Raw genomic sequence first — 72,089 nt, 5'->3', positions numbered from 1 at the left:
CATGAAGGGGTTAAGCTGTAGAACAATAAAATAGAGACATCCCTGTATCAGAAGCCAATCGACCGTCCAACATACCTTAACCCCTTTCTGTCATTGGACGTACTATTCCGTCCATGTGGGGTGGGCCTAAATTCCCACGGATGGAATAGTACATCCAGGGCGACCGGGTGTCAGCTGCCTATCGCTATGTGCCAGGAGCGGTCACGGACCACCCCCGACACATTAACCCCCGGCACACCACAATCAAACATGATCGCGGTGTGCCGGCGGTATAGGGAAGCGTCGCGCAGGGAGGGGGCTCCCTATGGGCTTCCCTGAGACGCCCGCAGCAACGCGATGTGATCGCTTTGCTCCGAGGGTCTCCTACCTCCCTCCCTGTAGCAGGCCCGGATCCAAGATGGCCGCGGCATCCGGGTCCTGCAGGGAGGGAGGTGGCTTACCAAGTGCCTGCTCAGAGCCGGCGCTTGGTAAGCCTGCAGTGCTCTCAGACAGATCGGTGATCTGACAGAGTGCTGTGCAAACTGTCAGATCAGCGATCTGTGATGTCCCCCCCGGGACAAACTAAAAAAGCTTAAAAAAAAATTTCCACGTGTAAAAAAAAAAAAGAAAAAAATCCTAAATAATGAAAAATAAAAAAAATATTATTCCCATAAATACATTTCTTTATCTAAATAAAAAAACAAACAATAAAAGTACACATTTAGTATTGCCGTGTCCGTAACGACCCAACCTATCAAACTGTCCCACTAGTTAACCCCTTCAGTAAACACCGTAAGAAAAAAAAAAAGAGGCAAAAAACAACGCTTTATTATATTACTGCCGAACAAAAAGTGGAATAACACGCGATCAAAAAGACAGATATTCATGAATAGCTGGTTTTTGGTCATTCTGCCTCACAAAAATTGGAATAAAAAGCGATTAAAAAATGTCACGTGCCCGAAAATGTTACCAATAAAAACGTCAACTCGTCCCGCAAAAAACAAGACCTCACATGACTCTGTGGACTCAAATATGGAAAAATTATAGCTCTCAAAATGTGGTGACGCAAAAAATATTTTTTGAAATAAAAAGCGTCTTTCAGTGTGTGACAGCTGTCAATCATAAAAATCCGCTAAAAACCCCGCTATAAAAGTAAATCAAACCCCCCTTCATCACCCCCTTAGTTAGGGAAAAATTTTAAAAAAATGTATTTATTTCCATTTTCCCATTAGGGCTAGGGTTAAGGCTACAGTTAGGGTTATGGCTAAAGTTAGGGTTAGGGTTTGGATTACATTTACGGTTGGGAATAGGGTTGGGATTAGGGTTAGGGGTGTGGTTAGGGTTACCGTTGGAATTAGGGTTAGGGGTGTGTTTGGATTAAGGTATCAGTTATAATTGGGGGGTTTCCACTGTTTAGGCACATCAGGGGCTCACCAAACGCGACATGGCGTCCGATCTCAATTCCAGCAAATTCTGCGGTGAAAAAGTAAAACAGTGCTCCTTCCCTTCCGAGCTCTCCAGTGTGCACAAGCAGGAGTTTACCCCAACATATGGAGTATCAGCGTACTCAGGACAAATAGCACAACAACTTTTGGGGTCCAATTTCTCCTGTTACCCTTGGGAAAATACAAAACTGGGGGCTAAAAAATAATTTTTGTGGGAAAAAAAGATTTTTTATTTTCACGGCTCTGCGTTATAAACTGTAGTGAAACACTTGGGGGTTCAAAGTTCTCACAACACATCTAGATAAGTTTGTGGGGGGGTCTAGTTTCCAATATGGGGTCACTTGTGGGGGTTTCTACTGTTTAGGTACATTAGGGGCTCTGCAAACGCAATGTGACGCCTGCAGACCATTCCATCTAAATCTGCATTCCAAATGGCGCTCCTTCCCTTCCGAGCCCTCCCATGCGCCCAAACGGTGTTTCCCCCCCCACATATGGGGTATCAGCGCACTCTGGACAAATTGGACAACAACTTTTGGGGTCCAATTTCTCCTGTTACCCTCGGGAAAATACAAAACTGGGAGCTAAAAAAATAATTTTGGGGATAATTTTTTTTTTTTTAATTTTCACGGCTCTGCGTTATAAACTGTAGTGAAACACTTGGGGGCTCAAAGTTCTCACAACACATCTAGATAAGTTCCTTAGGGGATCTACTTTCCAAAATGGTGTCACTTGTGGGGGGTTTCAATGTTTAGGCACATCAGTGACTCTCCAAACGCAGCATGGCGTCCCATCTCAATTCCGGTCAATTTTACATTGAAAAGTCAATCGGCGCTCCTTCCCTTCTGAGCTCTCCCATGCACCCAAATAGTGGTTTACCCCCACATATGGGGTATCAGCGTACTCATGACAAATTGTACAACAACGTTGGGGGTCCATTTTCTCCTGTTACCCTTGGTAAAATAAAACAAATTGGAGCTGAAGTAAATTTTTTGTGAAAAAAAGTTAAATGTTAATTTTTATTTAAACATTCCAAAAATTCCTGTGAAACACCTGAAGGGTTAATAAACTTCTTGAATGTGGTTTTCAACTTTGACATAGTGGGAATAACCGAGACATGGTTAGATGAAAGCTATGACTGGGCAGTTAACTTACAGGGTTACAGTCTGTTTAGAAAGGATCGTAAAAATCGGAGAGGAGGAGGGGTTTGTCTCTATGTAAAGTCTTGTCTAAAGTCCACTTTAAGGGAGGATATTAGCGAAGGAAATGAGGATGTCGAGTCCATATGGGTCGAAATTCATGGAGGGAAAAATGGTAACAAAATTCTCATTGGGGTCTGTTACAAACCCCCAAATATAACAGAAACCATGGAAAGACTACTTCTAAAGCAGATAGATGAAGCTGCAACCCATAATGAGGTCCTGGTTATGGGGGACTTTAACTACCCCGATATTAACTGGGAAACAGAAACCTGTGAAACCCATAAAGGCAACAGGTTTCTGCTAATAACCAAGAAAAATTATCTTTCACAATTGGTGCAGAATCCAACCAGAGGAGCAGCACTTTTAGACCTAATACTATCTAATAGACCTGACAGAATAACAAATCTGCAGGTGGTCGGGCATCTAGGAAATGGCGACCACAATATTGTACAGTTTCACCTGTCTTTCACTAGGGGGACTTGTCAGGGAGTCACAAAAACACTGAACTTTAGGAAGGCAAAGTTTGACCAGCTTAGAGATGCCCTTAATCTGGTAGACTGGGACAATATCCTCAGAAATAAGAATACAGAAAATAAATGGAAAATGTTTAAGAACATCCTAAATAGGCAGTGTAAGCGGTTTATACCTTGTGGGAATAAAAGGACTAGAAATAGGAAAAACCCAATGTGGCTAAACAAAGAAGTAAGACAGGCAATTAACAGTAAAAAGAAAGCATTTGCACTACTAAAGCAGGATGGCACCATTGAAGCTCTAAAAAACTATAGGGAGAAAAATACTTCATCTAAAAAACTAATTAAAGCTGCCAAAAAGGAAACAGAGAAGCACATTGCTAAGGAGAGTAAAACTAATCCCAAACTGTTCTTCAACTATATCAATAGTAAAATAAAAACTGAAAATGTAGGCCCCTTAAAAAATAGTGAGGAAAGAATGGTTGTAGATGACGAGGAAAAAGCTAACATATTAAACACCTTCTTCTCCACGGTATTCACGGTGGAAAATGAAATGCTAGCTGAAATCCCAAGAAACAATGAAAACCCTATATTAAGGGTCACCAATCTAACCCAAGAAGAGGTGCGAAACCGGCTAAATAAGATTAAAATAGATAAATCTCCGGGTCCGGATGGCATACACCCACAAGTACTAAGAGAACTAAGTAATGTAATAGATAAACCATTATTTCTTATTTTTAGGGACTCTATAGCAACAGGGTCTGTTCCGCAGGATTGGCGCATAGCAAATGTGGTGCCAATATTCAAAAAGGGCTCTAAAAGTGAACCTGGAAATTATAGGCCAGTAAGTCTAACCTCTATTGTTGGTAAAATATTTGAAGGGTTTCTGAGGGATGTTATTCTGGATTATCTCAATGAGAATAACTGTTTAACTCCATATCAGCATGGGTTTGTGAGAAATCGCTCCTGTCAAACCAATCTAATCAGTTTTTATGAAGAGGTAAGCTATAGGCTGGACCACGGTGAGTCATTGGACGTGGTATATCTCGATTTTTCCAAAGCGTTTGATACCGTGCCGCACAAGAGGTTGGTACACAAAATGAGAATGCTTGGTCTGGGGGAAAATGTGTGTAAATGGGTTAGTAACTGGCTTAGTGATAGAAAGCAGAGGGTGGTTATAAATGGTATAGTCTCTAACTGGGTCGCTGTGACCAGTGGGGTACCGCAGGGGTCGGTATTGGGACCTGTTCTCTTCAACATATTCATTAATGATTTGGTAGAAGGTTTACACAGTAAAATATCGATATTTGCAGATGATACAAAACTATGTAAAGCAGTTAATACAAGAGAAGATAGTATTCTGCTACAGATGGATCTGGATAAGTTGGAAACTTGGGCTGAAAGGTGGCAGATGAGGTTTAACAATGATAAATGTAAGGTTATACACATGGGAAGAAGGAATCAATATCACCATTACACACTGAATGGGAAACCACTGGGTAAATCTGACAAAGAGAAGGACTTGGGGATCCTAGTTAATGATAAACTTACCTGCAGCCAGTGCCAGGCAGCAGCTGCCAAGGCAAACAGGATCATGGGGTGCATTAAAAGAGGTCTGGATACACATGATGAGAGCATTATACTGCCTCTGTACAAATCCCTAGTTAGACCGCACATGGAGTACTGTGTCCAGTTTTGGGCACCGATGCTCAGGAAGGATATAATGGAACTAGAGAGAGTACAAAGGAGGGCAACAAAATTAATAAAGGGGATGGGAGAACTACAATACCCAGATAGATTAGCGAAATTAGGATTATTTAGTCTAGAAAAAAGACGACTGAGGGGCGATCTAATAACCATGTATAAGTATATAAGGGGACAATACAAATATCTCGCTGAGGATCTGTTTATACCAAGGAAGGTGACGGGCACAAGGGGGCATTCTTTGCGTCTGGAGGAGAGAAGGTTTTTCCACCAACATAGAAGAGGATTCTTTACTGTTAGGGCAGTGAGAATCTGGAATTGCTTGCCTGAGGAGGTGGTGATGGCGAACTCAGTCGAGGGGTTCAAGAGAGGCCTGGATGTCTTCCTGGAGCAGAACAATATTGTATCATACAATTAGGTTCTGTAGAAGGACGTAGATCTGGGGATTTATTATGATGGAATATAGGCTGAACTGGATGGACAAATGTCTTTTTTTCGGCCTTACTAACTGTTACTATGTTACTATGTTTTGAGCACCTTGACTGGTGCAGTTTTTAGAATGGTGTCACACTTGGGTATTTTCTATCATATAGACCCCTCAAAATGAGTTAAAATGAGATGTGGTCCCTAAAATAAAATGGTGTTGGAAAAATGAGAAATTGCTGGTCAACTTTTAACCCTTTAACTCCCTAACAAAAAAAAATGTTGGTTCCAAAATTGTGCTGATGTAAAGTAGACATGTGGGAAATGTTACTTATTAAGTATTTTGTGTGACATATCTCTTTTTCACAAACGCAGGAAATATCAAATAAATTTTACCACTTTCATGAAGTACAATATGTCACGAGAAAACAGTGTCAGAATCGCCGGGATCCGTAGAAGCGTTCCAGAGTTATAACCTCATAAAGGGACAGTGGTCAGAATTGTAAAAATTGGCCCGGTCCATAACGTGCAAACCACCCTTGGGAGTAAAGGGGTTAAATGGGACAGATACCATCCAAAACACATAAAAAACTCTATTGTCTACAGCCAAGCCATCAGATCCAATCGTATATGTTCCAACCCCATGGATAGGGATGAACACCTTGGTCGCCTCAGAAAGAGGCAACCATCTGAATCAGGGCTACCATCCAAGAACAATTGAAAACCAGATTACAAGAGCCACCAGAATATCAAGGAATCACCTGCTACATTACAAAGCTAAAGAAGAAAACAACCGGGTACCTATAGTATTTACCTACAATCCAAATCTGGAGGTGCTCAGGGGAGCTGCATGGAAATTACAACCTTTACTACAAAAAGATACCCGCTTACAATCCATTTTTCCAGGTTCCCCACTACTGTGTTTTAGGCAGCCCCCAAATCTAAGAAGCATCATTGTCAAGAGCTCCCTGTCCTCTCCAACAGCTGCAGGTACCTTTCCTTGCAACCAGAAAAAATGTAAAACCTGTCCATTTATATTGACCACGGACAAGATAAAGATCCCCAATTCACATCAGGGCTACAAGATACCAGGTACTTTCAGCTGCGTCACTTCTAATGTGGTGTACCTAATTATTTGTACTAAATGTCCGACTGGGGGTCTGTATGTTGGGGAGACAGGGCAGAAACTGAGAACAAGGATGAACTCTCATCACCATACAATAAGAGAAAAAAAGAATGGATCTACCTGTGGCAATACATTTTTGTCTCCCAAATCATAACATTATGGACATGAAATTACTTGTGTTAAAAGGTAGCTTCAAATCTCAGAGAGACAGAAGAGTCTGGGAATATAAACTGATGACGACCTTTGATAGCCTTTAGTGGAGGAATGAATGTGTCGCATGGATTTATGTCTTTTTACATCAACTAAGGAACTTGCCCCTCAGACTATAAGGGGTCATCACAACAGAGACCCTAATCAGAGGACAATAAAACATTCCTTATCTAAGCTGGCCCAATATTTATGGACATAATGGTTTATCACTCGTGGTAATTCTGCTTCATGTCACCTGTCTTATCCATGGTTTTCCCCCTTTTTTTTTCTCTGTGCTATGTTGTGCATAAATGTGATTCTTCAGAATTTGTTTTTAGTCTTTGCCTGATGAAGAGACCTGTGTAGTCTCGAAAGCTTGCAATTTGTTACCATCTTTTCAGTTAGCCATTAAAAGGTATCAACCACTGAGGACTCAATTCTAAATATTTTTCTATCTACTGGCTAACACGGTACCAAGATATTTATCTTTCCTTTTTTTACAGTGTGCGATGCAGAACATTGCCACTAATGACTGACATAAGAAGGTGGTCAAGGGGTTAAGAATGCCTATTAAGTACTCTTTATTTAGCACTAAAAATGGATGTAGTACAATGTTATCTCATGCTTTGTACAAATTCTTTTTTCAGCATACCCTTCAGAAAAGTCATTAGTAATCCAGGCATTTTTTTTTAAAACCCTGCTCAACATCAGAGCCACATAGACTTATCAAGCTAAACTACTATTAAAATGATAAAGGCTTTTAAGTAATGAAGTCTCTATTTCATGATATTGTAATGCATCCAAAACAGAAAGATGCTCCCTGGGTTACAGATAAGTTATATTTGTTCCTGTATTGTAACCAGGTAATGGTATAAGTCAGTTATCAAGGGAATATTTTAGATTGCTGAAACACACACACACACGCGTAATGTAAAAAACACTTAGTCCATTGTCACAACAAAGCCAATTCAAATAAATGGAAAAATAAGTAGTGTGCAAATATGCTTGTAAATAATGAAGCTATCAAAGTAAAACATTCTACAGAATAAATAACAATTTGTTACTCTGATTTTTCAGGTGTAAAAAATAGCAATAAGGATATAAACTAAAAGATTTCATTCGTCAAAAAGATGCAACCAGCAAGTACATAGGTCAGATTCTGACCAATTGTATAGATCAGAATCTGTCCTATTGTATAGAACAGAATAGCAAAGCTATTTGAACACAAAATCTATGTACTGTATTTTTCGGACTATAAGATGAACTGGACCAGGAGACGCACTTAGAGGAGGAAATTTAAAGAAAAATTGAAGCAAATAATGTAGTCAATTCTGTACTAATATCCCTTATTCCTGGTACAGTATATATTGTCTCCTCCTGGTATGCATGTTCCCCTCATCCCTATCCTGGTAAATATGGCCCCCTCATCCTATTCGGGAATGCATGGCCCCCTCATCCCTAGCCTGGCAGGCAAGGCCTAAGTGCAAGGGTATCGCAGTCACTCGGTTATCCAGGATTCTTGGTAGAGAAGGAGCATTTTTTGACTTTTCGAGTGCAGATATGGCCAGAATAGAATATGGAAGCCATGTCACTTTTGAAGTGCCCCCAAGGTGCAAAACAGCAGAAATGCATCACAAATGACCCTATTTTGAAATCTAGGGGAAAGGTGAGCAATTTGAACCCACAGGTACTTCACAGAATTTTAAAACATTAGACTGTGAAAATTAAAATTTGCATTTTTTCCCCCAAAAAGGTTTCTTTATCCTCAAATGTTTCATTTTCAAAAGGGTAAGAGGAGAAAATGGACCACCCAATTTGTCGTGCAATTTCTCCTTGTCCAGAAGCGATGGACTGCTGGCATCACATAATCTTCCATTATCCTCTATGGAGAGGGAGAGAAGAATGGCTAAAAGAACAGAGAAAGACAGAAAAACATGGAGCAGAGCTGTGTAACAAGTGTTTTACATCAGAGTTTGATTCAGATCAATACACCCCAGCTCTGATTTAACCCCTTCGTGACCCAGCCTATTTTGACCTTAATGACCTGGCCGTTTTTTGCAATTCTAATCAGTGTCCCTTAATGAGGTAAAAACTCGGGAACGCTTCAACGGATCCTAACGTTTCTGAGATTGTTTTTTCGTGACATATTGGGCTTCATGTTAGTGGTAAATTTAGGTCAATAATTTTTGCGTTTATTTGTGAAAAAAATGGAAATTTGGCTAAAATTTTGAAAATTTCGCAATTTTCAAATTTTGAATTTTTATTCTGTTAAACGAGAGTTATTTGACACAAAATAGTTAATAAATAACATTTCCCACATGTCTACTTTTACATCAGCACAATTTTGGAAACATTTTTTTTTGCTAGGAAGTTATAAGGGTTAAAATTTGACCAGCGATTTCTCATTTTTACAACGAAATTTACAAAACCATTTATTTTTAGGGACCACCTCACATTTGAAGTCAGTTTGAGGGGTCTATATGGCTGAAAATACCCAAAAGTGACACCATTCTAAAAACTGCACCCCTCAAGGTGCTCAAAACCACATTCAAGAAGTTTATTAACCCTTCAGGTGCTTCACAGCAGCAGAAGCAACATGGAAGGAAAAAATGAACATTTAACTTTTTAGTAATCATACTACCCTGACCCTAAACCTCAAAGGGGAATGGGCCACACTTCATCATATCGATATAGCATAACAATCCTTCTCAGAGGATCAAGAAGTGCATCAAACACAATTTATATATAATGTATACTTTATTGCAATAGAAAATAGAAAAACACAACCATTAAAATTGGTGCCTCTAACCAAACAAACAACCAGAGGCTAAGCAGGCAGAGTGGAAAATAAGTAACTTCTTATTATCAAAATAACACAGTATATAGGGATATATGCATTTATAAATTTACTACCTGAAAATTGCACTTTCTATAGGTAAATATACAACCCGGAAAAGTATCCACAAATTAGTTACAGGTGCTACGGTTATAATTAACCCGGATCCAGTCGACACCCCACAATAGTCTGATACTATGTGTTGCCTTCTACCCCTCGCACAGTATAAAGTGCATATAATCAGATCCTCCTCTTATTACCTAGTGTGCAGTCCCAAAAGTGATTCCACTGCCAGGTGACTAGCCAAGCCTCCGGACCCCTACGTACGTTTCGCCGTCGCTTCTTCCTTCACACCCCCAGGAAGAAGTGACGGCGAAACGTACGTATGGGTCCGGAGGCTTGGCTAGTCACCTGGCAGTGGAATCGCTTTTGGGACTGCACACTAGGTAATATGAGGAGGATCTGATTATATGCACTTTATACTGTGCGAGGGGTAGAAGGCAATACATAGTATCAGACTATTGTGGGGTGTCGGCTGGATCCGGGTTAATTATAACCGTAGCACCTGTAACTAATTTGTGGATACTTTTCCGGGTTGTATATTTACCTATAGAAAGTGCAATTTTCAGGTAGTAAATTTATAAATGCATATATCCCTATATACTGTGTTATTTTGATAATAAGAAGTTACTTATTTTCCACTCTGCCTGCTTAGCCTCTGGTTGTTTGTTTGGTTAGAGGCACCAATTTTAATGGTTGTGTTTTTCTATTTTATATTTCAATAAAGTATACATTATATATAAATTGTGTTTGATGCACTTCTTGATCCTGAGGATTGTTATGCTATATTTAACTTTTTAGTCTCAAAAATTATCTTTTAGCAACAACTTTTTTATTTTCCCAAGGGTAAAAAGAGAAACTGGACCCCAAAAGTTATTGTACAATTTGTCCTGAGTACGCCGATACCCCATATGTGTGTGTGTGTGTTTTGGGGGGGGGGGGGGAACTACTGTTTGGGCTCACGACAGGGCTCGGAAGGGAAGGAGCGCCATTTGACTTTTTCAATGAAAAATTGGCTTTAATCTTTAGCGAACACCATGTCGCATTTGGAGAGCCCCTGTGTGCCTAAACATTGGAGCTCCCCCACAAGTGACCCCATTTTGGAAACTAGGCCCCCCAAGGAACTTATCTAGATGCATAGTGAGCACATTAAACCTCCAGGTGCTTCACAAATTGATCCGTAAAAATGAAAAAGTACTTTTTTCTCACAAAAATATTATTTTCGCCTCAATTTGTTCATTTCCACATGGGCAACAGGATTAAATGGATCCTAAAATGTGTTGGGCAATTTCTCCTGAGTACACCGATACCTCATATGTGGTCACAAACCACTGTTTGTGCACACGGCAAGGCTTGGAAAGGAAGGAGCGCCATTTGACTTTTTGAATGAAAAATTAGCTCCAATCGTTAGCGGTCACCATGTCGCGTTTGGAGAGCCCCTGTATGCCTAAACATTGGAGCTCCCCCACATGTGACCCCATTTTGGAAACTAGACCCCCCCAAGGAACTTATCTAGATGCATAGTGAGCACATTGAACCCCCAGGTGCTTCACAAATTGATCCTTAACAATGAAAAAGTACTTCTTTTTCACAAAACATTTATGTTGGCCTCAATTTGTTCATTTCCACATGGGCAACAGGATAAAATGGATCCTAAAAGTTATTGGGCAATTTCTCCTGAGTACAGTGATACCTCACATGTGGGGGTAAACCACTGTTTGGGCACACGGCCGGGCTTGGAAGGGAAGGAGCGCCATTTGACTTTTTGAATGAAAAATTAGCTCCAATCGTTAGCTGACACATGTCGCATATGGAGAGCCCCTGTGTGCCTAAACATTTGAGCTCCCCCACATGTGACCCCATTTTGGAAACTAGACCTCCCATGGAACTAACCTAGATGTGCGGTGACCACTTTAAACCCCCAAGTGCTTCACAGAAGTTTATAACGCAGAGCCTTGAAAATAAAAAATCATTTTTTTTTTCTCAAAATTTCTTTAGCCCGCAATTTTTTATTTTCACAAGAGTAACAGGAGAAATTGGACCCCAAAAGTTGTTGTTCAGTTTGTCCCGAGTACGCTGATACCCCATATGTGGGGGGGGAACCACTGTTTGGGCACATGTCGGGGCTCAGAAGGGAAGTAGTGACTTTTTGGAATGCAGACTTTGATGGAATGGTCTGCGGGCATCATGTTACGTTTGCAGAGCCACTGATGTGCCTAAACAGTAGAAACCCCCCACAAGTGACCCCATTTTGAAAACTAGACCCCCCAAGGAACTTATCTTCATATGTGGTGAGCACTTTGAACCCCCAAGTGCTTCACAGAAGTTTACAACGCAGAGCCGTGAAAATAAAAAAATAATTTTTCTTTCCTCAAAATGATGTTTTAGCAAGCAATGTTTTATTTTCACAAGGGTAACAGGAGAAATTGGACCCCAATAGTTGTTGCCCAGTTTACACTGAGTATGCTGGTACCCCATATGTGGGGGTAAACCACTGTTTGGACACACGGCGGGGCTCGGAAGGGAAGTAGTGATGCTTTGAAATGCAGACTTTGATGGAATGATCTGCGGGCGTCATGTTGCATTTGCAGAGCCCCTGATGTGCCTAAAAAGTAGAAACCCCCCACAAGTGACCCCATTTTGGAAACTAGACCCCCCAAGGAACTTATCTAGATATGCGGTGAGCACTTTGAACCCCCAAGTGCTTCACAGAAGTTTACAACGCAGAGCCGTGAAAATAAAAAAATAATTTTTCTTTCCTCAAAATGATGTTTTAGCAAGCAATTTTTTATTTTCACAAGGGTAACAGGAAAAATTGGACCCAAATAGTTGTTGCCCAGTTTGCACTGAGTATGCTGGTACCCCATATGTGGGGGTAAACCACTGTTTGGGCGCATGTCGGGGCTCGGAAGGGAGGAAGCACCATTTGACTTTTTGAACGCAAGATTGGCTGGAATCAATGGTGGCGCCATGTTGCGTTTGGAGACCCCTGATGTGCCTAAAGAGTGGAAACCCCTCAATTATAACTCCAACACTAACCCCAACACACCCCTAACCCTTATCTCAACTCTAGCCATAACCCTAATCACAACCCTAACCCCAACACACCCCTAACCCTAATCCCAACCCTAAACATAATCCTAACCCTAATCCAAACCCTAACCCCAACACACCCCTAACCCAAAAACACCCCTAACCATAACCCTAACCACAAGCCTAATCTTAACCCTATTTCCAACCCTAGCCCTAATTCCAACCCTAACCCTAAGGCTATGTGCCCACGTTGCGGATTCATGTGAGATTTTTCCGCACCATTTTTGAAAAATCCGCGGGTAAAAGGCACTGCATTTTACCTGCGGATTTACCCTGGATTTCCAGTGTTTTTTGTGCAGATTTCACCTGCGGATTCCTATTGAGAACAGGTGTAAAACGCTGCGGAATCCGCATAAAGAATTGACATGCTGCGGAAAATACAACACAGCGTTCCCGCGCGGTATTTTCCGCACCATGGGCACAGCGGATTTGGTTTTCCATAGGTTTACATGGAACTGTAAAGCTGATGGAAAACTGCTACAAATCCGCAGCCAAATCCGCTGCGGATCCGCAGCCAAATCCGCACTGTGTGCACATAGCCTAATTCTAAGGGTATGTTCACACGATGCGGAAAACGCTGCGGATCCACAGTGTTTCCGCCGCTGCGGGTCCGCAGCAGTTTCCCATGAGTTTACAAAAAACGCTGCGCACATGCTGCGGAAAAAACTGCGCGGAAACGCAACGGTTTACATTCCGCACATTTCACTTCTTTCTGCGGATTCCGCAGCGGTTTTACAACTGCTCCAATAGAAAACCGCAGTGAAATCCGCAGAAAAACCGCGGTAAATCTGCGATAAATCCACAGCGGTTTTGCACTGCGGATTTATAAAAACCGCTGCGGAAAAATCCGCAGAGGACCAGAATACGTGTGCACATTCCCTAACCCTAACCCTAGTTCTAACGGTAGTGGGGAAACAAAAACATATTTTTCTTTATTTTATTGTTATTCCTACCTATGGGGGTGATAAAGGGGGGGGGGTTCATTTACTTTTTATTTTATTTTGATCACTATGATAGGTTTTATCACAGTGATCAAAATGTACATGGAACGAATCTGCCGACCGGCAGATTCGGCGGGCGCACTGCGCATGCGCCCGCCATTATAGAAGATGGCGGCGCCCATGAAGAAGATGGACGGAACCCGGGAGCCTCGGTAGGTATATGGGGGGGAGATCGGGGCATGGGGGGGCGTCAGAGCACAGGGGTGGCATAGGAGCACAGGGGGAGCGGACAGGAGGATGGGGGAGCGGAGCACAGGATGGAGAGGAGCAGACCACAGATCGGTGGCTTGGGGGGGGGGGGGGCGGCAAATCAGTGTTTCCAGCCATGGCCGATGATATTGCAGCATTGGCCATGGCTGGATTGTAATATTTCACCAGTTTTTTAGGTGAAATATTACAAATCGCACTGATTGGCAGTTTCACTTTCAACAGCCAATCAGAGCGATCGTAGCCACGGGGGGGTGAAGCAACCCCCCCTGGGCTAAAGTACCACTCCCCCTGTCCCTGCAGATCAGGTGAAATTGGAGTTAACCCTTTCACCCGATCTGCAGGGACGCGATCTTTCCATGACGCCACGTAGGCGTCATGGGTCGGATTGGCACCGACTTTCATGACGCCTACGTGGCGTCATGGGTCGGGAATATTTCACCCTTGCTGTTGCAGATTGTCTTTGTACAGTCTATGGCAGATATCACTGCTGCTTATTTCTTCTCCAACTCCAAGTAGACTGCAAATTACAGAGTATGCTAAAGAGAAATACTGGTGATAATGCAGAATATATGTCACACAATTGCAGCTGATTCACCTCCACAGAGGGAGGTGGGCCCCACCAAAAAAGGTAAATCTATGCCAATTTGCTAGGCCCTTGTTTCCACATCTTGGTGTATTTGTATACTGCAACATCAGGGCAGCATAATATATTACACAGCACAACTCACCCAATACTGCAGTCAGAGCTTCCTGCTGTTTTAGAGGGGTTTTCACCAAATGGTTCATTGACACATGTATGACTGCAGAGTGGAATAAAAGGATCATTTTCATTCCACCTCTCTGTTGCAGAAATATTAGCAATAACTGACACCTAAGAAGTTAACTTTTTTTTAAATCCAAGTGGGTATTACAAAATATTTTTCACTGAGGGCATGTATTTTTCCATGTCCTCAGTGAAAACTATTTTATATGATGTGTGCGTAATGTGCATGTATCCATTCTACTATGTATACATATGTTTATCTGCATATACAGTGGTTTGTGAAAGTATCCCCCCACCAGATCCCTGATCCTGGCATTTTTCATATTTTGCTACCTCAGAACCCGGAATGTCACTGTATGTTTGGAGGGTTTGCATCAGTTCATGTAAAGAACATGCCTACAACCCTTCTAAAGTAAACACTTTGTCGAGCCTCCTTTTATTGCAATTACAGCTGCAAGTCGCCACTCCAAAACATTTACACGTTTCCCCTTAACTCGTTAGTGATGGAGGCAAATTTTTGAAATCTGACCACTGTCCCTTTATGAGGTTATAACTCTGGAACGCTTCAACGGATCCTGGTGATTCTGACATTGTTTTCTCGTGACATATTGTACTTCATGATAGTGGTAAAAATTTCTTTGATATTACCTGCATTTATTTGTGAAAAAAACGGAAATTTGGCAAAAATTTTGAAAATTTCGCAATTTTCCAACTTTGAATTTTTATGCAATTAAATCACAGAGATATGTCACACAAAATACTTAATAAGTAACATTTCCCACATGTGTACTTTACATCAGCACAATTTTGGAACCAAAATTTGTTTTTTGTTAGGGAGTTATAAGGGTTAAAAGTTGACCAGCAATTTCTCATTTTTACAACACCATTTTTATTTAGGGACCACATCTCATTTGAAGTCATTTTGAGGGGTCTATATGATAGAAAATACCCAAGTGTGACACCATTCTAAAAACTGCACTCCTCAAGGTGCTCAAAACCACATTCAAGAAGTTTATTAATCCTTCAGGTGTTTCACAGGAATTTTTTGAATGTTTAAAATAAAAATGAACATTTAACTTTTTTTTCACAAAAAATGTACTTCAGCTCCAATTTATTTTATTTTACCAAGGGTAACAGGAGAAAATGGACCCCAAAAGTTGTTGTACAATTTGTCATGAGTACGCTGATACCCCATATGTGGGGGTAAACCACTGTTTGGGCGCATGGGAGAGCTCGGAAGGGAAGGAGCGCCGTTTGACTTTTCAATGCAAAATTGACAGGAATTGAGATGGGACGCCATGTTGCATTTGGAGAGCCACTGATGTGCCTAAACATTGAAACCCCCCACACGTGACACCATTTTGGAAAGTAGACCCCCTAAGGAACTTATATAGAGGTGTGGTGAGCACTTTGACCCACCAAGTGCTTCACAGAAGTTTATAATGCAGAACCGTAAAAATAAAAAATCATATTTCTTACATGCAGGCATGTACTACGGAGGACAGAGAATGAACTTCAATCCAATATTGCAGCCAGCATGCAGCCGGCGGGTAAGGTAAGGGTGAATCAAACACGCGAAAACCCCGCCCCTATGGCTGAAGATTGTTCCCTCTAAATTCAGGTGACAGAGTCCCTTTAAGCCCACCCCATTAATTAACCAACAACCAATAGGTATACCATAATATAATAGAAAAAAACATACAGCGATATAATATACATATACATGAATAAAAACAATACTGTACGAGTAGCAGTCTATACATATCACCCTCTAGTACAAAACAATCACCCCTGATCGCTCCCCTCTATACAACTTAGCCCAAAAACGAAATATAAAGTTCCCAACTTCCAGGGTGTAAACAAACTCCATCCTCCTATCAGGGCAATGCATCGGTAGTTGTCATGGTACCGCAGGCGTGTTCAGGAGACGCGCAGCACAATCAGGTAACAGCGCCGACCCCATGTGACCGCACCACACCCAACATGCAGCGCTCGTCACTAAGCAAGCCCACAGGTCCTTCTCCAACCGTGCATGTCCCAGGGCAAATTCCGCCTACTCCCATCAAAGTCCAGCACTTTAGTGCTCATCACAGTAATATAACAGTCACCGAAGGCTGTATGATGCAGCGCTCGTCATTGCGCAAGTCCAAAGTTTCTTCTACAACCGCGCGAGTCCCAGATTAAGATCCGCCCATCTAAATCAGGGATCAGCGCTTCAATACGCATGTCCGTGACACCACAATCTCTAGGGGCTCCAGTGCACATGCCAAAGTCCCGATATTCGATAGCTTCAATGTGCATGTCATAAAACGTCCATACGGACACAGCTGATCATCAATGCGCATGTCAGAAGAGAGTTACCAGAGCGCTCCTTCATTCTAAGTCCACAACAAGCGGAATATTGGTACGCTCATCCAGATTGTTACTGAGCATACTGCACATCTTTTCCAATGTTCATATTTATAAAGGGACAATAATTCCAGAATTTCCATCAATTGTCACATATGCCAAAAAATTTTTGGCCACTATTCAGAACCTGTAATGAGATGTCAAAACATATTCCGGTCGCACAATATAAACCGTATTGCCATCATAATAAGATCGATTCATATACTGTAATGTAAGAACGAAAAAAAAACGTTCATCATATAACACAATATCATAATATGCATGGCATATCAACGGTTATTGAGAGTCTTTTATTTAATTCTGGCATATCATTGGAAAAATGGGACAAACTGATACAAATAGGTAAGAATAGGGGATATAACTTACACAAATACATATCTTAAATGACGGGGCTTTTACTTTCGTATGCAACATCAACATCACCAATAGGGTAAACAACACTGAGACTAACTATAATAATGGGGGTAATTGCAGTAATGACATATAAAATTACATGATGAACATGTCACCAGTACAATCCCCATCCTGGCAAAAAAGAAAAAGAGAAAAAAGACAAAAATGTTGTTTTACAATTGTGATATGAGTAGTTAGATGAAACACCTCTTATGATCTGGTTTCCCTACATCTCCTTCGTGTAGAACATTATGGTTGCCAGGATGGGGATTGTACTGGTGACATGTTCATCATGTCATTTTATATGTCATTATTGCAATTACCCCCATTATTATAGTTAGTCTCAGTGTTGTTTTACCCTATTGGTGATGTTGATGTTGCATACGAAAGTAAAAGCCCTGTCGTTTAACATATGTATTTGTGCAAGTTATATTCCCTATTCTTACCTATTTGTATCGGTTTGTCCCATTTTTCCAATGATATGCCAGAATTAAATGACTCTCAATAACCGTTGATATGCCATGCATATTATGATATTGTGTTATATGATGAACGTTTTTTTTCATTCTTGATGTTACATTACAGTATATGAATGGATCTTATTATGATGGCAATACTGCTTATATTGTGCGACCGGAATATGTTTTGACATCTCATTACAGGTTCTGAATAGTGGCCAAAATTTTTTGGCATATGTGACAATTGATGGAAATTCTGGAATTATTGTCCCTTTATAAATATGAACATTGGAAAAGATGTGCAGTATGCTCAGTAACATAATCTGGATGAGCGTACCAATATTCCGCTTGTTGTAGACTTAGAATGAAGGAGCGCTCTGGTAACTCTCTTCTGACATGCAAATTGATGATCAGCTGTGTCAGTATGGACGTTTTATGACATGCGCATTGAAGCTATCGAATATCGGGACTTTGGCACGCGCACTGGAGGCCCTGGAGATTGTGATGTCATGGACATGCGTATTGAGCCCTGATTAAGATGGGCGGATCTTAATCTGGGACATGCGCGGTTGTTCTGTCTCCGTCATACAATTTGTTCATACCTTTATTTGTTTGTAGTGCTTTGGCTCCTCTAGCGGTCAGAATCATGTTCACAGTTCAATTTTCTGTTTTGTATTTTCCATGTTTGATTCTCCTCCTCCTTTGCAATGCATTATGGTAGCTCAGCCTCCATTTCCCTCCATTTTTCCTTTTACTTTCTTCAGTTTGCCTTCAAGGAAAGACGCTTCACTTCATCCCCCTTGCGATTGCATTGCCGGTATGTCTTTATGCTTTCTGTAGATATTTCTGCTCTATATTAGCCTAGTTTAACCAGTTGTACTCCCAGTTCAGTTACTAGCTTTCTAAATGTTATGCATAATGTACATCACGTGTAGTATGTATCTGTTCTATACCATGCACTGATTCTATGTATATCATTGTTCACAGTTTCACCGCATCAATATACCACTACGTTTAATAAAGCACAGACTCAACCACAGTCTCCTTATTGGACCCCGGTATAGCGGTTTAGCTGACTGGATAGCTACGTGAGCCTGTCTCATTTAGTGAGGACAGAACAGTGAAACGGCAGCCATCCAACTAGTGGGATTCAAGTCACCGGCTACTCAGAGACTAAATACAGCTACAGCAATCTCTGCACAGCCAAGCACTTTCCCAAGACACCATGTCTCACAAATCGCATAGGACAAGATCTGTTACTTCCGTCTTCTCAAAGACAACATCCATCAGCAGCGCTGTCACCATTGCCCGCGCAAATGCTGAAGCCGCCAAAATATGAGCGAGCTTTGCTGACCAAGAGATGCAACTTAAATTAGAAAAAGCACGCCTAGATGACGAAGAGAGAAGGTCGCGCTTAGAGAGAGCCAATCAAGAGAGAAGGTTGCAGTTAGAAAAAGCACGCATAGATGATGAGAGAGCCGATCAAGAGAGAAGGTCGCAGTTAGAGAAGGCACGTGGGGATGCCGCCTTAGAAAGCCTAGCAGCAAAAAGGGAAGCTGCCACAGCCCTCACCGAAGCATAATCGCTAGAAGCCGTGCAAAATCCCAAGCTGCATAGCCAAAGCAGTACGTTGAGTCTGGAGTTTCCACTGCAAGATTCAAAACAACGCAAATGTCAGTATGTTAATGACCGTCCTGATCCAAACTATAACCCTGAACCAGTACCAAAACCAGAATACGACACCTCCAGCGAAGTAACCAACGTGGATCACCCTGCTGACAAACCGTACATCAGGCCGAAGCAATACGACACCGGCTGGCGCCACCCTAAGGACACTAACAGGTACGAACGCACCTCACATCACTATCAGGGCGACCCATCACCAGTATACTCTGCTGACAACCGGTTCACAACAGAATTTGCCAAGTTCTTCACACGACGTGAACTGGTTGCCAAGGGACTCATGAAATTCACTGACCAACTGAAGGCTACAGAGCTTGGAAAGCTTCCTTCCAAAATGTCATTAGAGACTTGGGGCTACAACACAGGGAAGAGATAGACTTGTTAGTCAAATACCTGGGAGAAGAGTCAGTCAAACAACAAGTAAGGATCAGAGACATCAATATAAACCGCCCTGAGACTGGCCTCAAAGAGATCTGGAAAAGGCTGGATGAGTGTTATGGCTCAGCAGAAGTAATAGAAAGAGCCTTGCTCAAAAGAATCGATGACTTTCCTAAAATATCTAACAAAGGTCTCCAGAAACTTAGAGAGCTAAGCGACCTGCTAAAGAAAGTCCAAGTTGCCAAATACGAGGACGACCTACAGGGACTTGCATTTCTCGACACAGCCAGAGGTGTTAACCCTATATTCCAGAAGTTGCCCTACAATCTTACAGGAGAGGTGGCTGACACATGGTTCCACATACAAATACAAACACAGCGTTCCATTCCCTCCCTTCTCCGTTTTTGTAGACTTCATACACCAACAAGCGAGAATTAGAAATGATCCCAGCTTTGACTTTGCAATGCCATATGCCACACCATCACCACCTGCAAATCCACGCAGAACATCTGTGGCAGTACACAAGACTGATGTTTCTTCTTCAGGCTCTAATTACAGGTCTGCTGGCTGCTCCCAATCAGAAACAAAGGTGCAGGACCCTGACAAGCAGTGCCCACTTCATCAGAAGCCTCATCCTCTCCTGAATTGCAAAGCCTTCAGAGGAAAATCTATGCCAGATCGCAGAAGCTTCCTGAAAGAAAACGGTATCTGCTACAAGTGCTGCTCGTCCACAGCTCATCTCGCCAAGGACTGCAAGGTCAGTGTAAAATGCACAGAATGTGGCACCACAGACCATAACACCGCTCTACACCCTGGCCCAGCTCCATGGAGTACACAAAACACGCCAGCTGACAGTGATCATGGCGGGGAGGAAAGGAACACTGATACAGCTACGCCAGAGATCACTTCACAATGCACCGAGGTCTGCAAAGGGACAATAGACAGTAGGTCCTGTTCAAAAATATGCCTCGTCAAAGTATACCCGAAGGGCCATAGAGACCAAGCTGTAAGACTGTATGCTATCTTGGATGATCAAAGTAATCGATCCTTGGCTAGATCAACGTTCTTTGACCTATTCAACATCAAAGGACCAAGCACTCCCTACTCCTTAAAGACGTGTGCAGGTACTGTGACAACAGCAGGCAGGAAAGCTACTGACTACCAGATCAAGTCTTTAGACGGACAATTCTGCCTACCGCTACCTACGATCATCAAATGTAACCAGATCCCAGACAACAGATCTGAAATCTCTACACCAGATGTAGCAATCCATCACGCTCACTTAAATCGAATAGCACACCTTATACCGGAACTCGACCATCAGGCCCAGATAATTCTGCTGTTGGGGAGAGATATCCTGCAGGTTCATAAAGTGAGACGTCATATCAATGGACTCCACTATGCTCCCTATGCCCAAAGGCTAGACCTAGGATGGGTCATAATTGGCAACATATGCTTGGGACGCATGCACGCCCCATCTTTTGTGACAAGCATGCTGACAAATACATTGGAGAAAGGACGTCCATCTCTGTTTCAACCTTGTAACAATGAGTTCCATGTCAGGGAACTGCCACACAGCATCCAACTACATGATCATTTAATAGACTTTACTCACGACAGCAGTATAGTGTCGGGAAGCTATGAGGATCAGTTAGGGTGCACAGTCTTCCAGAGAACTAAGCAGGACAACCAAGTGGCAATGTCGGTAGAGGACAAGTTGTTCTTAGAGGTAATGGACAACGGACTCGTTAAAGATGAGACCAACAGCTGGGTCGCACCTCTTCCCTTCAAAACCCACAGACCACGTCTACCGAACAACAGAAATCAGCCATTACAACGTTTCTGCTCTCTCAAACGTAATCTGCAAAAGAAACCAGAGATGAAAGATCACTTTTTCTCCTTCATGTCAAAGATTTTTGAAAACTGTCACGCAGAACTAGCTCCCACTCTCAAAGACTCTGAAGAATGCTGGTTCCTACCCATGCTTGGAGTATACCACCCTAAAGGTACCGTCACACTGGACGATATCGCTAGCGATCCGTGACGTTGCAGCATCCTGGCTAGCGATATCGTCCAGTGTGACACGCAGCAGCGATCAGGCCCCTGCTGTGATATCGTTGGTCGGGGCAGAAAGGCCAGGACTTTATTTCGTCGCTGGCTCTCCCGCTGACATCGCTGAATCGGCGTGTGTGACGCCGATTCAGCGAGGTCTTCGCTGGTAACCAGGGTAAACATCGGGTTACTAAGCGCAGGGCCGCGCTTAGTAACCCGATGTTTACCCTGGTTACCATCGTTAAAGTAAAAAAAACAACCACTACATACTTACCTACCGCTGTCTGTCCCCGGCGCTCAGCTTCTCTGCTCTGGCTGTGAGCGCCGGGCAGCTGGAAAGCAGAGCGGTGACGTCACCGCTCTGCTTTCCGGCCGCTGTGCTCACAGTCAGTGCAGAGAAGCAGAGCGCCGGGGACAGACAGCGGTAGGTAAGTATGTAGTGGTTGTTTTTTTTACTTTAACGATGGTAACCAGGGTAAACATCGGGTTACTAAGCGCGGCCCTGCGCTTAGTAACCCGATGTTTACCCTCGTTACCCGGGGACTTCGGGATCGTTGGTCGCTGGAGAGCTCTCTGTGTGACAGCTCTCCAGCGACCAAACAGCGACGCTGCAGCGATCCGGATCGTTGTCGGTATCGCTGCAGCGTCGCTTAGTGTGACGGTACCTTAAGAAACCAGGCCAGATCAGAGTCGTGTTTGATTCCAGTGCTAAATTTAATGATGTCTCCCTGAATGACGTTCTACTGACAGGACCAGACCTCAATAACAAACTACTGGGTGTACTTAGGCGTTTCCGTAAGGATTCCATTGCCTTCATCGCTGACATCCAGCAAATGTTCCATTGTTTCCTTGTGAGAGAGAGAGACAGGAACTTCCTAAGATTCTTCTGGTACAGAGACAATGATCCTACTAAAGAAGTCACAGAGTATCGCATGAGAGTGCACATCTTTGGCAACAGTCCTTCACCTGCAGTCGCCATTTACGGACTCAAAAGGTCGGCTCAGGAAGGAGAAGCAGAATACGGAGCAGATGTCAGACAATTCATAGAAAAGGACTTTTATGTCGACGACTGTCTAAAAGCCATGCCTTCAAATGAGACTGCCATCAGTCTTCTCAGGAGAGCCCAAGACATGCTTGCCTGCTCGAACCTTAAGGTACCTTCACACTAAACGATATCGCTAGCGATCTGTGACGTTGCAGCGTCCTCGCTAGCGATATCGTTCAGTTTGACACGCAGCAGCGATCAGAATCCTGCTGTGATGTCGTTGGTCGGGGCTAGAGGGCCATAACTTTCTTTGGTCGCTGGATCTCCCGCAGACATCGCTGAATCGGCGTGTGTGACACCGATTCAGCGATGTCTTCGCTGGTAACCAGGGTAAACATCGGGTTACTAAGCGCAGGGCCGCGCTTAGTAACCCGATGTTTACCCTGGATACCATCCTAAAAGTTAAAAAAAACAAACGCTTCATACTTACCTTCTGCTGTCTGTCCTCGGCGCTGTGCTTTCCAGCACTCACTGTGAGCACAGCGGCCGGAAAGCAGAGCGGTGACGTCACCGCTGTGCTTTCCGGCCGCTGTGCTCACAGCCAGTACAGAGAAGCAGAGCGCCGGGGACAGACAGCGGAAGGTAAGTATGAAGCGTTTGTTTTTTTTTTTACTTTTAGGATGGTATCCAGGGTAAACATCGGGTTACTAAGCGTGGCCCTGCGCTTAGTAACCCGATGTTTACCCTGGTTACCGGCATCGTTGGTCGCTGGAGAGCGGTCTGTGTGACAGCTCTCCAGCGACCAAACAGCGACGCTGCAGCGATCCGGATCGTTGTCTGGATCGCTGCAGCGTCGTTTAGTGTGAAGGTACCTATAGGCTTCATAAAATAGCCTCAAACAGCCAAGAACTCATAGAAGCATTCCCTTCTCAGGACCTATGTAATGGTCTCAGAGACCTGGACCTGGGGTCAGACCCTGCACCAATGCAACGCAGCCTCGGGCTTCTCTGGAATCTACAGTCAGACACTTTCACCTTTCAGGTCAGTCAGGAAGAAAGGCCTTTCACACGTAGAGGCGTCCTGTCTACCATCAACAGTCTGTACGATCCCTTGGGTTTCGCAGCTCGTTACTATACAAGGCAAGGCCCTACTAAGAGACTTAACTAGGGAAACATCTGACTGGGATGCACCTCTGCCACCTGATAAGAGGATCCAGTGGGAAGAGTGGAAGAACTCATTAGCGGCACTCTCCAACCTGCATGTACCAAGACCATACACCCCTGTGCCATCTACTGAGATACAGAGCCAAAGACTGTACGTATTTGCAGATGCTTCTGTCAAAGCAATTGCCGCTGTTGCCTACCTCAAAACTGTAGACTCCAAGTGTCAGTGCCACATTGGTTTCGTCATGGGAAAGGCCAAACTCGCACCACAACCAGAGCACACTATACCCAGGTTAGAGCTTTGTGCCGCAGTCTTAGCCGTTGAGTTAGCGGAGTTCATCTCATCCGAAATGGATATCGACCTGTCACAGGCCAAGTTCTACTCAGATAGCAAAGTAGTCCTGGGATATATCCACAACGAAACCAGGCGATTCTACGTTTATGTCAATAACCGAGTGCTACCAATCAGGAGATAAGTTCATCCAAAGCAGTGGCATTACATACCCACAGATCAGAATCCCGCGGATCATGCAACTAGAGCAGTTGACGCAAGTCGACTAGGAAGCACAACGTGGCTCTCTGGACCAAAACTATTGTACATTGAGGAATGTTTTCCGGACACCTTTGAACAAGTAGGAGAGGACTCAGATGCTGAAATCCGCCCTCAGGTGTCTACACTACATACAATTACCTCTGTTATCCAGCTTGGATCTTGCAGGTTCGACAGATTCTCAAGTTGGAAGTCACTTACTCGAGCCATTACCTGCCTGACTCATATAGCTCGCTCATTCAGGACCACCAGAACTTGTGGCACAGAAAAACGTAAAGGTTGGCATCTTTGTAAAAATACTTACGTTACCTCCGACTTAGAGTTCTCTAGAAATCACATCATCCTCACTGTACAAAGAGAAACTTACTTTGCAAAAATCCAATGTCTTATTAACAAAGCTCCAATACCAGTGAGCAGCGTATTGAGAAAACTCGACCCATTCATCGACAACAGCGGCCTACTGAGAGTAGGAGGCCGACTCAAAGAAGCTGAGATGGAGTTTGTGGAGAAATTCCCTCTTATACTTCCTGGAAAATGTCACGTTGCCTACCTAATCGTACAACATTACCACGATCTGGTCAAGCACCAAGGAAGACTATTTACAGAAGGAGCAGCGAGGCTCACCCACGAAAGCCTCATCACCTTCATGGCTGAAGCTGCAGCTATAATCCATGCAAGACCTCTGGTTCCAGTTCCTAACGACCCTGAGGAACCCTTGTTATTGACTCCAGCTACTCTACTTACCCAGAAAACGGGACTGTCCAGTGCCCCTCCCGGAGGATTCGACGCGAAGGACCTCTACAGACGCGAATGGAGACAGGTACAAAGTCTTGCAAATACTTTCTGGGACAGGTGGCGCAAACAATATTTGTCTACCCTGCAACCACGTACAAAGTGGCAATCTACTAAACCTAATCTGAACATAGGTGACCTTGTTCTTGTGAAAGACTGTCAGATTCATCGGAACCAGTGGCCACTTGGTCTAGTTACCGCAACATTCCCGAGCAAGGACGGCAATGTCCGCAAAGTTGAACTAAGGATGACCATAGGGAATGAGCCTAAGACATTTTTCAGACCAGTATCTGAACTGGTCCTATTGTTGCCTTCGGAAGAAAGGAGTAGTGACATCCGTTGATGTCAGACGGGGAGTGTTCTGTCTCAGTCATACAATTTGTTCATACCTTTATTTGTTTGTAGTGCTTTGGCTCCCTCTAGCGGTCAGAGTCATGTTCACAGTTCAATTTTCTGTTTTGTATTTTCCATGTTTGATTCTCCTCCTCCTTTGCAATGCATTATGGTAGCTCAGCCTCCATTTCCCTCCATTTTTCCTTTCACTTTCTTCAGTTTGCCTTCAAGGAAAGACGCTTCACTTCATCCCCCTTGCGATTGCATTGCCGGTATGTCTTTATGCTTTCTGTAGATATTTCTGCTCTATATTAGCCTAGTTTAACCAGTTGTACTCCCAGTTCAGTTACTAGCTTTCTAAATGTTATGCATAATGTACATCACGTGTAGTATGTATCTGTTCTATACCATGCATTGATTCTATGTATATCATTGTTCACAGTTTCACCGCATCAATATACCACTACGTTTAATAAAGCACAGACTCAACCACAGTCTCCTTATTGGACCCCGGTATAGCGGTTTAGCTGACTGGATAGCTACGTGAGCCTGTCTCATTTAGTGAGGACAGAACAGCGGTTGTCGAAGAAACTTTGGACTTGCGCAATGACAAGCGCTGCATCATGCAGCCTTCAGTGACTGTTATATTACGGTGATGAGCACTAAAGTGCTGGACTTTGATGGGAGTGGGCGGAATTTGCCCTGGGACATGCGCGGTTAGAGAAGGACCTGTGGGCTTGCTTAGTGACGAGCGCTGCATGTTGGGTATGGTGCGGTCACATGGGGTCGGCGCTGTTACCTGATTGTGCTGCGTGTCTCCTGAACATGCCTGCGGTACCATGACAACCACCGATGCAGTGCCCTGATAGGAGGATGGAGTTTGTTTACACCCTGGAAGTTGGGAACTTTATATTCCGTTTTTGGGCTAAGTTGTATAGAGGGGAGCGATCAGGGGTGATTGTTTTGTACTAGAGGGTGATATGTATAGACTGCTACTCGTATAGTATTGTTTTTATTCATGTATATGTATATTATATCGCTTTGTGTTTTTTTCTATTATATTATGATATCCCTTTGGTTGTTGGTTAATTAATGGGGTGGGCTTAAGGATATATAATGGTGGTTGGAATGTTTTGTACTGTGCTTGACAAAGGTCCTCGGACCGAAACGTTGCCGCAGGAGGCAGAATAATATGTGAGCTGCTTTTTCACTTCCTGGTATGGCGTTGTCCTTTTCTTCATTTGAATTTGGATCTTCTGACTGGGATGGACCCCCTGGTGAGGACGTGCACCCTGATGACCATAGAGACAATGTTATTTTAGGGTGTGGCCTGACCAAATTTTTCTGGATACTTACATTGAAAACTGCAGTCAGGTAGTTTATTAACCCTTCAGGTGCGTTTCAGGAATTATTGCAAAGTGGCATGACAGAAATGAAAATATGTATTTTTACCACCTAAATGCTTCTAACTTCTGAACAGATTACAACAGCCGTCAGACTCGAAGGCCTCTATTTGGTGGTGATTTGCCATCACAAACATCAGGACCACACAATCATGATCTGAGGGCACCAATTGGGATAAAGAGGAAGCCCCCACACTCTGTTAACCATTTATAATGACGTAGTCACTATTGACAGCAGCATCTAAGGGGTTAAACAGATCTGGACGGTGCAAACACTGATCGTGGCTGATGCAGCAAGTTGCCAGCGATAGTGCACAACCAACAGCTGCTGGATTGTCATCTGTACGGAGATGCTATTCTGTTATATCTCAGGTCAGTTAAAAGACGTGCTGTCGGTCATTAAGGGGTTAAAACTCGCGTGTTGATTTAGCAGTATGCCTTTGGTCATTGTCTTGTTGAAAGGTGAACCTCCGTCCCAGTTTCAAATCTGTGACACAGTGAAACAGGTTTTGTTTAAGAATATCCCTACATTTCACACCATCTATATTCCCCTCGACTCGGACCATTTTCCTTGCTGAAAAACATCCCCACAGCATGATGCTGCCTCCATCATGTTTCACAGTGAGGATGGTGTTCTTGGGATAATGAGCTGTGTTGGTTTGGCGCCACACACATCATTTACCATGGTGATCAATTAGTTCAATTTTGGTCTCCTCAGACAACAGCTCCTTCCTTTAGGGTATGTGCACACCTTGCGGATTCTCTGCGGATCCGCAGCGTTTTTTGAGGTGCAGAAATGCTGCAGAGCCGCAATTGATTTACAGTGCAATGTAAATCAATGAAAAAAATAATGCTGGGCACACTTTGCGGAAAATCCGTTTTTGTACCCATTCAATTTTAGAAAACCGCAGGGGTAAAAAAAGCAAATCCGAAAGAAAACCGCAGCAAAAATGCACAAAAAACGCTGTGGAAACGTAGAAAAAACGCGCCAAATCCGCAGGTGCGTTTTCTGCCAGGAGAGGCAGAATCCGCACCAGAAATTCCTAAGCCTAATCCGCAACGTGTGCACATAGAATACTTTCTAAAATATAAGGCTATTTGTCTTTTGACAAAGGAGTCTTACAATTTTTGTGTGTAATCGAATGCTTTTTCCTGGCCACTCTTCCATAAAGGCCACCTCTATGACGTGTAAGGCTTAATGTGCTTGTATGGACAAATTATATTGTTTTAATATCATGTTGGTAAAGATAAATCATGAACACTAATTCCATTGTTTTGTGGCGTTAAGGTGACCTAAAAAAAATAATTCCAGGGTTGTGATTTTTTTTTCTCTTTATAGATTATTTTACATTTTGATAGATCAGACTTCATAGACACAGCGATACCTAATATAAATATTTGTTATATCTTTAGTTTTATTGGTGGAAAAGGAGTTAATTTGAATTTTTAGGTTTTTTTATGTTACTTTTTTTAAAACTTTTTTTCTTTTTAGTTGCCTTAGGGGCTTGATTGTATGTTTGCTTGAAGTGCAGTATGCAGCGCCCCAGGGTCCTGGTCGTTGCAGTAGTGTCATTCTTCCACCAGGGGGAGTGATATTACATCTGAAGGCAATAAAGGAGATCTCTTTACCAGGTATCACAAACCACACAACACACTTCACACTCCAGGCTGCCAGTGGGAGCCATGCTTCTATCTATTAGGGCATTCCTCACAATTAGGTAAAACTGGTAGTCTGGACAGGAAGTTAGAGAGAAGTGAGCTGGGCTTCACCCAGTGAGCTGCTATCTGAGCTCCTCTCAGGTAGTGGGTCCTTGACAGGGGTGGGATCCTGTCAGAGGCCTAGATAGAAGGCTACGGAGCTGCGCCTGCCCCACGTACGGCAGCATCCAAGGAAAGAGATATTGAAGGTAATTGCGTTGCTGAGAGTGAGAAACGAAGTCATAGCAAAAGGAGAGGAAACCAGAAGGACATCTGCCCTTTAAAAGGCTGCCTCCTTTCTGAGGCGCAGAAGCCGGTAGCCGGAACACTGAGGGAGTCATCGTCTCCAAGCCTGGCTCCAGAGACCGGCAGAACAGCTAGTTCCATATTAGTTGCCCGACCCTACACCCAGGAGGCACGGTGACAACTTGTGGGGGCTGGGACATGATAGGGTCCCTGTAAAAAGCCTCAGGCCATCAGTCATACAGGTTTGTCCTATCCTTACCATCAGGGGGACAGAGCGAGAAAGACATAACATCCACAACAGTTGTGAGGACCTTACCGAGACGCACACCAGGGAGGTACTACAACACATAGGTGCTAGAGAAATGCTCTGGATTTCCACCTGGATAAGGGGACTCTGGATTTGCCTTTGGACCGGTCGGACTCTGCCCGCCCTGTGATCTTGTGCTTTGGACTGTGGATGCTGAAGCCTTCAGTAAAAAGATAAAGAGACTGCACCCTCGTGTCCTCGTTCCTCACTGCGCCTCACACCATCCACCATCTACACTTCGGGAAGCCCTGGGGATATACTTCACCTGTGGGAAGGTATACCAGCTAGCTGCCATAACATCGCCCCAGCGGACCCCTAAGCAGCGTCGGTCACCCTGACCGAATACCATAGGTGGCGTCACGAACATTTCCCCTTTAAAGACCTTTCCCCCCTTTTATCAACGGACGCCCCTAGGGCCACGGACCGCGTCTGCCATTGTGACATCCCCCTTGAGAACAGAAGGACCCGGTACCGAGTACCCCACTGCCCTACGGGGGTGCTCCAACTTTGGCATCACGAACAGGATCTACTTAAGCCGGAAAATTGGGTCATGTGCGCCTAAGAACTGTGCCAGAATTGTATTTGAACTGTTTGTGCTGAAAGACTGTGTACCGCCCAAAATTCCCGCCAAAACCGCCACCATTGCAGCGCCATGCGGCATGCAGGAGGAGTGGGGCGTGTCATCGTGGGCGTAGCCTGGAAGAACGGTGCAAAAATGGAGCCAGTCCCTCACAGATACTACTAAGTCAGAAAAATATGCCCATCAACCAAAGGAATCCACCTCCTAGTCTGGGATGGTGGAGGAAGAAGGAACCGCCCTCCAGATGAGGAGGAGGGGGAGGACACCCGCAGTGCTGTCCACCAATCAGAAGCCGAAGAGGCCCCGCCGCCATGTATGAACCCGAAGGTTCTTGGCGCGGAAGTCGAGGAGCTGTGCCGCCAGCTCTGGAAATCCTGGTACCGCGCAGCTGCCAGTGTCCAGGAGCAGCAGCGCAGCCAGCCGACGGAGCCGCCACCTGCAGTGGAGGAGACTGGCACCGGAGACGCCGCGGCGGCAGGTAAGCAAACCGAACCTGCCCCGGCCACCGATGAGACCCTCCTAGTGCCCATCAACTCCCTGCCATCGCCACCTTGTGACTCGGAGCCATTGTCACCAGAGTCTCCACATTGCCCAACATCGCCCTCATCTGGCCAGGTGAGAGAAACAACTGTCACCATTCCTGAAAGAGCACCTGTCGTTCTGTGCTCCAGATGTGCTGGTGCCTTAGTGGAGCAAAGAACTGTGACACACAGACTCCAATTCAGATCGCAGATGCACTATACATAGTACCCGGTAGTCGACAGTATCCAGCAGGACTACCTCCACCAGTGCTACCTCCAGAACTACAATGAAGCCTCGAAACACTGAAAAGAATGTAAATAGTTAACTGTTCCTCTTTTGCTGCTACTTTCAAGTATTGAACCCGTCTAGGGTTAACTCTTAAAGGGATCCCCTGCTTAAAGGGATCCTTTGTTTGTTTGTACCAGTTTGCATCATTTTTGCACAAGTTGACCATTGCCTTAAAGAACTGCAGAATCATGAACTGTGCATGATCACAAACTGTCCACTGTAAATGCTTTCTACTGGTTTTACAAAGGAGGCTTTTAGAGAGACTGCCTCTTAACAGAAACTGCTGTTAATCTTGCTGTAAAAATTACTTTGCTTTACAGACCTGAAGAAAAACCCGTTGGTGTGGCAGAATTCCGGGTCAGGATTACACATCTTGTAGCCCACCCAAGACCAATGTTGGGGGTTCGTCACGGGTCCCTCACATCACGTCGCCTTTAAATTGACTTGAATATTGATGACTAGATGGTGGCCCGATTCTAACGCATCGGGTATTCTAGAATATGCATGTCCAAGTAGTATATTGCCCAGCCACGTAGTATATTGCCCAGCGACGGAGTATACAGCACAGAGCCATGTAGTATACACTTAAAATAAAAAATAAATATACACTCGCCCTCCGTTGAAGTCCTAGCCCTGTGTGCGGTGCACGCGGCAGCCTCCGGTCCCAAGGTTGGTATGGGCACAGGACCTGTGATGACGTTGCGGTCACATGACCGTGACGTCATGGCAGGTCTTTCTCGCAGAACCTGTGATGATCGTCACGGTCACATGACAGTGACGTCATGGCAGGCCCTTGTCGCATACCATCCTTGCCACCGAAACCTGCCGCTTGCATGGAGCGGTCACCGGAGCGTCGCAAGGAGCGGGAAAGGCGCCGGAATGTGAGTATATGATGATTTTTATTTTTTAATTATTTTAACCCCTTCATGACCCAGCCTATTTTGACCCTAATGACCTGGCCATTTTTTGCAATTCTGACCAGTGTCCCTTTATGAGGTAATAACTAGGAACGCTTCAACGGATCCTAGCGATTCTGAGACTGCTTTGTGGTGACATATTGGGCTTCATGTTAGTCATAAATGTAGGTCGATAATTTCTGCGTTTATTTGTGAAAAAAATGGAAATTTGGTGAAAATTTTGAAAATTTTGCAATTTTCACATTTTGAATTTTTAAAGTTATGTGACACAAAATAGTTAATAAATAACATTTCCCACATGTCTACTTGACATCAGCACAATTTTGGAAACAAAATTTTTTTTTGCTAGGAAGTTATAAGGGTTAAAATTTGACCAGTGATTTCTCATTTTTACAACAAAATTTACAAAACCTTTTTTTAGGGACCATCTCACATTTGAAGTCAGTTTGAGGGTTCTATATGGCTGAAAATACCCAAAAGTGACACCATTCTAAAAACTGCCCCCCTCAAGGTGCTCAAAACCACATTCAAGAAGTTTATTAACCCTTCAGGTGTTTCACAGCAGCAGAAGCAACATGGAAGGAAAAAATGAACATTTAACTTTTTAGTCACAAAAATGATCTTTTAGCAACAATTTTTTTATTTTCCCAAGGGCAAAAGGAGAAACTGGACCACGAAAGTTATTGTACAATTTGCCCTGAGTACGCTGATACCTCATATATGGGGGGTAAACCACTGTTTGGGTGCACGGCAGGGCTCAGAAGGGAAGGAGCGCCATTTGACTTTTTTAATGAAAAATTGGCTCCAATCTTTAGCGGACACCATGTCGCGTTTGGAGAGCCACCGTGTGCCTAAACATTGGAGCTCCCCCACAAGTGACCCCATTTTGGAAATTAGACGCCCCAAGGAACTTATCTAGATGCATAGTGAGCACTTTAAACCCCCAGGTGCTTCACAAATTTATCCATAAAAATGAAAAAGTACTTTTTTTTCACAAAAAAATTCTTTTAGCCTCAATTTTCATTTTCACATCGGCAACAGGATAAAATGAATCCTAAAATTTGTTGGGCAATTTCCCCTGAGTACACCGATACTTCTCATGTTGGAGTAAACCACTGTTTGGACACATGGTAAGGTTCAGAAGGGAAGGAGCGCCATTTGACTTTTTGAATGAAAAATTATCTCCATTGTTAGCAGACACCATGTCGCGTTTGGAGAGCCCCTGTGTGCCTAAACATTGGAGCTCCCCCACAAGTGACCCCATTTTGGAAACTAGAGCCCCCAAGGAACTTATCTAGATGCATAGTGAGCACTTTAAACCCCCAAGTGCTTCACAGAAGTTTATAACACAGAGCCGTGAAAATAAAAAATAATTTTAATTTCCTCAAAAATGATTTTTTAGCCTGGAATTTATTTTCCCAAGGGTAACAGGAGAAATTGGACCCCAAATGTTGTTGTCCAGGCTTGTCCTGAGTACGCTGATACCCCATATGTGGGGGTAAACCACTGTTTGGTCGCACGGCAAGGCTCGGAAGGGAAGGCATGCCATTTGTCTTTTTGAATGGAAAATTAGCTCCAATCATTAGCGGACACCATGTCACTTTTGGAGAGCCCCTGTGTTCCTAACCATTGGAGCTCCCCCACAAGTGACCCCATTTTGGAAACTAGACCTCCCAATGAACTAATCTAGATGTGTGGTGAGCACTTTGAACCCCCAAGTGCTTCACCGAAGTATATAACGCAGAGGCATGAAAATAAAAAATAATTTTTCTTTTATCAAAAATGATTTTTTAGCCCGCAATTTTTTATTTTCACAAGGGTAACAGGAGAAATTTGACCCCAAGAGTTGTTGTCCAGTTTCTCCTGAGTACACTGATACCCCATATGTGGGGGTAAACCACTGTTTGGACACATGCAGGGGCTCAGAAGTGAAGTGGTGACGTTTTGAAATGCAGACTTTGATGGAATGCTCTGCGGGCGTCACGTTGCGTTTGCAGACCCCCTGATGTGCCTAAACAGTAGAAATTCCCCACAAGTGACCCACTTTTGGAAACTAGACCCCCAAAAGAACTTATCTAGATGTGTGGTGAGCACTTTGAACCCCCAAGTGCTTCACAGAAGTTTATAACGCAGAGCCGTGAAAATAATAAAGTTTTCTTTCCTCAAAAATAATTTTTTAGCCCAGAATTTTTTATTTTCCCAAGGGTAACAGGAGAAATTTGACCCAAAAAATTGTTGTCCAGTTTCTCCTGAGTACGCTGATACCCCATATGTGGGGGTAAACCACTGTTTGGGCACACGTCGGGGCTCGGAAGGGAGAGAGCACCATTTGACTTTTTCAACGCAAGATTGGCTGGAATCAATGGTGGCACCATGTCGCGTTTGGAGACCCCCTGATGTGCCTAAACAGTGGAAATCCCTCAATTCTAACTCCAACACTAACCCCAACACACCCCTAACCCTAATCCCAACCCTAACCACAACCCTAACCCCAACACACCCCTAACCCTAGTCTTAACCCTAATTCCAACCCTAACTCTAATTCCAGCCCTAACCCTAAGGCTATGTGCCCACGTTGCAGATTTGTGTGCGGATTTTCCGCACCGTCTTTGAAAAATCTGCAGATAAAACGCACTACACTTTACCTGCAGATTTCCAGTGTTTTTTGTGTGGATTTTACCTGCGGATTCCTATTATGGAGCAGGTGTAAAACGCTGCGGAATCCGCACAAAGAATTGACATGCTGCGTAAAACAGCGTTTCCGCTCTGTATTTTCCGCACCATGGGCACGGCAGATTTGGGTTTCCATAGTTTTACGTGGTACTGTAAACGTGATGGAAAACTGCTACGAATCTGCAGCGACCGATCCACAGCCAAATCCGCACCGTGTGCACATAGCCTAATTCTAACCCTAATTCCAACCCTAGCCCTAATTCTAACCCTAACTCTAATTGCAAAACTAACCCTAATTGCAACCCTAACCCTAGCCCTAAGTGCAACGATATCCCTAAGTGCAACGATATCCCTAAGTGCAACCCTAGGCCTAAGTGCAACCCTAGGCCTAAGTGCAACCCTAGCCCTAAGTGCAATCCTAACTGCAACCCTATTCCTAAGTGCAACCCTATTCCTAAATGCAACCCTATTCCTAAGTGCAACCCTATTCCTAAGTGCAACCCTAACCCAAACGGAAAAACAAAAATAAATATATTTTCCGTATTTTATTAGTTTCCCTACCTATGGGGGGATAAAGGGGGGGTTTATTTACTATTTTTTATATTTTGATCGCTGTGATAGAACCTATCACAGCGATCAAACTGTACAGTTTGTACAAAGCCACCCCCTTGGGATGTAGTACCACTCCCCCTGTCCCTGCAGGTCGGGTGAAATTGGAGTTAGCCCTTTCACCCGATCTGCAGGGACGCGATCCCTCCATGACGCCACATAGACGTCACAGGTTGGATTGGCACCGACTTTCATGACGCCTACCTGGCGTCAAAGGTCGGGAAGGGGTTAACATTAGATCTTTTTACTATTGAGGCTGCATAGGCAGCCTCAATAGTAAAAAAGTTGGTCAAACAGGGTTAATAGCAGCGTTAATGGAGTGCGTTACACCACGGCATAACGCGGTCCATTAGCGCTGCCATTAACCCTGTGTGAGCGCTGACTGGAGGGGAGGAAGGAGCGGCCATATTTCCGCCAGACTGCGCCCGTCGCTGATTGGTCGTGGCAATGGTCGTGGGTGTTTTGCCACGACCAATCAGCGACATGGATTCCATGACAGTCAGAGGCCGCGACCAATGAATATCCGTGACAGACAGAAGGACAGAAAGACGGAAGTGACCCTTAGACAATTATATAGTAGATGTGATTATTTGCACTATCTCAGAGAAACACTTGACTTTGCCCTTAAAGGGATTGTTTACCAGTTGCACTGTGCTAAAAAGTTAATATATTATAGAAGTTAATATAATAAATAGTGAGTTAATGTAATAAAGAGAAAGTAGATAGTAATAATGTTTACATAGTCGATAGGATATAGAATAGAATATGTTTGATAATGATGCACTTAGGAATAATTTGAAGAAAATGCAGTGAGCCCGTGGGGGTAGATAGATTGTCCTGCATGTAGAAAAGAATAAAGAAAATAATAGTTTGCACTTAGGAAAGAATAATTGTTGCACTTGAATAAAGAAATGTTTGCACTTCATAGGTAGCACACCTGTACGGGTAATAGTATTTTATAGTTAATACATGAGCCAAGCAGTCATGTAAATTTGATTTTCCTATCGCCACGACAGCACCCCTACGAGAGAGGGGATCCGCCCACCTTCCGGACAGGAACCTACGGGATTTAAAGGGGCGGTCCCCCTCACCACTCCAGTTTGGGTTCCTGTCCGGACGGCGGGAGCCTGCAGTAAGGATCAGCAGTCTTACCCGGGCCTCCATGCCTCTGCGCGGTATTTGTGGGAACGGCAGAATCAGGGGCTCGGAAGCAGCGTCGGGGGTGTCCTGCTTGCAGACCCCCCCTCGTCTGACCAAGTGAATTGCGTCCCAGGAGTCAGGCAGTGCCGTCCTGGTCCGCAGTGGAGCGCGGTACACACCGGCGCTGGTGAACCCGGAAATAGTTCTTACACTTCCGGGGTAAGCCGGGGGAGGAGCACTGCAGCGTTGTAAAAGAGCGGCGTCTATGGAATGATGCGTGCAGCAATGTCCTCAGTAGGGGACGCCGAGCACCCTCATGGAAAGGGAACGGAGCAGTGCAGCAAGAGTGATAGCGGCCGCTCAAGGAGAAGCAGCAGCAGCGTGGTACGGGGGCAGCAGCGTGCGAGCGCCCCAGCGTCACATTTGGATCCTACTCCTCCAGAACCGGTATTCACAGAATCAGCCTTATGGTGAGTGTTAACAAAACACCTGGTGCTGATATGGTCTGTTATTTGTGCTTTGTTTTAGGGGAAAAAATCAGCTAAATCTAAGCACAAGCAATGTGCTCTATGCACGACTCCTTTGCCTGACAGTTACACTAAAAGTCTTTGTCAGACTTGTATCTGTCAGACCTTAGAAGAGGAAGCCCCCCTTAGGGCATCAGACCTTAAGGCCCCGTCACACATAGCGACGCTGCAGCGATACCGACAACGATCCGGATCGCTGCAGCGTCGCTGTTTGGTCGCTGTAGAGCTGTCACACAGACAGCTCTCCAGCGACCAACGATCCCGAGGTCCCCGGTAACCAGGGTAAACATCGGGTAACTAAGCGCAGGGTCGCGCTTAGTAACCCGATGTTTACCCTGGTTACCATCGTTAAAGTAAAAAAAAACAACCGCTACATACTTACCTATCGCTGTCTGTCCTCGGCGCTCTGCTTCTCTGGTCTGGCTGTGAGCACAGTGGCCAGAAAGCAGAGCGGTGACGTCACTGCTCTGCTTTCCGGCTGAACGGCGCTCACAGCCAGACCAGAGAAGCAGAGCGCCGAGGACAGACAGCGATAGGTAAGTATGTAGTGTTTGTTTTTTTTAACTTTTAGGATGGTAACCAGGGTAAACATCGGGTTACTAAGCGCGGCCCTGCGCTTAGTTACCCGATGTTTACCCTGGTTACCAGCGAAGACATCGCTGAATCGGCGTCACACACGCCGATTCAGCGATGTCAGCGGGACCTCAACGATCAAAAAATGGCCCAGGCCATTCCGACACGACCAGCGATCTCACAGCAGGGGCCTGATCGCTGGTACGTGTCACACATAGCGAGATCGCTACTGAGATCGCTGTTGCGTCACAAAACTCAGCGATCTCGCTGTGTGTGACGGGGGCTTTAGAGCGGTCATCAGGGAGGAAATAAGCTATTCCCTTAGAAGCAGCCGCCAGGAAAGGTCGGGCAGGGACATATCTCCAGGATCTAGTCTGTCCCTGCAAGAAGGTGAATGTTCCCGCTCCTCATCTCCATCCTCCTCAGATGAAGAGGGAAGGCCTTGTTTCTCGGTGGATAACATGGATATGTTAGTTAAAGGAGTCCGAGCTACCATGGGTGTTACAGAGAACAAGGAACCAAGGTCCGCACAGGACATGTTTGCGGGCCTGTGCCAGAGGAGTCGTAAGACATTCCCGGTTGTGGATACAGTTAAGTCCCTTATAAAATGGGAATGGGATAAGCAGGATAAAGGTTTCCTGCCGTCATCAGCCAAAAGAAGGTATCCTTTTGACGACGATGATCTAGCAGAATGGATGAAAATCCCAAAAGTGGACGCAGCGGTAGCTTCTACGTCTAAAGCCGATGCATTGCCGCTGGAGGACGTGGGCCTTCTGAAAGATACGTCGGATAGAAAGGCCGACATGTTTTTGAAAAAAGTATGGGAATCATCTGCGGGAGCGTTCAAACCTGCTATCTCTAGCACGTGTACGGCTAGATCCGTCATGGTATGGATATCCCAGCTGGAGGAACAGCTGAAATCCAAGGTGCCCAGAGACAAGATGCTGAACTCCCTTTCGCAAATACGGGAAGGGGTGGCGTATTTAGCGGATGCCTTGGTGGATTCTTTAAAATTAGCAGCAAGATCAGCAGGTCTCTCAAACGCTGCTCGCCGAGCCCTATGGCTTAAGACCTGGAAAGGAGATGCCCAGGCGAGAGCTAAACTGTGTACAATACCGTGTAGGGGTGAGTACCTGTTTGGCCCGGTATTGGATGACATCCTAGCTAAGGCTGAGGAAAGGAAGAAAGGTTTTCCTAAAGCTTTCAATCCTACCTTTAGGAATACCTTCAGGAGACGCTTCCAATACCGAAGACCTTACCACAACCGAGACTGTGAACCAACAGACCCGAAAAAGAAAGGTTCGGACTTTAATGCTTCATCATCTTCCTCCAGAAGAAGAAGAAATTATCGTTAATAAAGATCTTCCAGTAGGGGGCAGGTTAAAATACTTCTATGCTCAGTGGGCCAAAATATCTTCGAGCAATTGGGTTCTGGGTATAATTAATTCAGGGTTAAAATTAGAATTCCAGGAAAACCCTTCTGATTTTTATATCTTGACTGCCCCTGATTCCTTAGACCAACAAAAGGCCCTTGAAAATGAGATTCAGATATTAAGACGGAAGGAAGTTATAGTAGAGGTTCCAAAACATCAGCAGGGAAAAGGGTTCTATTCCCCTTTATTTTTAATCTCCAAACCAGATGGATCCTTCCGAACCATCATAAATTTACGGAGATTGAACAAACATCTAAAATACAATGCCTTTAAAATGGAATCTATTAAAACAGCGACTAAACTTCTTTTTTCCAGATGTTATATGACAGTCCTGGATTTAAAAGATGCGTATTACCATCTGCCCATTCACCAGGATCATCAACAATTCCTCAGAATGGCGGTGCGCTTAAACGACCAGGTCAGACACTTTCAGTTTGCTGCAATGCCATTTGGTCTATCTATGGCGCCGAGGGTGTTTACTAAGGTCATGGCGGAAGTAATGGCCTATGTCAGAGAGCATGATACGTTAATTATACCCTACTTGGATGACATCCTGGTAGTGGGAAATTCGTTTTCTCAGTGTAGAAGTCGCCTAAATCATGTAATATCTTCCTTGCAGGACTTGGGTTGGCTAGTCAACATGGAAAAATCAAGATTGGAACCATCAACGACTCAGACTTTCCTGGGTATTCTGCTAGATTCGGAAGAGCGAGCAGATGTTTCCTTCCAGAAGAATGTTTCCTTCCAGAAGAGAAAAAGCAGAGAATTGTACACAAAGTCAGTACGGTAACAAAAAGACCAGATCTGACTTTGAGAGATGCTATGTCCCTCCTGGGATCCCTAACATCTTGCATACCAGCCGTCCAGTGGGCTCAATTCCACACTCGAGTGTTGCAGGCCCAGGTCTTGGATGCAGAGAAGAGTCTTCAAGGGCAATTAAGCGGAAGACTCAGGCTATCCACCGCCACTCTACACAGTCTGAGATGGTGGCTAAACATGGGACATTTAGGGAAAGGAGTACGCTGGAGTATAGTTCCAGACAACACGGTTACAACCGATGCCAGTCCGATAGGATGGGGAGCTCATATAGGAGATGTTTGGACTCAAGGGCAATGGTCTCTCTTAGAGGCTCAAGAGTCCTCGAATTGGAAAGAGCTTACGGCAGTAAAAAAGGCCCTACTCAGGTTGCTACCATCTCTGCGAGATTCACACGTAAGAGTCCAGTCAGACAACACAACAGTAGTAGCGTATCTCAACCGTCAAGGAGGTACAAGGTCAAGATTTCTAATGAATACCACCACGGACATACTCAACGTAGCCGAGGCTCACTTTCGCTCTCTGTCAGCCGTTCACATTCGGGGAGAGCTCAACACAGAGGCAGATTACCTCAGCCGTCATTCTCTGCGTCAGGGAGAATGGGTGCTAAATCGACGGGTGTTCAAACAGATAGTAGACCTATGGGGGTTGCCCGTTATAGATCTATTTGCAACGAGGGAGAACAGACAGACCAGGAGGTTCGCTTCTCTTCGAGTGGCGGACAAGCCCTGTATAATAGACTCCCTTCAAATCCACTGGGATTTCCCTCTGGCTTACGCGTTCCCCCCAATGTGTCTGATCCCTATAGTCCTCAGGAAGATCAGGGAGGAGACGGCAAGAGGGATCCTGATTGCCCCCTTCTGGCCCAAAAGGGCATGGTTCTCGTTACTCAGGGCAATGTCTGTGACCGACCCCTGGGTACTACCGGTCAGTCAGGAACTTCTTTCTCAAGGTCCGTTCAGCCACCCCAATGTGGGATCCCTGCATCTGACGGCGTGGAATTTGAGAGGGAGTTATTGAGGAGAAGAGGGTTTTCAGAAGCTCTGATAGCTACCCTTTTAAATAGCCGGAAAGAGGTTACTACTAAAATCTATGCTAAAACTTGGAAAAAGTTCCTTGCCTTCTACCAAAATCCCTTTTCAGGCAAGGTTCCAATTCCGGCTATTCTGGAGTTTTTACAGAAGGGCCGAGAATTGGGCTTGGCGGTAAATACCCTTAGAGTCCAAGTACCAGCTTTGGGGGCATTATATAACAGTGATGTGGCGGGAAATAGATGGGTTTCCTGATTTATTAAGGCCTCTGAACATAGTAACCCAGTGTATATTCCTAGATTACCACCATGGGATTTAAATTTGGTTTTAGACGCCTTAACAGAACCTCCCTTTGAGAAACATGCAGAAATCTTGCATGTTTTTAAGTGACCAAACACTTATTTTCCACTATAATTTTCTAAATAAATCTTGCCAAATTAGACAAGGTGATTTTCTGGATTTGTTTTCTCATTTTGACTCATAGTGGTGGTCTATCTATGATGTTAATTACAGGCCTCTCTCATCTTTTTAAGGGGGAGAACTTGCACAATTGATGGCTGACTAAATATTTTTTTCCTCACTGTAATTACCTAAACTGTTGCATAAATGTAAACGCTGCCTTAGCAATGAAATACGAGCGTTAAACTTCATCATCCGCTGGAATTTCATTGCTAAGGCAGCGCGGACGTAATCCACATTTCCTACGCAGTACATTGTACTACATGGTCATTGATCGCCTCGTGGATCTGCAGCAGCCTACATTTACACACGCTTTTACTCTGCACTATCAGGTGAGCAGCTTTTTGGAATCTCCCCTCGTGTATATTTGTGGGATAAGACCCTATTTTGTGCTTTTTGTCTCCCTTTCTTTTAAATATACATAACTGTAAGAACACTCCAGTAAGCAAATGATTACCAGGCTAGCTGTGACTAAATACGGGAGATTTTCCAAGCTAAATACAAAAAATTTCTAATGCAATCTGCTCCAAAAATATTTTTCATGACTTGCATGATATTTATTATGTATTCTAGACACTTTTTCTTTGTGTTAGGATGCACTTAATCGGAGGCTGGCAGCACTTAAAACACAGGGTTTACGCTAGACACTCCATAAAGCAAGTCCCAGGAGAGCCCTGGCCTTCAACTTTTGCTCCCTTTCCAGGGATCTGGACTTACGGAGAAGCCATGGGTGTATATAGAAATCACGGGGCCCAATAGCTTAAGTTCTAATTGGGGCCCCCCAAACAAAAAAAAAATAATATTCAGTGGGTGTCACAGAAGAGCACATCTCACAACTTTGCAGTGTTTACATAGTAATTTTCCTCATAGTGAAGCCATAGAATACCCTTTCATTGTAGCTAAAAAGTATGATACTAACAAGTGTCCACCAAACATAGTATGATACCCCAAAAATGAATTCCACGACATTATTCTCAACACACAGTATGATGATCCTACTGTACCCCAACTCAACTACCCAGGCAATGTATGGTGACCCCAACACAATATGTTCACCCAACTGTAACCCCTACACAGACCTCCATGCAGTATAATGGGCCTACACCTCACCACAGTGTATAATGGCCCTCATTAGCCCTCCAAACAGTACAGTGGGGCAAAAAAGTATTTAGTCAGTCAGCATTAGTGCAAGTTCCACCACTTAAAAAGATGAGAGGCGTCTGTAATTTACATCATAGGTAGACCTCAACTATGGGAGACAAACTGAGAAAAAAAATCCAGAAAATCACATTGTCTGTTTTTTTAACATTTTATTTGCATATTATGGTGGAAAATAAGTATTTGGTCAGAAACAAACAATCAAGATTTCTGGCTCTCACAGACCTGTAACTTCTTCTTTAAGAGTCTCCTCTTTCCTCCACTCATTACCTGTAGTAATGGCACCTGTTTAAACTTGTTATCAGTATAAAAAGACACCTGTGCACACCCTCAAACAGTCTGACTCCAAACTCCACTATGGTGAAGACCAAAGAGCTGTCAAAGGACACCAGAAACAAAATTGTAGCCCTGCACCAGGCTGGGAAGACTGAATCTGCAATAGCCAACCAGCTTGGAGTGAAGAAATCAACAGTGGGAGCAATAATTAGAAAATGGAAGACATACAAGACCACTGATAATCTCCCTCGATCTGGGGCTCCACGCAGAATCCCACCCCGTGGGGTCAGAATGATCACAAGAACGGTGAGCAAAAATCCCAGAACCACGCGGGGGGACCTAGTGAATGAACTGCAGAGAGCTGGGACCAATGTAACAAGGCCTACCATAAGTAACACACTACGCCACCATGGACTCAGATCCTGCAGTGCCAGACGTGTCCCACTGCTTAAGCCAGTACATGTCCGGGCCCGTCTGAAGTTTGCTAGAGAGCATTTGGATGATCCAGAGGAGCTTTGGGAGAATGTCCTATGGTCTGATGAAACCAAACTGGAACTGTTTGGTAGAAACACAACTTGTCGTATTTGGAGGAAAAAGAATACTGAGTTGCATCCATCAAACACCATACCTACTGTAAAGCATGGTGGTGGAAACATCATGCTTTGGGGCTGTTTCTCTGCAAAGGGGCCAGGACGACTGATCCGGGTACATGAAAGAATGAATGGGGCCATGTATCGTGAGATTTTGAGTGCAAACCTCCTTCCATCAGCAAGGGCATTGAAGATGAAACGTGGCTGGGTCTTTCAACATGACAATGATCCAAAGCACACCGCCAGGGCAACGAAGGTGTGGCTTCGTAAGAAGCATTTCAAGGTCCTGGATTGGCTAGCCAGTCTCCAGATCTCAACCCTATAGAAAACCTTTGGAGGGAGTTGAAAGTCCGTGTTGCCAAGCGAAAAGCCAAAAACATCACTGCTCTAGAGGAGATCTGCATGGAGGAATGGGCCAACATACCAACAACAGTGTGTGGCAACCTTGTGAAGACTTACAGAAAACGTTTGACCTCTGTCATTGCCAACAAAGGATATATTACAAAGTATTGAGATGAAATTTTGTTTCTGACCAAATACTTATTTTCCACCATAATATGCAAATAAAATGTTAAAAAAACAGACAATGTGATTTTCTGGATTTTTTTTTCTCAGTTTGTCTCCCATAGTTGAGGTCTACCTATGATGTAAATTACAGACGCCTCTCATCTTTTTAAGTGGTGGAACTTGCACTATTGCTGACTGACTAAATACTTTTTTGCCCCACTGTATGATGGACCTTCACACTGTATAATTGCCTGCATACGGTATAATGGCTCCCACATAGCCCTACATAAGTATAAGGGCTCACATATACACTGTGCAGAATTATTAGGCAAGTTGTATTTTGATCACATGATACTTTTTATACATGTTGTCCTACTCCAAGCTCTTCAGGCTTGAGAGCCAACTACCAATTAAGTAAATCAGGTGATGTGCATCTCTATCTAGATCTGTTGCAGATTTAGATGCAGATCTGATGCGTGGAATTGCATCAGATCCGCAGTGTAGTGCACAAGCAATGTCAATCAATGTGAAATTGACATTTGGTGTGCACATGCTGCGGAGAAAAATGCGCGGAATCACACTTTTTTTCCCGCAGCATGTCAATTCTTTTTGCGGATCTGCAGCGTTTCTGCACCCACTGACTTCCATTGTTTCAGGCCAATGCGCAGCAAAACAGGTTTAAAAAAGCTCTTCAGATGTGCCTGCGAGAAACGCTGCAGATTGGGGGGGGGGGGGGGGGGGGGTGTGGGCAGAGACTGTGTGGATTCGGAGAAGATGTGCGGGTGTTTGTGTGTGTCTGCGGGGTTGTGTGTGCTACAGTGACAGGTAGCCGGATGTTGGAACAGCAGTATTCCCATCATCCTGCTACTGTGTTCAAGTGTAAAAAAACAAACAAACACATACAATACATACAACATATAACATACAGTACATACTCACCAATCACCTAGTCCACGAAGCCCTCAATCACCTGGAAAAAAATAACATAATAAACCAACCTATACTTACCTTTGTACGGTAGTCCAGTTAATAACCAGTGTCCCCCGACGATCTCCCGTGTAGAACAGTGACATCAGGCGATGTCACTGCTCTACAGGGCCACCATGATGAACTGACAGGCGGAGGTAATCCTCCGCGATGTATCCCTTCGCCACTGCCGGGAGAGAAGTCACCTGAGTTCATTCTCACCGGCATCGCTGTGTGAGAAAATTCCCACGCAGCATTGCCGTAAAGGGGGCCTGAACTCAGGTAACCTCTTCAGCGATGCACTGCAGGAGCCATTATCTCCTGTCAGTGCATAATGGGAGGCCTATAGAGCAGTGACATAACCCAATGTCACTGTTCTATAGGGATATCATCGTGGGACACTCGTTATTAATTGGACTGCGTCAGAACAGGGAGTATACCGTTGGTTTATTTTTATTTGTTTTTGCAAGTGATCGATGGCTTTGGGGAATTAGGCGTGGTTGTAAGTATGGTGAAATTAAGAATATTCAAAAAACATTTTTTCTGGCTGTGTCTTTATTTAACCATTTCAGTACTATAGGATTAGTAATGGATAGGTCCTTATTGATGCCTCTCCATTACTAACCGGGCTTAATGTCACCTTACAAGGTGACATTAACCCCTTATTATGCCATATGCCACTGCTGCAGGGCAGTGGGAAGAGAGAGTCTAAGTGCCGGAATTAGTGCATCTTACAGATGCGCCATTTCTGGGGCGGCTGGGAGCTGGTGTTTGTAGCCGGGGGGCAATATTCATGGCTCCTCTCTAGGCTATGAATATCAGCCTGCATCTGTCTGCATAGCCTTTCTGGCTAATAATTATGGGGGGACCCCATGTCATTTTTTGGGGATGTCCACCTATTTTAATAGCCAGTAAAGGCTAAATATACCGCTGCGGGCTGAGATTCACAGCCTGGGAAGCTCCATGGGTATTAACCCCTTTCCAGGCTATAAATGCGGCGCGCCAGGGTCCTGGTCGTCGCAGTGGTATTGCTTTCCTCTCGGGGAGAGTGATGCTACGTTTGGAGGCAAAGAAGTACTGCATCCAGGTATCACAAACATGCAACACATTTCACACTCCAGGCCACCAGGGGGAGCTCTTGCTCCTATTAGGTCACTCCCCACATTGGTAAAACTGGTTGCCTGTAGGGAAAGTGAGTTATTTGCTGGCTGAGCTCCGCTCAGGTAGTTGGTCCCTGACAGGGGTGGGATACTGTCAGAGAACGAAGGAGAAGGACACGGAGCTGTGCATGCCCTCAGAGCTGCAGCTCCTAGAAAGAGACATCGAAGGCAGAATTGTATTGCAGTGAGTGTGCAAAAGAAGTCATAGCAAAGGAGTGTATATCAGAAGGGGACCAGCCCTACACAGGCTGCCTCCTTCTGAGGCGCAGAAGCCCGGTAGCCGGACACCGAGGGAGTAATGATATTTATGCCTTGCTCCAGAGAACGGCAGGACAGCTAATTTCATGTTACCTGTTCGCCCTATACCTAGGAGGCACGGTGGCACCCCTTAGAGGCTGGGGCATGATAGAGTCCTTATAAACCGCCTCAAGCCACCAGTCATATGGGTTTGTCCTATCCTATCCAGGGGACAGAGAGAGAGAGACATAACATCTACAACAGTTGTGAGGACCTTATGAGAAGCTTAGCAGTAAGGGACTACAACATTGCAGCACTAGAGGAAGGCTACTGATTTCCACCTGGACAAGGGGACTCTGGACTTGCCTCCAAACCGGCCGGACTCTGCCTGCCGCGTGATCTGGTCCCCTGGACTGTGGATGCTGAAGTCTTCAGTAAAGGTAAAGAGACTGCAACCTTGTGTCCTCGCTCTTCTCTGCGCCTCTCACCATCCACCATCTACCCCTTAAAGCAGCGTCGGCCACCCTGACCGAATACCACAGGTGGCGTCACGAACACAAACTTTATCCCTTTAAAGACCTTTCCCTTTTACACGAACGTCCCAGGGCCAAGGACCGGGTCAGCCACCGTGACATCCCCCTGTGAACCGCAGGACCCAGTAAAGAGTACCCCGCTGCCCTGACGGGGCGATCCATAAACATCAGCCCCCGGCGGTCGGCTTTCGCTCTCTGGCGCAGCAAATTGCATGGGAGCCCACACCATTTTTTTTAATTAAACAGATATTGCATTTAAGGCCAGGGTCACACTTGTGAGAAACTCGCACAAGTCTCGCACCTCAATACCTACGCAGATTTTGTATGTGTGTCCTTAACTCTTTATGTACCATTTTATTATGTTTATTACTAATCATCGGTCTTGGTATTATCTATCGATATATCTATTGATAAATATATCTCTGGATACTGTATATCGATAGATCGATATATCTAAGGATAGATAGATTATAGATAGATCTATAGATCTATCTATCATCTATCTATAGATCTATCGATCTTTATATCTATAGATCTATCATCTATCTATTATCTAGCTGTGTGTGTAAACATTATTCTTCAATGGAGTATGTAAATGAAAAGAGGTTGGACAAGAAATGACATCACAATTTTTTTTTTTTTTGTTAAATAATGGATCTTTATTTAGCCTACAAAAATGCATACAAACCTGCATGAAAAAATGCATGAAAATCTGCATCCAAAACGCATCAAAAACGAGTGGATTTTTACCTGCGTTTTCTGCCAAGAGATGCAGATTCTGTGCAGAAAATTCTGCAGCCAAATCTGCAAAGTGTGCCCATACCCTAACACTGTTATATACATTAAAAACGTAATACTTGGTAAACAAAGTGCAAAAACCATCCAGCCATGTCACAGTGTACCTTTTTATATGTGTATATGTTTGTATTATAGCTACATAGCGTATTTGTGCACCAGTACATTCATTTAATACTGAACGAGTGCGGACACATTTTGTTTTTTATACCTTTTATTTCAGTGAACCTTCCATAATTTATCCATTTTTAATTGATCTATTGTTAACAGTCAATAAAAAAAAGTTCAGACCATCTACCTCCCTCAGTTTTTAAAAAACTGATAAGAAAATAAATTGATACATTCATTTTTCATCCATTTTGTAAAACACATGACAGAAAAATGGTCTGGTTTACACAACTATAAAACGAAAACTGATGTGTGAATGTAGCAAAAAATTTAAATTGAACAGATAAATATGCCCCAATAGTTTTGCATTTAGGTGTGGGTGATGTTCACATTTGCATAGCTTTTGATCAATACTGAAACTCCTTTTAGGGCAATCACCTGCATTGTATATCTTTTTGGACACAGATCTCATATAAGAGTAACTGTCCGCATTTCCATTTTCTTCCTTGCTGGAATCCACTGCAATTCTTTGAAGAAGGAAACAGTAATTGAAAATCAGCTGGAATTGTTCGATAATGAGAGATGTTATGTGTGAACATTAGATCCAAGGCACAAAGACTTGTCTGCACAGAGCATAATCAAGTATTCTCAACTTACTTTTAATTTTTTTATTTAAAAGTGACTGTGTATTGCTTTCTATGTACACTACACTGAAAGCACAATATTAAAAAGTAAATTGCAGATTTTAAATTTGTGGAACAGGAACATTTTTGCCCTTGACTTTTTATTTTTTGCTTTAAAACATTGTTTAGGAAAATAACATGGTTTCTGATGATTTAATGACTAATGAACAACTGCTTAAATCTATAGTTGTCAGTGTTAGCATGATTATGTACACACAGTGCACTCCTCAGGGCATTCCAGCATTTTCTGGTGCTGTTTAACCCCTTAACGACCGCCGATATGCCTTTTAACGGCGGCAGTTAAGGGTACTTAAACAACAGCGCCGTTAATTAACAGCGCAGTGGAAAGAGTGAATAGCGCCCTCCAGAGTCGGATTTTTTTTGGGGTCTCATTGCCGGGGGTAGCCGAGACCCCAGAGAACATGATTCAGGTTTTTTTTACCGACCCCCGAATTGCAATCGCCGGTAATTAACCGTTTACCGGCGGTCGCAAAAAAACCCACAAAAAAAGCAATTTCCCATTTAATTTCTCTGTCCTCCGATGTGATCGCACATCAGAGGACAGATAAATGGGGTCCCCGATAGCCCCCCAATACTCACCTGTCTCCCCCGGTGCTCCTCATGGCTCCCGTTGGGCGGCGCCATCTTTTTCCGGCCAATAAATGGCGGGCGCATGCGCAGTGTGCCCGCCGGCTGGCAACCGGAAGATCTTTGGGGTCTTGGCTGCCGGGGGTAGCCGAGACATCAAAGAACATGATCGGGGTCGGTTTTTACCGACCCTGTTTTGCGATCATCGGTAATTAACTGTTTACCGGCGGCCGCAAAAAAAAAAAGCAATGTTATTCTCTGTCCTCTGATGTGATCACACATCAGAAGACAGAGAAATAGGGGGATTCGGGGACCCTGTTATACTTACCGGTGTCCCTGGGTCCTCCTGCCCGCTGGCTTCTTTATGTGGTAAGAAAATGGCGGGCGCATGCGCAGTGCGCCAGCCATGATCTGCCGGCCGGCAGCTAGAGGAGTTGGGGCTAAATTTAGGGTTAGGGTTGGGGCTAAATTTAGAGTTAGGGTTCAGGCTAAATTTAGGGTTAGGGTTGGGGCTAAATTTAGGGTTAGGGTTGGGGCTAAATTTAGGGTTAGGGTTGGGGCTAAATTTAGGGTTAGGGCTAGGGTTAGGCTTCTTTCACACTTGCATCGGTACGGGGTCGTCGCAATGCCTCGGCCCGACGTACCGACACACGTTGTGAAAATTGTGCACAATGTGGGCAGCAAATGCAGTTTTTCAACGCATCCGCTGCCCAGTCTATGTCCTGGGGAGGATGGGGCAGAGTTACGGCCACGCATGCGTGGTCGTAAATGGCGGACGTGACGTACAAAAAAGTTACATTGAACGTTTTTTGTGACGACGGTCTGCCAAAACACAACCGATCCAGTGCACGACTGATGCGACGTGTGGCCATCCATCTCGATCCGTCGGCAATACAAGTCTATGGGCAAAAAAACGCATCCTGTGGGCACATTTGCAGGATCCGTTTTTTGTCCAAAACAACGGATTGCGACAGATGCCACACGACGCAAGTGTTAAAGTAGCCTTAGGGCTAGGGTTGGGGCTAAAGTTAGGGTTAGGGCTAAAGTTAGGGTTAGGGTTGGGGCTAAATTTAGGGTTAGGGTTGGGGCTACAGTTGGGGCTAAAGTTAGGGCTAGGGTTGCGGCTAAAGTTAAGGTTAGAGTTGGGATTAGGGTTAGGGTTTGGATTAGGGTTGGTATTAGAGTTAGGGTTGGCATTAGGGTTATATTTGGGATTAGGGTTAGGGTTGGGAATAGGGTTAGGGGTGTATTGGGATTAGGGTTAGGTTTGAGGTTAGGGTTGATATTAGGATTAGGGGTGTGTTGGATTTAGGGTTTTGATTAGGGTTATGGTTAGGGTTGAGATTAGGGTTGTTTTGGGGTTAGGGTTGTGATTATCGTTAGGGTTGTGATTAAGATTATGGATCGGGTTGGGATTAGGGTTAGGGGTGTGTTTGGTTTAGGGTTGGAGATAGAATTGGGGGTTTTCACTGTTTAGGTACATCAGGGGGTCTCTAAACATGACAGACAATTTTGCGCTCAAAAAGTCAAATGGTGCTCCCTTCTGAGCGGTCGTGCGCCCAAACAGTGGTTTACCCCCCCATATGGGGCATCTGCAAACGCAACATAATGCCCGCAGACCATTCTATCAAAGTCTGCATTCCAAAATGGCGCTCCTTCCCTTCCGAGCTCTGACTTGCACCCAAACAGTGGTCCCCCCCACACATGGGGCACCAGCATACTCAGGACAAATTGGACAACAACTTTTGGGGTCCAATTTCCCTGCTTAACCTTGTGAAAATAAAAACTTGGGGGCTAAAAAATATTTTGTGTGGAAAAATATTTTTTATTTTCACGACTCTGCATTATAAACTTCTGCGGAGCACTTGGGCTTTCAAAGTTCTCACCACACATCTAGATAAGATCCTTGGGGGGTCATGTTTCCAAAATGGGGTGACTTGTGGGGGGTTTCTACTGTTTAGGTACATCAGGGGCTCTGCAAACGCAACATAACGCCTGCAGACTATTCTGTCAAAGTCTGCATTCCAAAACGGCGCTCCTTTCCTTCCGAGCTTTGCCATGCGGCATATGGGGTATCAGCCTACTCAGCATAAATCGCACAATAAATTTTTAAGGCCCAATTTCTCCTGTTACCCTTGTGAAAGTAAAAATATGGGGGTGAAAAGAATTTTTGTGGAAAAAAATATGATTTTTTATTTTCATGGCTCTACATTATAAATTTCTGAGAAGCACTTGGGGGTTTAAAGTGCTCACCACACATCTAGATAAGTCCCTTAAGGGGTCTAGTTTCCAAAATGGTGTCACTTGTGGAGCGTTTCCACTGTTTAGGCACATCAGGGGCTCTCTAAACGTGACATGGCATCCGAACTCAATTCCAGCCAATTCTGCATTGAAATAGTCAAACGGCGCTCCTTCTCTTCCAAGCTCTGCGGTGCACCCAAACGGTGTTTTTCCCCCACATATGGGGTATCGGCGTATTCAGGAGAAATTGCACAACAAAATTTATGGTTAAATTTCTGTTTTTACATTTGTAAAAATAAAACAAAATGGTTCTGAAGAAAAATGTTTGCAAAAAAAGTTAAATGTTCATTTTTTCCTTCCACATTGTTTCAGTTCCTGTGAAGCATGTAAAGGGTTAATAAACTTCTTGAATGTGGTTTTGAGTACCTTGAGAGGTGCAGTTTTTAGAATGGTGTCACACTTGGTTATTTGCTATCATATAGACCCCTCAAAATGACTTCAAATGTGATGTGGTCCCTAAAAAAAAAAAATGGTGTTGTAAAAATGATAAATTGTTGGTCAAACTTTAACCCATATAACTCCCTAACAAAAAAAAATTTTGGTTCCAAAATTGTGCTGATATAAAGTAGACATGTGGGAAATGTTATTTATTAACTATTTTTCGTGACATATCTCTCTGATTTAAGGGCATAAAAATACAAAGTTTGAAAATTGCAAAAGTTTAAAAATTTTTTGCCATATTTCCGTTTTTTTCATAAATAATCGCAAGTAATATCGAAGAAATGTTACAACTAACATGAAGTACAATATGTCACGAAAAAAAAAATCTCAGAATCAGCGGGATCGGTTAAAGCGTTCCAGAGTTATAACCTTATAAAGTGACATTGGTCAGAATTGTAAAAATTGGCTCGATCATTAAGTACCAAATTGGCTCTGTCACTAAGGGGTAAAAAAACAAAGCCAGAGCTGACATTATGGCTGATACTGCAATAATACGGAGAAAATAAACCCAACATCTTATTACCCTATATCTACCAAATTCATACCTTATATTTGGCTGAAAACTGTTTTGGCACTTGTCAGGGCTCCGAAGAGAGGGAACACCATTTGATTTTTAGAATGAAATTTTATCTGAAATAAATTGCAGAAGCTATGTTGCATTTGCTGAGCCCCTGAGGGGAAAAAAACGAATTAATCCTCCACAATTGACTCCATTTAGGAATCTATATATTAGGGAGCAGTGACCATTTTGGGCTCACATGTGCTTCACAAAACTTTATAATACTGGGACTCAAAATTGAAAAAAGAAATACATTTTTTTTACACAAAAATATTGCTTTAGCCTGAATTTTTTTCATTTTCATAAGGTTAATAAGAGAAGATGGCCCCCAAAATATGTTATCCAATTTATGCCAAATGTGACAATATTTCATATGCGGTGAAAAACTACTGTTTAGGCACATGGAAAGGCTCAGAAGGAAAGAGTGTAAATTTGGCTGGAATAGATTGCAGACACCATGTCACATTTGTGGAGTTCCTGAGGTGCCAAAACAGTAGAAACCCCCCACAAAGTGACCTCAATTTGGGACTTAACCCCTTAGTGACAGAGCCAATTTGGTACTTAATGACCGAGCCAATTTTTACAATTCTGACCACTGTCACTTTATGAGGTTATAACTCTGGAACGCTTCAACGGATCCCGCTGATTCTGAGATTGTTTTTTCGTGACATATTGTACTTCATTTTAGTGGTAACATTTCTTCGATATTACTTGCTATTATTTATGAAAAAAATGGAAATATGTCGAAAATTTTTTAAATTTTGCAATTTTCAAACTTTGTATTTTTATGCCCTTAAATCAGAGAGATATGTCACGAAAAATAGTTAATAAATAACATTTCCCACATGTCTACTTTACATCAGCACAGTTTTGTAAACAACATTTTTTTTTGTTAGGGAGTTACCGTATATACTCGAGTATAAGCCGAGATTTTCAGCCCATTTTTTTGGGCTGAAAGTCCCCCTCTCGGCTTATACTCGAGTCATATACCCGGGTGTCAGCAGGGGAGGGGGAGCGGGGGCTGTGTAATCATACTTACCTGCTCCCAGCGCGGTCCCTGCAGTCCCTGGCTTCTGCGGCGCTGCAGATTCTTCCTGCACTGAGCGGTCACATGGCACCGCTCATTACAGAAATCAATAGGCAGCTCCACCCCCATAGGGGAGGAGCCGCATATTCATTGCTGTAAATGATAGGTGCCATGTGACCGCTCAATTACAGGAAGAAGCTGCAGCGCCGGAGAAGCCAGGGACTGCAGGGACCGCGCTGCAGCAGGTAAGGGGAGCGCAGCGCTATAATTACCTGCTCCTCGCTCCGGCTCCGTCTGCAGCGTCCTCTAGCAGTGACGCTCAGGTTAGAGGGCGCTGTGACGTAGTCAGTGCGCGCCCTCTGCTGAGCGTCAGTGCTGGAGACGGAGCCGCACGAGGAGCAGGTAATTATTGAAAGCGCCGGCGTCCTGAGAAGAGAGGTGAGTATGTGATTTTTTTTTTTTTTTATGGCAGCACCAGCAGCATTCTAAGGAGCACCTATAGGGCCATAAAGGTGCAGAGCATATAAGGGGCACAGCATTATAAGGAGCACCTATGGGGCCATAAAGGTGCAGAGCATATATGGGGCACAGCATTCTAAGGAGTACCTATGGGGCCATAAAGGTGCAGAGCATATAAGGGGCACAGCATTATAAGGAGCACCTATGGGGCCATAAAGGTGCAGAGCATATATGGGGCACAGCATTCTAAGGAGCACCTATGGGGCCATAAAGGTGCAAAGCATATAAGGGGCACAGCATTATAAGGAGCACCTATGGGGCCATAAAGGTGCAGAGCATATATGGGGCACAGCATTATAAGGAGCACCTATGGGGCCATAAAGGTGCAGAGCATATATGGGGCACAGCATTCTAAGGAGCACCTATGGGGCCATAAAGGTGCAGAGCATAAATGGGGCACAGCATTATAAGGAGCACCTATGGGGCCATAAAGGTGCAGAGCATATATGGAGCACAGCATTCTAAGGAGCACCTATGGGGCCATAAAGGTGCAGAGCATATAAGGGGCACAGCATTATAAGGAGCATTTATGGGGCCATAATCAAAGGTGCAGAGCATATATGGCACAGCATTATAAGGAGCATCTATGGGGCCATAAAGGTGCAGAGCATATATGGGGCACAGCATTATAAGGAGCACCTATGGGGCCATAAAGGTGCAGAGCATAAATGGGGCACAGCATTATAAGGAGCACCTATGGGGCCATAAAGGTGCAGAGCATATATGGGGCACAGCATTCTAAGGAGCACCTATGGGGCCATAAAGGTGCAGAGCATATAAGGGGCACAGCATTATAAGGAGCATTTATGGGGCCATAATCAAAGGTGCAGAGCATATATGGCACAGCATTATAAGGAGCATCTATGGGGCCATAAAGGTGCAGAGCATATATGGGGCACAGCATTCTAAGGAGCACCTATGGGGCCATAAAGGTGCAGAGCATAAATGGGGCACAGCATTCTAAGGAGCACCTATGGGGCCATAAAGGTGCAGAGCATATATGGGGCACAGCATTATAAGGAGCACCTATGGGGCCATAAAGGTGCAGAGCATATATGGGGCACAGCATTATAAGGAGCACCTATGGGGCCATAAAGGTGCAGAGCATATATGGGGCACAGCATTCTAAGGAGCACCTATGGGGCCATAAAGGTGCAGAGCATAAATGGGGCACAGCATTATAAGGAGTACCTATGGGGCCATAAAGGTGCAGAGCATATAAGGGGCACAGCATTATAAGGAGCATTTATGGGGCCATAATCAAAGGTGCAGAGCATATATGGCACAGCATTATAAGGAGCATCTATGGGGCCATAAAGGTGCAGAGCATATATGGGGCACAGCATTATAAGGAGCACCTATGGGGCCATAAAGGTGCAGAGCATAAATGGGGCACAGCATTATAAGGAGCACCTATGGGGCCATAAAGGTGCAGAGCATATATGGGGCACAGCATTCTAAGGAGCACCTATGGGGCCATAAAGGTGCAGAGCATATAAGGGGCACAGCATTATAAGGAGCATTTATGGGGCCATAATCAAAGGTGCAGAGCATATATGGCACAGCATTATAAGGAGCATCTATGGGGCCATAAAGGTGCAGAGCATATATGGGGCACAGCATTCTAAGGAGCACCTATGGGGCCATAAAGGTGCAGAGCATAAATGGGGCACAGCATTCTAAGGAGCACCTATGGGGCCATAAAGGTGCAGAGCATATATGGGGCACAGCATTATAAGGAGCACCTATGGGGCCATAAAGGTGCAGAGCATATATGGGGCACAGCATTATAAGGAGCACCTATGGGGCCATAAAGGTGCAGAGCATATATGGGGCACAGCATTCTAAGGAGCACCTATGGGGCCATAAAGGTGCAGAGCATAAATGGGGCACAGCATTATAAGGAGTACCTATGGGGCCATAAAGGTGCAGAGCATATATGGGGCACAGCATTATAAGGAGCATCTATGGGGCCATAATCAAAGGTGCAGAGCATATATGGCACAGCATTATAAGGAGCATCTATGGGGCCATAATCAAAGGTGCAGAGCATATATGGCATAGCATTATAAGGAGCATCTATGGGGCCATAATCAAAGGTGCAGAGCATATATGGCACAGCATTATAAGGAGCATCTATGGGGCCATAATCAACGGTGCAGAGCATTCTATATAGCACAGTTGTATATGGAGCATCTATGGGGCAATAATGAACGGTATGGAGCATCTATTTTTATTTTTGAAATTCACCGGTAAATGCTGCATTTTCTACCCTAGGCTTATACTCGAGTCAATAAGTTTTCCCAGTTTTTTGTGGCAAAATTAGGGGGGTCGGCTTATACTCGGGTTGGCTTATACTCGAGTATATACGGTATATGGGTTAAAATTTGACCAGCAATTTCTCATTTTTACAACACCATTTTTTTTTAGGGACCACATCACATTTGAAGTCATTTTGAGGGCTCTATATGATAGAAAATAATGAAGTGTGACACCATTCTAAAAACTGCACACCTCAAGGTTCTCAAAACCACATTCAAGAAGTTTATTAACCCTTTACGTGCTTCACAGGAACTGAAACAATGTGGAAGGAAAAAATGAACATTTAACTTTTTTTGCAAACATTGTAATTCAGAACCATTTTTTTTATTTTCACATGTGTAAAAACATAAATGTAACCATAAATTTTGTTATGCAATTTCTCCTGAACACGCCAATACCCCATATGTGGGGGTAAACCACTTTTTGGGAGCACCGCAGAACTTGGAAGTGAAGGAGCGCCATTTGACTTTTTCAACGCAGAATTGGCTGGAATTGAGATCGGACACCATGTCACGTTTAGAGAGCCCGTGATGTGCCTAAACAGTGGAAACTCCCCACAAGTGACACCATTTTGGAAACTAGACCCCTTAAGGAACTTATCTAGATGTGTGGTGAGCATTTTGAACCCCCAAGTGCTTCACAGAAGTTTATAACGTAGAGCCGTGAAAATAAAAAATCGCATTTGTTTACACAAAAATGATCTTTTCGCCCACAAATTCTTATTTTTACAAGGGTAACAGGAGAAATTAGACCACAAAAGTTGTTGTGCAATTTCTCCTGAATACGTCGATACCCCATATGTGGGGGTAAACCACTGTTTGGGCGCACCGCAGAGCTTGGAAGAGGAGTGCCGTTTTACTTTTTCAATGTAGAATTGGCTGGAATTGAGATCGGACGCCATGTCGCGTTTGGAAAGCCCCTGATGTGCCTAATCAGTAGAAACCCTCCACAAGTGACCCCATTTTGGAAACTAGACCCCCCATGGAACTTATCTAGATGTGTGGTGAGAACTTTGAATGCCCAAGTGCTTCACAGAAGTTTAGAATGCAGAGTCGTGAAAATAAAAAATATTTTTTTTTCCACAAAAAAGATATTGTAGCCCCCAAAGTTTTTATTTTCACAAGGGTAACAGGAGAAATTGGACCCCAAAAGTTGTCGTCCAATTTATCCCGAGTACGCTGATGCGCCATATGTGGGGGTAAACCACTGTTTGGGCGCACGGCAGAGCTCGGAAGGGAAGGAGCGCAGTTTTGGAACGCAGACTTTGATAGAATGGTCTGTGGGCGTTATGTTGCGTTTGTAGAGCCCTGGTGTACCTAAACAGTAGTAACCCCCCACAAGTGACCCCATTTTGGAAAGTAGACCCCCCATGGAACTTATCTAGATGTGTGGTGAGAACTTTGAATGCCCAAGTGCTTCACAGAAGTTTATAATGCAGAGTCATGAAAATAAAAAATATTTTTTTTTCCACAAAAAAGATTTTGTAGCCCTCAAGTTTTTATTTTCACAAAGATAACAGGAGAAATTGGACCCCAAAAGTTGTTGTCCAATTTATCCCCAGTATGCTGATGCCCCATATGTGGGGGTAAACCACTTTTTGGGCGCACGGCAGAGCTCAGAAGGGAGGGAGCACCATTTGACTTTTTGAGCGCAAAATTGGCTGTCGTGTTTGGAGACCCCCTGATGTACCTAAACAGTGGAAACCCCCCAATTCTAGCTCCAACCCTAACCCCACCACACCCCTAACCCTAATCCCAACCCGATCCATAATCCTAATCACAACCCTAACGATAATCACAACCCTAACCCCAAAACAACCCTAATGTCAACCCTAACCATAACCCTAATCAAAACCCTAAATCCAACACACCCCTAATCCTAATCCCAACCCTAACCTCAAACCTAACGCTAATCCCAATACACCCCTAATCCCAACCCTAACCCCAAACCTAACCCTAATCCCAAGCGTAACCCTAATGCCAACCCTAACCCTAATACCAACCCTAATCCAAACCCTAACTCTAACCCTAACTTTAGCTGCAACCCTAGCCGTAACCCTAAATTTAGCACCAACCCTAACCCTAACTTTAGCTCCAACCCTAACCCTAGCCCTAACCCTAACGCTAGCCCTAAGGCTACTTTCACACTTGCGTCGTTTGGCATCCGTCGCAATCCGTCCTTTTGGACCAAAAACGGATCCTGCAAATGTGCCCGCAGGATGCATTTTTTGCCCATGGCCACACGTCGCGTCCGTCGTGCACTGGATCAGTTGTGTTTTGGCAGTCCGTCGGCACAAAAAAAGTTCAATGTAAAGTTTTTTTGTACGTCGCGTCCCCCATTTCCGACCGCGCATGCGTGGCCGTAACGCCACCCCCACCTCCCCAGGACATAGATGGGGCAGCAGATGCATTCAAAAACTACATCCGCTGCCCACATTGTGCACAATTTTCACAATGTGCGTCGGTATGTCGGGCCGACGCATTGCGACGGCCCCATACCGACTTAAGTGTGAAAGAAGCCTAACCCTAAATTTAGCCCCAACCCTAACCCTAAATTTAGCCCCAACCCTAAATTTAGCCCTAACCTTAATATTAGCCCCAACTGCTTTCTCCTGCAGGTCGGCAGATGGCGACAGATGGCGGGCGCACTGCGCATGCGACCGCCATTTTGTCTCCCAAAGAAGACGCCGGCGGCCAGAAGATGCAGGAGGACCCAGAGACACCGGTAAGTATAATAGGGTTCCCGATTCCCCCTATTTCTCTGTTCTCTGATGTGCGATCACATCAGAAGACAGCGAATTACACATAGCTTTTTTTTTTTTTGCGGTCTCCGGTAAACAGTTAATTACCGGCGATCGCAAAACAGGGGTCGGTAAAACCAACCCCAATCATGTTTTTTGGGGTCTCGGCTACCCCCTGCAGCCGAGACCCCAAAGATTCTCCCGGTGCCGGCCGGCGGGCGCACTGCGCAGGTGCCCGCCATTTTTTTGCCGGAAAAAGATGGCGGCGCCCATCAGGAGCCACGAGGAGCACCGGAGGAGACAGGTGAGTATCGGGGGGCTATCTGGGACCCCTTTTCTCTGTCCTCTGATGTGCGATCACATCGGAGGACAGAGAAATTAAAAGGGAAATCGCGTTTTTTTTCTTTGCGATCACCGGTAAACGGTTAATTACCGGAAATCGCAAAAGCAGGGTCGGCAAAAACCAACCGACCCGAATCATGTTCTCTGGGGTCTCGGCTATCCCCGGCAGCCGAGACCCCAGAGAAAATCGGATTCTGGGGGGCGCTATTTACTTTTTCCACAGCGCCGTTAATTAACGGCGCTCTGGTTTAAGTACCCTTAACTGCCGCCGTTAAAAGGCGTATCGGCGGTCGTTAAGGGGTTAAACCCCTCAAGATATCCATCTAGGGGTATGAAGGACATTTTTAACTCACATGTGCTTCACAGAATTTTATAAGATTGCACCACGAAAATGAAAAATTATGTTTCTTTCACTGAAATGTTGCTTTAGTCTCAAATTATTATTCTCTCAGGAGGTTATTAGAGCAAGTGGACCTCCAATATCTCCTCAATACAGTAGTATCTCTATAAGTGGCTGGATACTACTTTTTGGTCTTACAGCCGGGTTTGGATGGGAAGGAGCGTTATTTGACTTTTGGAGTGCAAGTTTGTCTGGAATAGATTGCTGATGCCATGTCGCATTAGCAGAGCTGCTGAGGTTGCAGTGAAAAATTAGTGAATATAAATTTGAGTCGTAGAAAAAAAAAAAATCACTACTAAAATGTTACATTGGCGGCAAACATTTCATTTTCACAAAGGGTAACAGGTAAAAAGAGACCTCACAATTTTTAACACAATTTCTCCTAAATGCAGCAATATCCAATATATGATTAACCCCTTAACCCTCAAGGGTAATTTGCACGTTAATGACCAGGCCAATTTTTACAATTCTGACCACTGTCCCTTTGAGGTTATAACTCTGGGGCGCGTCAACGGATCCTGATGATTCTGAGATTTTCTCATGACATATTGTAATTCATGATAGTGGTAAAATATCTTTGATATTACCTGCATTTATACGTGAAAAAAATGGAAATTTTCGCAGTTTTCCAACTTTTAATTTTTATGCCATTAAATCACAGAGATATGTCACACAAAATACTTAAGTAACATTTCTCACATGTCTACTTTACATCAGCACAATTTTGGAACCAAAATCTTCTTTTGTTAGGGAGTTATAAGGGTTAAAGGTTGACCAGCAATTTCTCATTTTTACAACACCATATTTTTCTAGGGACCACATCACATTTGAAGTCACTTTGAGGGGTCTATGTGATAGAAAATACCCAAGTGTGACACCATTCTAAAAAACTGCACCCCTCAATGTGCTCATTCAAGAAGTTTATCAACCCTTCAGGTGTTTCACAGGAATTTTTGGAATGTTTAACAAAAAATGAACATTTAACTTTTCATCACAAAAAATTTAATTCAGCTCCAATTTGTTTTATTTTACTAAGGGTAACAGGAGAAAATGGACCCCAAAAGTTGTTGTTCAATTTGTCCTAAGTACGCTGATACCCCATATGTGGGGTAAACCACTGTTTGGGCGCATGGGAGAGCTCAGAAGTGAAATTGCGCCATTTGACTTTTCAATGCAAAATTGACTGGAATTGAGATAGGACGCCATGTCGCGCTTGGAGACCCCCTGATGTGCCTCAACATTGAAACCCCCCACAAGTGACACCATTTTGGAAAGTAGACCCCCTAAGGAACCTATCTAGATGTGTGGTGAGCACTTTGACCCAACCAAGTGGTTCACAGAAGTTTATAATGTAGAGCTGTAAAAATAAAAAATCATATTTTTCACAAAAATGAGATTTTCGCCCCCCAATTTTTTATTTTCCCAAGGGTAACAGAAGAAATTAGACCCCAAAAGTTGTTGTGCAATTTGTCCTGAGTACGCTGATACCCCATATGTGGGGGTAAACCACTGTTTGGGCCCATGGCAGACCGCGGAAGGGAAGGAGCAACGTTTGACTTTTCAAAGCTAAACCTAACCACACCCCTAACCCAAACATGCCCCTAACCATAATCCCAATCCTAACCACACCCCTAACTCCAACACACCCCTAACCCTAATCCCAACCATAACCTTAACCACACACCCAACCCTGACACACCCCAACCCCAGCCGTAAATGTAAACCAAACCCTATCCCTAACTTTAGCCCCATCCCAAACCCTAACCCTAACTTTAGCCCCATCCCTAACCGGAAAATGGAAATAAATACATTTTTTTTATTTTATTATTCCTGCCTAACTAAGGGGGATGATGAAGAGGGGTTTGATTTACTATTTATAGCTTTTTTTTAGCGGATTTTTATGATTGGCAGCTGTCGCACACTAAAAGACGCTTTTTATTGCAAAAAATTGTTTTTGCGTCTCTACATTTTGAGAGCTATAATTTTTCCAAACTTTAGTCCACATAGTCATGTGAGGTCTTGTTTTTTGCGGGATGAGTTGACATTTTTATTGGTACCATTTTCGAGCACGTGACATTTTCTGATTGCTTTTTATTCTGATTTTTGTGAGGCAGGATGAACGAAAATCAGCTATTCATAAATTTCCTTTTTTTTTGGGGGGGGGGGGGTGAAGGGGGAGTTTATACCGTTCCACGTTTGGTAAAATTGATAAAGCAGTTTTATTTTTCAGGTCAGTACGACTACAGCGATACCTCATTTATATCTTTTTTTATGTTTTATACGATAAAAACTATTTTAATATAAAAAATAATTATTTTTGCATCTCTTTATTCTGAGGACCATAACTTTTTTATTTTTTTTACTGATGACGCTGTTTGGCAGCTCTTTTTTTGCGGGACAAGATGATGTTTTCAGCGGTACCATGATTTTTTATATCCCTCTTCTTGATCGCGTGTTATTCCACATTTTGTTCGGCAATATGATAATAAAGCGTTGTTTTTTGCCTTTTTTTACGGTGTTCAATGAAGGGGTTAACTAGTGGGACAGTTTTATAGGTCGGGTTGTTATGGATGTGTCGATACTAAATATATGTACTTTTATTGTTTTTTTTATTTAGATCAGTGTTCCCCAACTCCGGTCCTCAAGAGCCACCAACAGGTCATGTTTTCAGGATTTTCTTAGTATTGCACAGGTGATGTAATTATCACCTGTGCAATACTAAGGAAATCCTGAAATCATGACCCGTTGGTGGCTCTTGAAGACTGGAGTTAGGGAACACAGATTTAGATAAAGAAATGTATTTATTGGAACAATATTTTTTTTTATTTAGGATTTTTTTTTTACACATGTAAATATTTTTATTTTTTATTTTTTTACTTTGTCCCAGTGTGGGACATCATGTTATAGTGTCAGATCGCTGATCTGACACTTTGCAGTGCACTGTGTCAGATCAGCGATCTGACAGGTACTGCAGGAGGCTTGCTGGCACCTGCTCTGAGCAGGCGCTTGCAAGCCACCTCCCTGCAGGACCCAGAAGGGGCCCTGTTGTGAATTCTGTGGCTGAATTCACTTCTGTGGTCACAAGTGGTATTGCAGTCTCTGGGCTTCCTCCCTCAGGTGTTTTGGTGAGCTCGTTGGCTGCCTTGCTATTTAGCTCCACCTGAGTCTGTCTTCCTTGCTCCTTGTCAATGTTCCAGTGTTGGATCTGAGCTACTGCATCTTTCCTTGGGCCTGCTGCTCTGCTAGATAAGTGCTTCTAGTTTGTTTTCTGTTTTTTTCTGTCCAGCTTGCTATTAACTTTTGCAGGAAGCTCTGAGAAGCAAAGGAGTGCACCGCCGTGCTGTTAGTTCGGCACGGTGGGTCTTTTTGCCCCTTTGCGTGGTTTTCGTTTTAGGGTTTTTTGTAGACTGCATAGTTCTCTTTGCTATCCTCGCTCTGTCTAGAATATCGGGCCTCACTTTGCTGAATCTATTTCATTCCTACGTTTGTCTTTTCATCTTGCTAACAGTCATTATATGTGGGGGGCTGCCTATTCCTTTGGGGTATTTCTCTGAGGTAAGTCAGGCTTGTATTTCTATCTTCAGGCTAGTCAGCTCCTCAGGCAGTGCCGAGTTGCATAGGTAGTGATAGGCGCAATCCACTGCTGCTTATAGTTGTGTGAGGATAGATCAGGTACTGCAGTCTACAGAGATTCCACGTCTCAGAGCTCGTCCTATTGTTTTTGGTTATTGCCAGATCTCTGTATGTGCGCTGATTACTGCACGCTGTGTTGCCTGATTGCCAGCCATAACAGTACAAGGAGCCAAACCAATGATTCCCAATAGAGGGAAAAAAGAAATCCTGACAGCATTTTTTTTTCTTAGCTCTGTCTTCAGTCTTTTTTTCCCCCTAGACATTAGAGTGCTTCAGGACACAGCTGTGGACATGGATATTCAGGCTCTGTGCTCCTCAATGGATAATCTCGTTGTAAATGTACAAAAGATTCAAGATACTATTGATCAGAAATCGATGCTAGAACCAAGAATTCCGATTCCTGATTTGTTTTTTGGTGACAGAACTAAGTTCCTGAGCTTCAGAAATAATTGTAAGCTATTTTTGGCCTTGAAACCTCATTCTTCTGGTAATCCTATTCAACAGGTTTTGATTATTATTTCTTTTTTGCGCGGCGACCCACAGGACTGGGCGTTTTCTCTTGCACCAGGAGATTCTGCATTGAGTAATGTTGATGCATTTTTCCAGGCGCTGGGATTGCTTTACGATGAGCCTAATTCAGTGGATCAGGCTGAGAAAAATCTGCTGGCTTTATGCCAGGGTCAGGATGATGTAGAAGTATATTGTCAGAAATTTAGGAAGTGGTCAGTACTCACTCTGTGGAATGAATCTGCACTAGCGGCTTTGTTCAGAAAGGGTCTCTCTGAAGCTCTTAAGGATGTAATGGTGGGATTTCCTATGCCTGCTGGTTTGAATGAGTCTATGTCCTTGGCCATTCAGATCGGTCGTCGCTTGCGCGAGCGTAAATCTGTGCACCATCTGGCGGTATTGTCTGGGAGTAAACCTGAGCCTATGCAGTGCGACAGGACTATGACTAAAGTAGAACGGCAAGAACACAGACGTCTGAACAGACTGTGTTTCTATTGTGGTGATTCTACTCATGCTATTTCTATTTGTCCTAAACGCACTAGGCGGTTCGATAGCTCTGCCGTTATTGGTACTGTACAGTCCAAATTCCTTTTGTCCATTACCTTAATGTGCTCTTTGTCATCGTATTCTGTCATGGCGTTTGTGGATTCAGGCGCTGCCCTGAATCTGATGGATTTGGATTATGCTAAACGTTGTGGATTTTTCTTGGAGCCTTTGCAGTGTCCTATTCCGTTGAGAGGAATTGATGCTACACCTTTGGCCAAGAATAAGCCTCAGTACTGGGCCCAGCTGACCATGTGCATTGCTCCTGCACATCAGGAAGTTATTCGCTTTCTGGTACTGCATAATTTGCATGATGTGGTCGTGTTGGGGTTGCCATGGCTACAAACCCATAATCCAGTATTGGATTGGAACTCTATGTCGGTAACCAGCTGGGGTTGTCAGGGAGTACATGGTGATGTTCCATTTTTGTCTATTTCGTCATCCATTCCTTCTGACATCCCAGAGTTCTTGTCGGACTTTCAGGATGTATTTGAAGAGTCCAAGTCTGATGCCCTACCTCCGCATAGGAATTGTGATTGTGCTATCGATTTGATACCTGGTAGTAAATTCCCTAAGGGTCGTTTATTTAATTTGTCCGTACCTGAACACACCGCTATGCGCAGTTATGTGAAGGAATCCCTGGAGAAGGGACATATTCGCCCATCGTCGTCACCATTGGGAGCAGGGTTCTTTTTTGTAGCCAAGAAGGATGGTTCGCTAAGACCGTGTATTGATTACCGCCTTCTTAATAAGATCACTGTTAAGTTTCAGTATCCCTTGCCATTGATTTCTGACTTGTTTGCTCGGATTAAGGGGGCTAGTTGGTTTACTAAGATTGATCTTCGTGGTGCGTATAATCTGGTGAGAATCAGGCAGGGAGATGAATGGAAAACGGCATTTAATACGCCCGAGGGTCATTTTGAGTATCTGGTGATGCCGTTCGGACTTGCCAATGCTCCATCTGTTTTTCAGTCTTTTATGCATGACATTTTCCGTGAGTATCTGGATAAATTCTTGATTGTTTACTTGGATGACATTTTGATCTTCTCAGATGATTGGGAGTCTCATGTGAAGCAAGTCAGAATGGTTTTCCAGGTACTGCGTGCTAATTCCTTGTTCGTGAAGGGATCAAAGTGTCTCTTCGGTGTGCAGAAAGTTTCATTTTTGGGGTTCATCTTTTCCCCTTCTACTATCGAGATGGATCCGGTTAAGGTTCAGGCCATCCAGGATTGGACTCAGCCGACATCTCTAAAAAGTCTGCAGAAATTCCTGGGCTTTGCTAATTTTTATCGTCGCTTCATCTGTAATTTTTCTAGCATTGCCAGACCATTGACCGATTTGACCAAGAAGGGTGCTGATTTGGTTAATTGGTCTTCTGCTGCCGTGGAAGCTTTTCAGGAGTTGAAGCGTCGTTTTTGCTGTGCCCCTGTGTTGTGTCAACCTGATGTTTCTCTTCCGTTCCAGGTCGAGGTTGATGCTTCTGAGATTGGTGCAGGGGCGGTTTTGTCACAGAGAGGTTCTGGTTGCTCAGTGTTCAAACCATGTGCTTTCTTTTCCAGGAAATTTTCTGCTGCTGAGCGTAATTATGATGTGGGCAACCGAGAGTTGCTGGCCATGAAGTGGGCATTCGAGGAGTGGCGTCATTGGCTTGAGGGTGCTAAGCATCGCGTGGTGGTTTTGACTGATCATAAGAACCTTACTTATCTTGAGTCTGCCAAGCGCTTGAATCCTAGACAGGCCCGTTGGTCGTTATTTTTTGCTCGTTTTGATTTTGTGATTTCATACCTTCCGGGCTCTAAAAATGTGAAGGCGGATGCTCTGTCTAGGAGTTTTGTGCCCGACTCTCCGGGGTTATCTGAGCCGGCGAGTATCCTCAAGGAAGGAGTCATTGTGTCTGCCATCTCCCCTGATTTGCGGAGAGTGTTGCAGAAATTTCAGGCTAATAAACCTGATCGTTGTCCGGCCGAGAAACTGTTCGTCCCTGATAGGTGGACTAGTAAAGTTATCTCTGAACTTCATTGTTCGGTGCTGGCCGGTCATCCAGGAATCTTTGGTACCAGGGAGTTGGTTGCTAGATCCTTCTGGTGGCCATCTCTGTCGCGGGATGTGCGTGCTTTTGTGCAGTCCTGTGGAATTTGTGCTAGGGCTAAGCCCTGCTGTTCACGTGCCAGTGGGTTGCTTTTGCCCTTGCCGGTCCCGAAGAGGCCTTGGACACATATTTCGATGGATTTCATTTCTGACCTTCCCGTTTCTCAAAAAATGTCGGTCATTTGGGTGGTCTGTGATCGCTTTTCTAAAATGGTCCATCTGGTGCCCTTGGTTAAATTGCCTTCCTCCTCTGATTTGGTGCCTTTGTTCTTCCAGCATGTGGTTCGTTTACATGGCATTCCTGAGAATATTGTTTCTGACAGAGGTTCCCAGTTTGTCTCGAGGTTCTGGCGAGCCTTTTGTGGTAGGATGGGCATTGACCTATCTTTCTCCTCGGCCTTCCATCCTCAGACTAATGGCCAGACCGAACGAACCAATCAGACCTTGGAAACATATCTGAGATGTTTTGTTTCCGCTGACCAGGATGATTGGGTGTCATTTTTGCCGTTGGCTGAGTTCGCCCTTAATAATCGGGCCAGCTCGGCTACCTTGGTCTCTCCATTTTTCTGCAATTCTGGGTTCCATCCTCGTTTCTCTTCAGGACAGGTTGAGTCTTCGGACTGTCCTGGTGTGGATTCTGTGGTGGACAGGTTGCAGCAGATCTGGACTCAGGTAGTGGACAATTTGACCTTGTCCCAGGAGAAGGCTCAGCTTTTCGCTAATCGCAGACGCCGTGTGGGACCCCGACTTCGTGTTGGGGATCTGGTTTGGTTATCTTCTCGTCATATTCCTATGAAAGTTTCCTCTCCTAAATTTAAACCTCATTTTATTGGTCCGTATAGGATTTCTGAGATTCTCAATCCGGTGTCTTTTCGTCTGATCCTCCCAGACTCCTTTTCCATACATAATGTATTCCATAGGTCGTTGTTGAGGAGATACGTGGCACCTATGGTTCCATCTGTGGAGCCTCCTGCCCCTGTTTTGGTGGAGGGGGAATTGGAGTATGTTGTGGAGAAGATTTTGGATTCTCGTGTCTCTAGACGGAAACTCCAGTATCTGGTCAAATGGAAGGGTTATGCTCAGGAAGATAATTCCTGGGTTTTTGCCTCTGATGTCCATGCCCCAGATCTTGTTCGTGCCTTTCATGTGGCTCATCCTGGTCGGCCTGGGGGTTCTGGTGAGGGTTCGGTGACCCCTCCTCAAGGGGGGGGTACTGTTGTGAATTCTGTGGCTGAATTCACTTCTGTGGTCACAAGTGGTATTGCAGTCTCTGGGCTTCCTCCCTCAGGTGTTTTGGTGAGCTCGTTGGCTGCCTTGCTATTTAGCTCCACCTGAGTCTGTCTTCCTTGCTCCTTGTCAATGTTCCAGTGTTGGATCTGAGCTACTGCATCTTTCCTTGGGCCTGCTGCTCTGCTAGATAAGTGCTTCTAGTTTGTTTTCTGTTTTTTTCTGTCCAGCTTGCTATTAACTTTTGCTGGAAGCTCTGAGAAGCAAAGGAGTGCACCGCCGTGCTGTTAGTTCGGCACGGTGGGTCTTTTTGCCCCTTTGCGTGGTTTTCGTTTTAGGGTTTTTTGTAGACTGCATAGTTCTCTTTGCTATCCTCGCTCTGTCTAGAATATCGGGCCTCACTTTGCTGAATCTATTTCATTCCTACGTTTGTCTTTTCATCTTGCTAACAGTCATTATATGTGGGGGGCTGCCTATTCCTTTGGGGTATTTCTCTGAGGTAAGTCAGGCTTGTATTTCTATCTTCAGGCTAGTCAGCTCCTCAGGCAGTGCCGAGTTGCATAGGTAGTGATAGGCGCAATCCACTGCTGCTTATAGTTGTGTGAGGATAGATCAGGTACTGCAGTCTACAGAGATTCCACGTCTCAGAGCTCGTCCTATTGTTTTTGGTTATTGCCAGATCTCTGTATGTGCGCTGATTACTGCACGCTGTGTTGCCTGATTGCCAGCCATAACAGGGCCCCACGGCCATTTTGGATCTGGGGCCTGCAGGGAGGAGGACGGAGGAGACCCTCGGAGCAACGCGATCACTGCGCGATGCTTCCCTATGCCGCCGGAACGCTGCGATCATGTTTGATCGCAGTATTCCGGTGGTTAATGTGTCAGGAGTGGTCCGTGACCGCTCCTGGTGTGGCGCCCCAGGGTCCTGGTCGTCACAGTGGATTTGCTTTCATCCAGAAGAGAGTGATGTTACGTTTACAGACAACGAAGGAGAACTTTTTGTCAGGTAACCCAATGCATGCACACTCCAGACCAGAAGGGGGAGCTCTATGCCGGTTTAAGGTGAACTCCCTTATAAGAACATCCTGATCTGGGGGGAAAGGGTTCAGTTCCTGTCAGAGAGACAGAGGGAAAGGAGACAGAGGAGCCTGTAGTACTACAGCTCCCAGAAGGAGACATTTCAGAAAGCAGAATATGTTGCAGTGAGCATGCAGGAAAGCAAAGCACAGGAGAGGATACCAGAAGGGGACCAGCCCCGAGCAGGCTGCCTCCTTCTGAGGTGCAGATAACGCCGGTAGCCGGACCACAGAGGTTGTAAGGACCTCTACGCCTTACATCATTGACCGGCAGGATAGCAAATTGCGCGTTACCTGTCCACACCTACACCCAGTAGGCACGGTGGCACCCCTCAAAGGCTGGGGCATGCTAGAGTCCCTATAAACAGCCTCAAGCCACCAGCCATACGGGTTTTGTCCTATCCGACTACGGGGGAAAGAGAGAGAGAAACACCACATCTGTGAGGACCTTATTTCAATCTTATGCAGTAAGGGACTACACCACTACAGCGCAAGGGAAGGCTATTGACTTCCACCTAGATAAGGGGACTCTGGACTTGCCTCCAAACCGGCCGGACTGTACCTGCCCTGTGATCTGGTGCCCTGGACTGTGGCTGCTGAAACCAACAGTAAACAAGGTAAAGAGACTGCAATCCTGTGTCCCCGTTCTTCACTGCACCTCTCACCATTCTACCATCTACATACTGGGAAGCCCTGGGGATATACTTCACCTGTGGGAAGGTATACCATCTAGCTGCCATAACATCACCCCAGCGGACCCCTTAAAGCTTCGGTCACCCTGACTGAATACCACAGGTGGCATCACGAACATAAACTTTGTCCCTTTAAAGACCTTTCCCTTTTATATGGACGCCCTAGGGCCACAGACCGGGTCAGCCACCATGACATCCCCCTGTGAGCCGCAGGACCTGGTACCGAGTAACCCCTTGCCCTGACGGGGCGCTCCAACTTGGCGTCACGAACAGGATCTACTGACCCAGCAAAACTGGTCATGTGCGCCTAAAAGACTGTGCCTAACTGTTTTGTGCTAAGAGATTGTTTATTGTCCATTGCCACCAAAATCTGCCATTGCCGCGCCGCGAGGAGCCTGAGAGGGAGGAGACGTACCTTCGTGGGCAGAGCCAGCCGGAAAGAGCGCAATGAAGGAAACGGGTGCCGCGCTGCCTGGAACGCCGGAAGTGAAGACGCCGTATAGCGGAGCCAGAAGTGAGGACGCTGCAAAGTGCTGAGCGACACACCGGAGGGACCGCTGCAGATTCCGGAAGAAGAGACCCGACTTCCACCAGGTTAGTGAGGGGACAGAGCGTTGTCTAGTTCGAGGGGAGAGTTGGCGGCGGTCGCAGCCGCAGACATCATAGCGCCCCCAGGCCCAGCAGCGGACGCACCTGCCGGCTTAGTGATGCCCCCGCATTCTCTGTACCGCTAGCCGAGCCCGCAGCTCCCATAAGCTGGTCAGACCCCTCTGCAGCTACAGCGCCCATCATGCCGCTGTCCATGCCCTATATTCCTGGAGCGGCCTAGCTCCACAATATTCCGGGGAGTCCCATACATTAAGTGACTCTGCAGCCTATTTGAAGTATATTCCCTGACCGAGGATCAAAAGGTCAGCATCTTAATTGGGCAATTGATAGGTGCAGCCCTAAGAGAAGTGAAATCCTGGCCAAATGTGGACAAACGGACTGTGTGGCAGATGTTTGCTAAACTGAAAACCACCTTTGACACCCGCACTGCTACAGAAATCAAATTGAAGTTTTATGGGGGTAAGCAGAGGGTGCAGGATAGCATACGGCACTATGCCCTTAATCTCCAGGAGGTACTGCGGGCTGTCAGGCAGGTTGACCCTAACAGCGTGCAGGATGGAGACAAACTCTTAACAGAACGGTTAAATGAAGGACTCCTGTGCAACAACCACAGAACCCAGCTGCGCCTCCTGACCATTCAAAACCCTGACCTGGACTTTGCACAATTTAAAGACAATGCCATCCGGGTGCTACATGTACCACAGCCCAGCCGCACAGTGCCCCCTAGGCGCCCAGCCCTCACGTACCACCAAGAGGTGGCGCAAGATCCTCAAGTCCCTGCTGAGGTCGATGCCCAGTTCCTCGATGAGGATTCCCCCGCGGGACTACGTCTCCAGCTGCAGGAGCTGACCAAGAACTTTGCCGCATTAGCCCGGACCGTGCAATCCCTACAGGAGGCCCCCAAGGAGAAGATCAAGCTGGCTTCCAGGCCAGAGGATGCTCCGTGGCGACGACAGAAGAGGACCCCGCCAACCAGAGGAAGGGACGACTATCACTAGGATGGACGACCCATCTGCCGCTGCTGCGACCAGACAGGACACATCGCAATGTAATGTCATTTAAATGAGCAACCCCTGGGGCAGAGGGCCAACCCCCAGGAGTAGGACGACCAGGCCCACCGAACTGGCGAGCCAAGTACGTCAGAGGATGACCAGTCCTCCCTATTGTGATTGACTGCATCCCGATGAACGCTTTACAGGACACCGGTTCTCAGGTGACAACTATACCTTACATCCTTTATAAACGTTATTGGGCTGACACACACATTACTCGTGGCCTCGATGATGGTTTCACCATAGTGGTCAGTAACGGTCAGCCATTGCCACAAGTGGGGTACAAAGAGGTCAACATTAAGGTGGCATGGGTAGAATTGAAGGCCCAAGGAATGGTGATTGTTGATACTGATAAACGTGAACATAACACCATGATGACCATTGGTACTAATGTCATAGAAAAGTGTCTTGCAGAGGTTATTGTCTTATTACAACATGTGGCCAAAACTGCTGGTTCCAGTGAGCAACGTGTCCTGCAGAGAGAAATCAGAGCTCTGTTGCATAGACAGCAAACAGAACTATCAGGTGGAGAAATTGGCCGTGCCACAGTGATTCAATCCCCATTGCAATTCTCCCCCAGGAGTGAAATGTTAATATGGTGTCTGGCAGCAATAGGCCTCAGAGGTAAAGACTACGAGGCCCTGGTAGAACCAGTGTATTCAGATAGTAGCCACACAATCCTGACAGCCAGAGGGGTGATTGAAGTCCGCAAGGGGAGGGTGCTAGTACGTGTCCTTAACTGTGGAGAGAAGGAAGTCTGCCTAACCAAATATGCCACACTTGCCAAACTGTTTACTATTGATAATGATGTGATACAGGCAACAGAACCCTTGGTCCTGTCCAACCAGGTGGAGGACAATGGCTCTGCAGGACAAATTGAAGATTGGTGTCAGAAATTACATGTGGGCACTGACTCTACACCATCACACCAAAAACAAGGGGCTTACAGGGTGGTCCATGCGTATGAGAGAGTATTCAGCAAACACCCACTAGATTTTGGGCAGGTAAAAGGGATTCAACATCATATCCCCACGGGAGATCATCCGCCCATTAAGGAGAGATACCGGCCTGTACCTCCAGCTCATTATCAGTGTGCCAAAGACATGTTACGAGAGATGAAAGAGGCTGGGGTAATCAGAGATAGTTGTAGCCCCTGGGCAGCTCCATTAGTCCTTGTCAGGAAAAAGGACGGCAGCATGAGAATGTGTGTAGATTATAGGCAGATAAAACAGCATAACACACAAAGAGGCATACCCACTGCCCAGAATAGAAGAGTCATTAGCTGCTTAAAAATCTAACGATTTCTCTACCTTGGATCTCACCAGTGGGTACTGGCAGGTTCCCGTAGCAGAGGTGGATAAGGAAAAGACAGTCTTCACCACACCGATGGGTCTCTGAATTCAACTACATGCCGTTCGGACTGACCAACGCCCAAGGAACGTTTCAGAGGATGATGGAGTGCTGTCTTGGACACAAGAATTTCGAAACCATCTT

This window comes from Ranitomeya imitator, chromosome 4, assembly GCF_032444005.1.
Source record: "Ranitomeya imitator isolate aRanImi1 chromosome 4, aRanImi1.pri, whole genome shotgun sequence".
NCBI lineage: Eukaryota > Metazoa > Chordata > Amphibia > Anura > Dendrobatidae > Ranitomeya > Ranitomeya imitator.
Note: the sequence above shows the minus strand (reverse complement) of the source record.